This window comes from Loxodonta africana, chromosome 16 (genome assembly GCF_030014295.1).
Source record: "Loxodonta africana isolate mLoxAfr1 chromosome 16, mLoxAfr1.hap2, whole genome shotgun sequence".
NCBI classification, from domain to species: domain Eukaryota; kingdom Metazoa; phylum Chordata; class Mammalia; order Proboscidea; family Elephantidae; genus Loxodonta; species Loxodonta africana.
This window is the reverse complement of record NC_087357.1, coordinates 2,626,507-2,698,595: the sequence shown is the minus strand read 5'-3', so window position 1 is coordinate 2,698,595 and position 72,089 is coordinate 2,626,507. Positions and strand designations below refer to the sequence as shown.

Here is a 72,089-nt window from a genome sequence, read left to right as displayed (position 1 = left end):
TCCTTAGAAGCAAGGATGGCGAGACTGCGTCTTACATACTTTGGGCAAGTTGTCAGGAGGGATCAGTCCCTGGAGAAGGACATCATGCTTGGCAGAGTACAGGGTCAGCGGAAAAGAGGAAGACCCTCAACGAGGTGGATTGACACAGTGCCTGCAACAATGGGCTCAAACATAACAATTGTGAGGATGGCGCAGGACTGGGCAGTGTTTCGTTCTGTTGTGCATAGGGTCGCTATGAGTGGGAACCGACTCGACGGCATCTAACAACAACAACATTTTGATGCTCTGCTGTTAGGATTGCTGTGTTTTCTTGGAGAATTGACCCCTAATCATTGTATAATGCACCACTTTATCTTTGATTTTCTCACTTTGTAGTTGGCTTTGTCTGAAATTAATATAGCCATTCCAGCTTTCTTTTGATGAGTGTTAGCGTGGTATAACTTCCCCTATCCCTTTACTTTTAGTCTATCTATATCTTTATATTTAAAGTGGGTTTTTTGTAGACAACATATAGTTGGGTCTTTTTTTTTTTTTTTTTAATCCACTCTGTTGGTCTCTGTCTTTAATTGGTGTATTTAGAGCATTCACATTTAATGTGATTATTCATATATTTGGATTAATATTTAATATTTGTAAGTGCTTTCTACTCATTGCTTTTGTTCTTTGTTTCTTTCTTTGTCTTCCACTCTTTTCCTGCTATCTCTGGTTTTAACTGAGCATTTTGTATGATTCCATTTTCTCTTCTATCTTAAAGCATATCAATTATGTTTCTTTTATTATTTTGTTTTAGTGGTTGCCCTAGAGTTTGCAATGTACATTTACAACAAATTTAAGTCCACTTTCAAATCACACTGTACTGCTTCATGGATGTTGTCTTAGTCATTTGGTACTGCTATAACAGAAGTACCACAGGTGGATGGCTTTAACAAAGAGAAATTTATTCTCTCACAGTATAATAGGTTACGAGCCCAAATTCAGGGTGTCAGCTCCAGGGGAAGGCTTTCTCTCTGTTGGCTCTGGAGGAAGGTCCTTGTCCTCAGTCTTCCCCTGGTTGAGGAGCTTCTCAGGCGCAGGAACCTCGGGTACAGAGAATGTGCTCTGCTCCTGGTGCTGCTTTCTTGGTAGTATGAGGTTTCCAACTCTCTGCTTGCTTCCCTTTCATTTTGTCTCTTGAGAGATAAAAGATGGTACAGGCCACACCCCAGGGAAACTCCCTTTTGGATTAGGGAGGTGACTTGAGTAATCTTTTTAACCACACACACAGGAAAATCACAAAATGGAGGACAACTACACATGGCCTAACCAAGTTGATATATATTTTTTGGGGACACAATTCAATCCATTACAGATATCTTAGTTATCTAGTGCTGCTATAACAGAAATACCACAAATAGATGGCTTTAAGAAACAGAAATTTATTCTCTCATAGTCTAGGAGGCTAGAAGTCCATATTCAGGGTGCCAGCTCCAGGGTAAAGCTCCCTCTCTGTTGGCTCTGAGGGAAGGTCCTTGTCGTCAATCTTCCCTTGATCTTGGAGCTTCACTGTGCAGGAACCCTGGAAATCCCAGGAATACTGGGAATCAGGGCCTAGCCAAGTTGACACATTTTTGGGGGACACAGCTCAGCCCACAACAGTGTGTGCGTGTGAACGCATGTGTGAGTGACTGTGTGTGTGTGAGTGTGTGTGTGTGTATGAGTGAGTGTGAGTGGTGGGCTTGGTGTCACATTCCCTGCGAAGCGGGCCAGCTGATTCAAAATAAGACATGTGGTAGGGGTTCGTGGGAGACCCCCACATGCTCTGGGTAGACCTGGTGGGAGTTCAGGGGGCTCAGGGGCAGGCTAGCAGTGGGCTCAGGGCAAGGGGGAGTGGGACAGACTGGCTCAGGCAGTGATTGGCAGCCGCACATCCTGGATCCCTGGGTCCTGCCATGACCTTGGCTGAGACCACCTTTCAGACACCCACTCAACCTATGCACACTCAGGAGCTTGGAACCCCAGAGAACTGGGTCTGGTCACGTCCCCTGACTCTTCTTGTGTGGAAAGTGGGCCCTGAAGGTGGAAGAAGGAGCATGGTCTCATCTTGATTCAGTTCACAGGTTTCCCCCGCCCAAGCCAGCTCCCAAGCTATCCTCTTAGGACTCCTGCTGGCTCAGGCCTGCTCCCTGGCCTGGCCTGGATCAGAGACTTATGGACCTCACTGAGGATCAGAGTCTCCTGGTCTTTGCCTGAGATCATAGTGCATCCCTCTGACCTTTAATCCAGCACTTACATGGAAACCAGCCACTGGTGGCATCTCCCCTGGTCTCTCCTCAGGCTTGCATCCCTAGCTCCGAAGGGCCTGCCTCACAGCAGGGCACATTTTGAGTGTGTCCAATCAACAGTTCTGGGGGCAGCCTAAGCAAGGATGCCACCAACCCACCCTCTCCCCTCCGGGTGTCTCCCCTTAGGCCTCATGGAGCCCAGCCAGGCCTCCTCGCTGGATCCACAGGGAACCCTGCCCACAACAGTGGCCATCGTAGTCCTAGATACTGCTCAGCCTTAGTCTTGGAGGGCTGGTGTCTCGGATGCTGCACAGGAGGGTGCCAGGCAGGGGTAAATGTCTGGAACACTCAGGTATCAGGCAGTGTCAGGAGGCAGGGAAGAGAATGGAGGCGCCACTTGATCGAAGGAGAAGCCGCTAAGATCTGAGCAGCGTCTCCACCCCACACCACCACTGACATTCAAGCCAAGGACATTGAAACCTGTCAGGTGACCCCTGGAGGCAGCTGCTCATGGCTGGATGAGGCTCAGACATCCTGTGTGGGTTTCTCAGTGAGCACTTCTTTCGCAGAGCCCCAGCGAAAAGTGGGTGTGTCTCCTGAAATTGTCTATGAGGAGATCTTTGACAGCCAGGTGGACTCATGAAGTGCATGCCTAGAGCCTGACAGCCCCCCCTCCCCCCTCACAGCTGAGGGGCTGGCTAGTGCCTCTCGGCTGCTCTCATGTCCAGAGCCACCTGCCTCATGGTTTCTGGTGAGACTCCCACGGAGGGAGAGGCCCACTCAGCTGCTCCATTTGTTCACTCACATTAGGTGCATGCTGCGGTAGCCTGTAGTCCCGGCTCAGGGACACTCAGGGTGCTCCACGTGGAAAGGCAGGACAGGACCCTGGCTGGACCGTGTGGGCCCGTGATGGTCCTGTAGTTGCCGGGCTCTGTGTCCCTGTCCTCAGCAGCTGTGCTCTCAGCGACCCACAACATCAGAACCTGCTGGATAAGGCCACAGAGTGGACACCTCAGGCCCAAGCCCATGAGGGCTCTGCACTGATGGGAGCAGTGTCCTGCTGTGATAGCAAGGAGGCCATGGTCCTTCTACCTTTAGGAGGTGAATACTGTCCTGCCGGTGCAGAGCCCCCCCACCTTGGGTGTCCTCAGGGGCCAGCTACAAAGAAGTGGTGCCCATGGTGGGTGAGTAGCTGTGAGGTACCATGGCTGGCCAGCGTGCTCTGCGGCTGTGGTGGCTGTGGCAGCTGTGGGTCGAAAGTAAAGTTTCCAGAGTTCTGGCAAATTCCTTCTCTGACTCTTCATTAACTATCCCCACTCCTTCCCCGGGTGCTAGTGCAGGCTCATCCTGCCTGGGCGGGTATTGAATGCAGTGCAGGGCCACATGGGTAGCTGGTCCCCTCAGTCCACACCCCAACTTATGCCAGTAAAAACACTGATATTTTGTTCCATTGGCTCTAGTCCTGCCTCCGTACCTCAGCTCCTTCTTAACCCTGGCGGAAAGTGGAATCCTGATCACTGGCCCCTCAGCCCTTGGTGCTGCTCCTGCTGGGAGTGGGGGCCCTGGGTTTAGCCAGGCTCCACAAATCTCCCCCCCCTCCTTTGTTATTAAAACAGAAAATCCGAGTGTATACTTCACACACAGTTAGGACCTCATAAAAGAAATGGAATCTTGGCCTGGATCACATGTATCTACTGATGGACCAACGATGAAGACCCTGGAAAGCCTGTTTTCTCACCTCTCTTGTAGCCGGTTTACTCTGTTTTGTCCTGCATTTCACCTATTTTTTTCTGAGCATCTTTGAGATTTATGACTTTTTCTGACATATCTTTTCTAGGTTACCTTGGTTTCCTTTTCTCTTGCCTCTATTTGTCCCTCTCTGGCATAAGGCCATGCTCCTCTGGCCCTTCCACTGGCATCCTGAAGCATCCATCTCTGGGCACCACAAGTTGCTTTCCACCCTGACTCCCCATTCTCCCTTGACCTATAGTGGCTACTGTAAAGAGCCCTGGTTCCTTCTAATGGACCTAAGCACGTGATATGAGATTAAGTCACATGAACCCAACCTCATTTCCTGCTTTCTGATAAGTTGGTAGGCTGGCATATAAAAAGAAAAACATCATGCATCTGAAACACACAGCTGAGCTTAACAAAGTCATGTATTTGTGATTGTCTCAGTGAGTATTCACTGAGCACTGGCACCTGCAGGCCTACATTGCCTGTGCGGTCACTGTGGTGGCCTGTGCCAGCTGTGGGGTCACCACGGCGGCCCACGCAGGCCATAGGGTCACCATGGAGGCCCACTCAGGTTGTGGGGTCAACATGGTGGCTTGAAGAGCTACATTCCCACCTGCTAGGGCAACACCAATGCAGCCCGGAGGGTCCACAGTGGCCTAAATACTGTGGCCGTCCTGACAGAGTGTCTGCTGGAATGTTCTGGGGAAAGACTCCCATGGTGGGCCTCAGCCCTCCACCCTTGCTCTGACTTAACTGCTGTTTTACTGTTAACTGAACTACAGTATACATGGAAGTTGTATAGTGTGCACATGATCAAAGCCATGTGGTGCTGGCAGGGAGTAAGGACAGATAATCAGGCACTAACCCACATTAAGCTCTCCTTCTGTCTTTACTCCTTTAGTCCCAGGACTTGGGAAATGTTGAAGTCCCATTTTGCAGGTGGAAGAGAGTAAGTTACTCGGTTGAGTCGCAGGGTCGGAGGGCTAAGTGGCAGAGCTGGTCTTCAAACACTGTCTTCTTGCACCTCCAGATCTGTCTCCTTCTGATGACTGGCTGTCCATGGTGTGACCTCTGGGTCCTGCCAAGTTCCGCACTGTCTCTCCTCAGAGCCAGTGATCACGGATCGGTGGGAACATGAAATTCAAATAACTACTGTAAAATTTATTTAAGATCGTGCTTTTTATTATACAAGTAAATGTGCTCACTTAGTTTAGAAAACAAAGAAAAGTAGGAAAAACTGCAATGCATTCCCAAAGAAAAGAACCATTTCTATTTGGCTGCCTCCCTTCTGCCATTTCTCATGCTTAGCACCTGCTTTATTTTGTGTGTGCAAACACTGTGCATGCTGTTCTGATCATCACCATTTTAGCCTGGGCTCAATGTGGTTATGATCCATTTAAGGAAAGTGGATGTTGACTTTGAGAGAAGTAAAGGGAAATGTCAGCAGACGGTGCCTGGATTACTCTGTGGCTGACGCTTCATCCACTGTGATAAAGGAAGGAAAAAACACAGCTACATTTGTTTTAAAATTTAAAATTACCAGAAATGCTTTACTAAGAAAGAACAAAACCAATAAACTGGAGGCAACAGTCAGAATGTGGAGGTGGAGGCTGGCTGGGCCACTGAAGATGAGGGTGTTTACTGTGGAGGGAGGAGGCTCCACTGGGAAACGAAACAAGAGGCCAACTTGGCCACTGTTACTAGTGAGCCAGGTAGTGAGTGCTGGAGGGTGGTGAGGTCTCCACTATGAGAGGGCTTGAAAGTCACAAAAGGGCAACAGTGATGAGGGCAGCACCAGAGGCTCGATCAGGAAATTATGAAGGGATAGCACAGCTGCCTCAATGGACAGAAGAGCCATAGAAAAGCCCAGTTGGCTGTGTGAAATTCTTCCATGTGCAGTAGTCAAAAATTATCCATCCGTCCACCCGTCCACCCGTCCACCCGTCCATCTATCTATCTATCTATCTATCTATCTATCTATCTATCTATCTATCTATCTATCTATCTATCTATCTATCTATCATCTATCTATCTACCTACGTACCTACCTACCTATTTATATTTAATTTTGCCTTTTATATTTGAGTTTTTAACCCGTTGGGAACTGATTTTTGCTGTGACGTAAGGTAATTTCCTTTCTTCCGTAGAGATAACCACTTGTCTCCCACATTTATTGAATGGTCCAAATTTTGCCTTAATTAATCATATTAAGGAAGTTCTATTTGGACAAATCTTTTTACAATAAGTGAGTGTTAAATTTCACCAAATTTGTTTTTTGTATTTATTGAGAGGGCCATTTTTTTTTTTCTTCATCTGTCAATTTTGCTAATTGCATTGAGAGATTTTCCAGTGCATTTCTGGAGAAGTTCAACTCATTTGTGATGTTATCTTTTTAACATATCACTTGATTTGGTATCTGTCTTAGTCATCTAGTGCTGCTATAACAGAAATACCATGAGTGAATGGCTTTAACAAAGAGAAGCTTGTTCTCTTACAGTACAGAAGGCTAGAAGCCCGAAATCAGGGTGTCAGCTCCAGGGGAAGGCTTTCTCTCTTTGTCTGCTCTGGAGGAAGGTCGTTGTGATGCATCAGTCTTCCCTTGGTCTGGGAGCATCTCAGTGTAGGAACCTCAGGTCCAAAAGATGTGTTCCGCTCCTAGCACTGCTTTTTTTGGTGGTATGAGATCCCCCTGTCTCTCTGCTCGCTTCTCTTTTGTATTTCCAAAGAGGTTGGATTAAGACACTATCTAATCTTGTAGATCTCGTCAATAAAACTGCTGCTAATCTACCTTATTACATCATAGTGATAGGATTTAAAACACATAGGGAAATCACATCAGATGACAAAGTTGTAGACAATCACACAGTACTGGGAATCATGACCTAACCAATTTGACAGATATTTTGGAGGGACTCAATTCAATCCATGACAGTATTATATTATTTTATGAAGAGTTTTTGCATCTATGCTCCTCTTTGAAATTGTCCTGTCCTTTTCTTTTTCTTCTTTGTCTTACTTCAGTATTAACATAACAAATGTATTCATATGATGAGCTGGGGAGGATTGTACCTTTTCTTGTTCTATTGGAGAGTTTGTATGAGGTTGGAATGATTCCACCTGTGAAACCATTTGGGGCTACTGACTATTTTGAAGGAAAATTTTAAACAACTTTTTTAGTTTCTTTAATGGTTATAGGGCTATTCAGACTTATTACTTCTTCTTGAATCAGTTTTGTCAGCTGTACTTATCTAGAAATTTATTCACTTGATCTAAGTTTTTAGTTTTATTGGCTTAAAGTTGTCTGTGGCTTTCTTTGCTATATCCGATCTGTACTTACATCCATCCCCGTTTTCAATCTTGATGCTATTTGTTTGTGGCCTCTTTTTTCTCTTCATTAATCTTGGTAGAGATTGTGTGAGTCATTTCTAAACCCGAATTCTGGTGTTTTATGTTTTCTATTTTATTAAATTCTGCTCTTATCTCTCACTTACACTTCTACTTTTTTGTAGCTGTTTTCTCATTTTAAAAATTAGAGTGTGTTCATTTATTTTTAGCATTTCTTTTTTTCTAATATTAGTGTTGAAGGCCTACATTTCAGTTAACGTTCTATTTTCATGGACTCCCACAGGTTTTGATATGTAGCACTTTTATTGTCACTCAGTTCTAAATATTTTAAAATTTCACTCTGATTTTTTCCTTGGCTCATGGATTGTTTAGATGTGTCCTCATTTTCTGGTTATCAATTTAATCTGTTTCAAGTCCTTGAATTGATTAAAATAAAGAAAACTGGAAAACAGCACACAAACCTTGGCAAAATTTTTCAAAAGGAAAAGGACTATTCTAATTCCTGTGAAATGCTGGCAATGTTTTAGGTGAATACAACTGAATTGGTCAGTAGGAACTTGACTTCAGGCAGTTGTTCTTGGCAATATATGGACCCGTGTCTTAGGCTGGGTTCTCTAGAGAAGCAAAACCAGTGAAGTGAATATATATATCTATATCTACATTTACATCTATATCTATCTACCTATATCTATGCACATACCCACATATACATACGTAAGTATACAGATAGAGAGATTTATACCAAGGAAATGGCTCATGTGGTGTAGAGGCTGGCAAGTCACAAGTCCATGAGTCACGCTGGAGGCTTCTCCTGACTCATGTAGCTGCAGGGGCTGATGAACCCAAGATTGGCAGGTCAGATGGTGGGCTGCTGGCTCAAGGGCTGTGGACGCTGACAAATCCATGATAGGCAGGTAAGATGGCAGGCTGCTGGCCCATGTCCCAAGAACAAGAGTTCAGATGATGAGGAGCTGAATACAGGATGCAGAGCAGAGCAAAAGCCAGTGATCTTTGCCAGGAAGTCCATATATATTGAATGCAAGCCATACCGCCAAGGAAACTCCCTTTCAACTGATTGGTTGCTCATATTGGATCTCATCATGGAAGAGACTACATCAGATTTCACCATGGAGGTGATTACATCATTACATAACTGCCAAGCTACACCATAACTGCCAAAACACTGACAATCATGGCCCAGCCAAGTTGACATGCAACCTTAACAATCACAGTCCACCCTTGTCAACTTGGCACCTGTACACATCTCCTTAAGCCATACATGATATCTAAATAAAGATAATTATAAAGTCATTCTCACACCTAACATGACACAACAAACATGCATACAACCAAAAATACACTAGCCCTGTTTATATCTTGTATAAGCAAAGAAAACAAATATATTTGATGCACACAAACAAGGAAGAAAGACTCATGACAATTACAATCCTTGTTTTTGCAACTGGTCACATAGTTGTAGCTGGTATTTAGAACTACCTTCTTCCACCACCCATTCCATATTCCCTTTACACTCAGCAAGCACCTCAGCTCCTCCTGGTTCTTTTGGAGTGTAGCACACCTCCTCCTGGGCCACACTTCCATACTTCACATTTTGGGGATTGCTGGTGCTTAAGCCTAATTATAGGTCTAGAAGCAAAAATGGGGTGAGAATGTATTTGGAGAACATTCAGCAATGTGTTGTAAGGCATCTGCCTGAGGTGTTGCCCCAGGCAATGACTCAGACAAAGGTTCTTCAGACACAGCTGGGTTAATCCCATCAGATGGGGTGGAAGGATAATGGTTTTAATTGGGGAGGGTGGCTTAACAGACAAACAGGAAGTGGTCTCTTCAGATGGGAGTGAGAGGGCTGGTTCTGTTGGCAGGAGTGATTCAATGGAATCAGTGTCCCCAGCTTACTGATTATCTGCCCATATGTCCCCTTCCCAAGTTTCAGAATCTCATTTCTTACCAATCAATGGCCTCGCTATAACTTCAGACACTATATAAGCTTGTGAATTCATTCACATTATAATTCAGCCATTCTTACCATCAGACTCTGAGTTTGGTTTTTGGCAATATCAGCTCAGTTACTACAAAAAACAAAGATTTCTTTCAAGGCACAAGGGGAAAATTTGGGGCCATTTATGTGGCACTTGAGCTGTGACTCTCAAGCCCTGAACTCATCTCTTTCTTTCACCACTTTGCCTAGTGAAAGTAGGACCAAACAACCAGCTTCCTTATGCTTCTCTTTCTGACAAAATTGTAGAAGGGTATCAAATATGCTATCATCCAGAGCCTCGCCTTTCACCACTATCAGATATACTGGTGGTGATATTTTGCGTATTTCTATTGCCACCTCACTCCATGGATTAGTAGTGCCCTCTTTAATACTGGAAGCAGAGTTATCAACATCTTTAAGACTAATTAGACTTGAGAGCCAGTTTAGAAAACTCATCCTTACAATTTTGTTTCTCTAGAATCACTCAGTACCAGATGTCTTAGACTGGGCTCTCTAGAGAAGCAAAACCAGTGAAGCGTATATATATATATACATGAGAAACTCTATGGGGCAGTTCTACTCTGCCCTATAGGGTTGCTATGAGTCGGAATTGACTCGATGGCACTGGGTTTATATATATATATATACACACACACACACACACACATATACACACATATATCAAGCGTATATATATTTATATCAAGGAAATGGCTCATTTGGTTGTAGAGGTTGGAACAGGAGCCAGCTGCGGGATCTAGAGTGAGAAAAAGCCAGCTAGCTTTGCCAGAAAGTCTATATCGGGTGGAGGCTACACCCCCAAGGAAAATTCCTTTCAACTGATTGACTTCTCATAACAGATCTCATCACAGAGGTGATTACGTAATATCAGGTCTCATTATGCAGGCATCATTACATAGCTGACAAACTACATGATAACTACCAAACTACTGAGAATTATGGCCCAGCCAAGATGACACACAACCTTAACCATCACAGCAGGTAAGATGGCAGGCTACTGGCTCAAGTCCCCAAAACTGGAGTTCAGATGATGACGAGCTGAATGCAGGATCAAGAGAAGAGCAAAACCCAGCAAGCTTTGCCAAGAAGTCCATATATAGAAATTCCCTTTCAGCTGATTGGCTGCTCTTAGTAGATCTCAACACAGAGGAGATTACATTATATCAAATCTCATCATGGAAGTGATCACATCATTACATAACTGCCAAGCTACATCACAATTGCCAAACCACTGAGAATCATCACCCAGCCAAAGGGAACGTCAATCAATACAGACAACTTGGTCAATCCTCGGCACCTCGGATGTCACTGTTTTGAGAGGTGGCTCGGATGTCACTGCTTTGGGTCTGGTTGTGACTTTGGGATGAAGATAGTTTTGAACAGGGTGATCTCATACCCTAAGCACTCTCCTTTCTTTCTTTCTTTCTTTTTTAAATAATTTTTATTGTGCTTTAAGTGAAAGTTTACAAATCAAGTCAGTCTCTCACCATGCTACACATTCCCAATTACTCTTCCCCTAATGAGACAGCCTGCTCTCTCCCTCCATGCTCTCTTTTTGTGTCCATTTCGCCAGCTGCTAACCCCCTCCACCCTCTCACCTCCCCTCCAGGCAGGAGATGCCAAATAGTCTCAAGTGTCGACCAGATCCAAGAAGCTCAGTCCTCACCAGCATCCCTCTCCAACTCATTGTCCAGTCCAATCCATGTCTGAAGAGTTGGCTTCGGGAATGGTTCCTGACCTGGGCCGACAGAAGTAATGGGGGCCATGACCACCGGGGTCCTTCTAGTCTCAGTCAGACCATTAAGTCTGATCTTTTTATGAGAATTTGGGGTCTGCATCCCACTGCTCTACTGCTCCCTCAGGGGTTCTCTGTTGTGTTCCCTGTCAGGGCGGTCGTCGGTTGTAGCTGGGCACCATCTAGTTCTTCTGGTCTTAGGATGATGTAGTCTCTGGGTCACATGGCCCTTTCTGTCTCTTGGGCTCATAATTGCCTTGTGTCCTTGGTGTTCTTCATTCTCCTTTGATCCAGGTGGGTTGAGACCAATTGATGCATCTTAGATGGCTGCTTGCTAGCATTTAAGACCCCAGATGCCACTCTTCAAAGTGGGATGCAGAATGCTTTCTTAATAGATTTTATTATGCCAATTGACTTAGATGTCCCCTGAAACCATGGTCCCCAAACCCCTGCCCCTGCTACACTGGCCTTCGAAGCATTCAGTTTATTCAGGAAACTTCTTTGCTTTTGGTTTAGTCCAGTTGTGCTGATCTCCCCTGCATTGTGTGCTGTCTTTCCCTTCACCTAAAGTAGTTCTTATCTACTATCTAATTAGTGAATACCCTTCTCCCACCCTCCGTCCCTACCCCCTCTCTGAACCACAAAAGAATGTTTTCTTCTCAGTTTAACTGTTTCTCAAGTTCTTATTATAGTGGTCTTATACAATATTTGTCCTCTCGCAAATGACTAATTTCATTCAACATAATGCCTCCCAGGTTCCTCCATGTTATGAAATGTTTCACAGATTTCTCACTGTTCTTTATCCATGCGTAGTATCCCATTGTGTGAATATATCATAATTTATTTATTCTTTCATCCATTGATGGGCACCTTGGTTGTTTCCAACTTTTTGCTATTGTGAACAGTGCTGCAATAAACATGGGTGTGCATATATCTGTTTGTGTAAAGGCTCTTATTTCTCTAGGATATATGCCAAGGAGTGGGATTGCTGAGTCGTATGGTAGTTCTATTTCTAGCTTTTTAAGGAAGTGCGAAATCGATTTCCAAAGTGGTTGTGCCATTTTACATTCTCACCAGCAGTGTAGAAGTGTTCCAATATCTCCACAGCCTCTCCAACATTTATCACTTTATGTTTTTTGGATTAATGCCAGCCTTTTTTGTTGGAGTGAGATGAAATCTCATGGTAGTTTCGATCTGCATTTCTCTAATGGCTAATGATGGTGAACATTTGCTCATATATCTGTTAGCTACCTGACTGTCTTCTTTAGTGAAGTGTCTATTCATATCTTTTGCCCATTTTTTAATTGGGTTATTTGTTTTTTTGTAGTTGAGTTTTTGCAGTATCATGTAGATTTTAGAGATCAGGCGCTGATCGGAAATGTCATAGCTAAAAACTTTTTCCCAGTCTGTAGGTAGTCTTTTTACTCTTTTGGTGAAGTCTTTGGATGTGCATAGGTGTTTGATTTTTAGGAGCTCCCAGTTATCCAGTTTTTCTTCTGCATTCTTAATGTTTTGTATACTGTTTATGCCATGTATTAGGGCTCCTAAAGTTGTCCCTATTTTTTTTTCCATGATCTTTATCGTTTTAGATTTTATATTTAGGCCTTTGATCCATTTTGAGCTCATTTTTGTGCATGGAGTGAGGTATGGGTCTTGTTTCATTTTTTTGCAGATGGATATCCAGTTATGCCAGCACCATTTGTTAAAAAGATTGTCTTTTCCTCATTTAACTGTTTTGGGGCCTTTGTTAAATATCAACTGCTCATATGTGGATGGTTTTATGTCTCGATTCTCAACTCTGTTCCATTGGTCTGTGTATCTGTTGTTGTACCAGTACCAGGCTGTTCTGACTACTGTGGGGGTATAATAGGTTCTAAAATCAGGTAAAGTAAGGCCTCCCACTTTCTTCTTCTTTTTCAGTAATGCCTTATTTATCTGGGGCCTCTTTCCCTTCCATATGAAGTTGGTGATTTGTTTCTCCATCTCATTAAAGAATGTCGCTGGGATTTGGATCAGAATTGCATTAATTGTATAGATCGCTTTTGGTAGAATAGACGTTTTTATGATGTTAAGACTTCCTATCCTTGAGCAAGGTATGTTTTTCCACTTATGTAAGTCTTTTTTGATTTCTTGCAGAAGTGTACTGTAGGTTTCTTTGTATAAGTCTTTTACATTTCTGGTAAGATTTTTCCTAAGTATTTTATCTTCTTGGGGACTACTGTAAATGGCATTGATTTGGTGATTTCCTCTTGGATGTTCTTTTTGTTGGTGTAGAGAAATCCAACTGATTTTTGTATGTTTATCTTTTATCCTGATACTCTGCTGAACTCTTCTACTAGTTTCAGTAGTTTTCTTGAGGGTTCCTTAGGGTTTTCTGTGTATAAGATCATGTCATCTGCAAATAGAGACACTTTTACTTCTTCCTTGCCAATCTGGATGCCCTTTTTTTTTTTTTTTTAAGTAATTTTTATTGTGCTTTTTTTTTTAAGTGAATGTTTACAAACCAAGTCAGTCTGTCACATATAAACTTATATACACATCACTACATACTTCTGGATGCCCTTTATTCCTTTATCTAGCCTAATTGCTCTGGCTAGGACCTCCAATACAATGTTGAATAAGAGTGGTTATAAAGGGCATCCTTGTCTGGTTTCTGTTCTCAAGGGGAATGCTTTCAGAATCTCTCCATTTAGGGTGATGTTGGCTGTTGGCTGTGTATAAATGCTCTTTATTATGTTGAGGAATTTTCCTTCTATTCCTATTTTGGTGAGAGTTTTTATCATGAAAAGGTGTTGAACTTTGTCAAATGCCTTTTCTGCATCAATTGATAAAATCATGTGATTCTTGTCTGTTGTTTTATTTGATGGATTACGTTAATTGTTCTTCTCATGTTGAACCATCCCTGCATACCTGGTATGAATCCCACTTGGTCATGGTGAATTATTTTTTTGATATGTTGTTGAATTCTATTGGCTAGAATTTTGTTGAGGATTTTTGCATCTACGTTCATGAGGGATATAGGTCTATAATTTTCTTTTCTTGTGGTGTCTTTACCTGGTTTTGGTATCAGGGAAATGGTGGCTTCATAGAATGAGTTTGGTAGTATTCTGTCCTTTTCTATGCTCTGAAGTACCTTTAGTAGTAGTGGTGTTAACTCTTCTCTGAAAGTTTGGTAGAAGAACTCTGCAGTGACACTGTCTGGGCCAGGGCTTTTTTGTTGTTGTTGTTGGGAGTTTTTTGATTACCTTTTCAATCTCTTCTTTTGTTATGGGTCTATTTCGTTGTTCTACCTCTGTTTGTGTTAGTTTAGGTAGGTAGTGTATTTCTAGGAATTCATCCATTTCTTCTAGGTTTTCAAACTTGTTGGAGTACAATTTTTCATAGTAATCTGATATGATTCTTTTAATTTTAGTTGGGTCTGTTGTAATATCGCCCATCTCATTTCTTATTTCGGTTATTTGCTTCCTCTCTTGTTTTTCTTTTGTCAGTTTGGACAGTGGTTTATCAATTTTGTTGATTTTTTTTAAAAAAACTAGCTTTTGGTCTTGTTAATTCTTCTGATTGTTTTTGTTTTCTATTTCATTTAGTTCAGCTTTAATTTTTATTATTTGTTTTCTTCTGGTGCCTGTGGGTTTCTTTTGTTGTTCTCTTTCTATTTGTTCATGTTGTAGGGATAGTTCTTTGATTTTGGCCCTTTCTTCTTTTTGTATGTGTGCATTTATTGATATGAGTTGGCCTCTGAGCACCGCTTTTGCTGTGTCCCAAAGGTTCTGATAGGAAGTGTTTTCATTCTCATTGGATTCTATGAATTTCTTTATTCCATCCTTAACGTCTTCTATAATCCAGTCTTCTTTGAGCAGGGTATTGTTCAGTTTCCAAGTGTTTGATTTCTTTTCCCTGCTTTTCCTGTTATTGATTTCCACTTATATGGCCTTATGGTCAGGGAACGTGCTTTGTAATATTTTGATGTTTTAGATTCTGCTGAGGTTTGGATGCTGTTGGGTGGAGTGTTCTGTATATGTCTGTGAGGTCAAGTTGGTTGATTGTGGCATTTAGATGTTCCGTGTCTTTATTGAGCTTCTTTCTGGATGTCATGTCCTTCACCGAAAGTGGTGTGTTGAATTCTCCTACTCTTACTGTGGAGCTGTCTGTCTCACTTTTCAGTGCTGATAGAGTTTGTTTTATGTATCTTGCAGCCCTGTCATTGGGTGCATAAATATTTAATATGGTGATATCTTCTTGGTGTATTGTCCCTTTAATCATTATATAGTGTCGTTCCTTATCCTTTCTGATGGATTTAACTTTAAAGTCTATTTTGTCAGAAATTAGTATTGCCACTCCTGCCCTTTTTTGATTGTTGTTTGCTTGATAGATTTTTTTCCATCCTTTGAGTTTAAGTTTGTTTGTGTCTCTAAGTCTAAGGTGTGTCTCTTGTAGGTAGCATGTAGACAGATCTTGTTTTTTAATCCATTCTGCCACTCTCTGTCTCTTTATTGGTGCATTTAGTCCGTTTACAGGTATGAATATAGTGCTATCATTTTGATGTCTTTTTTGTGTGTTGTTGACAGTTTCTTTTTCCCACATAATTTTATATGCTGAGTAGATTATCTTTATATATCGTCCTTTCCTCATATTTGTTGTTGTTGATTTTGTTTCTGCTGGTCTCTATTTTTTTCTTGTATTTTATTTTGATGAGTGAGATAGTTTGTCTCTTTTGTGGTTATTTACCCCTATTTTTCTAAATTTAAACCTAACTTTTATTTCTTCATATTGCTGTATCTTCCTCTTCATGTGGAAGATGTATGATTACTTTTCTTAGTCCCTCTTTACTATTTTAATGTTCTCTTATTTTATATAATATAATAACATAGCTGTTACCCTGTTTTGAGCTTTTTTTTTTTTTTTTTTTTTTTTTTTTTGATAATCTTGCTTTCTTTTTTTAGATTTCCCTGTCTGGGTTGACTTCTGGTTGCTCTGCCCAGTGTTCTAGTCTTGGGTTGATACCTGATATTATTGATTTTCTAACCAAAAACTCCCTTTAGTATTTCTTGTAGTTTTGGTTTGGTTTTTACAAATTCCCTAAACTTATGTCCATCTGGAAATGTCTTGATTTCACCTTCATATTTAAGGGACAGTTTTGCTGGATATATGATTCTTGGTAGACAATTTTTTTCCTTCAATTTTTTAAATATGTCATCCCATTGCCTTCTTGCCTGCATGGTTCTGCCAAGTAGTCCGAGCTTATTCTTATTGGCTCTCCTTTGTTGGTGACTTTTTGTTTATCCCTCACTGCTCTTATAATTCTCTCTTTATCTTTGGTTTTGGCAAGTTTGATTATAATATGTCTTGGTGACTTTCTTTTAACATCTACCTTATGCGGAGTTCCATGAGCATCTTGGAGAGGTATCTTCTCATCTTTCACAATATCAGGGAAGTTTTCTGCCAACAAATCTTCAACAATTCTCTGTGTATCTTCTGTTGTCCCTCCCTGTTCTGGTACTCCAGTCACTCGTAGGTTATTTCTCTTGATAGAGTCCCACACGATTCTTAAGGTTTCTTCATTTTTTTTAATTCTTTTATCTGATTTTTCTTCAGATATATTAGTGCCAAGTAATTTATCATCAAGTTCAGAAATTCTAGCTTCTACTTGCTCAATTCTGCTCCTCTGACTTTCTACCGAGTTGGCTAATTCTGTAATTTTATTGTTAATCTTCTGAATTTCTGATTGCTGTCTGTGGATTTTTCCAGCTTATTAAACTCTTCATTATGTTCCCGAATAACCTTTTTAATTTCTTCAGTTGCTTTATCTTTGTGTTCCTTGGCTTGTTCTGTGTATTGTCTCATTTCCTTCCTGATGTCTTGAAGGGTTCTGTATATTAATCTTTCGTATTCTGCCTCTGGTAATTCCAGGAATGGACTTTCATTTAGAAGATCCCTGGATTCTTTGTTTTGAGTGTCTGTTGAGGTGATCATGGTCTGTTTCTTTATGTGACTTGATATTGACTGTTGTCTCTGAACCATCTGTAAGTTATTGTATTATTTTATGCTTGCTTACTGTGTTGTAACTGCTTGCTTTGTTTTGTTTTGGTATACCCCTATGGGTTGTTTGAGTGAGCTAGCTTGATTATTTTTATCTTTGGCGCTCTGACGTCCGGTCCCCATCTGGCTAGAGCTGTTATCAGGTATATCAGTCTAGGAGTCCATTTAGTTTTCTTGTATGAATTCAGCTCAGGTTTCCAGGTAGCTGATCAAGTGTGTGGTACAGGCTCTGTCCTACAGTCTTAGAGGGACGGGGTGATTGGCATATATACTGGTATCTGATTGCAGCAGGGGTCATGCTCTGAACAAGGCAGGGAGCTGAGAACTGACTCCCACGTGTCTCTGAGGAAAGCATGTCCCTGTTCCCTACAGGATGCAGGTGGGTGGGTTCTGCAGATGGACCATGGGCACCCAAAGCTTTTGGTTGCAAGGGCTGGGAGATAGCATTTATCTTTGAACACCTGTCATGGATGGCTGGGTGACCTGAGTGGAGCTACCAGTCCTTAGATCCCTGATGTGGGTAGGTGAGGACCTTGTTTAATAGGCAAAGCAATGTCAAACATCAAACATCCACCTCTCCACCGTACAGCTGAAATGGTTGGAGTCTGCTAACAAGGGCGTACTCTCCCCAAATAGGCCCACACAGGTCCATGCAGAAGGGAAAGGTGCTCAAAGTCCACACACGGTTTATGCCTGAATAGGAGCCGCTTCTGTCCTGAACTCCCCCCATTAGTGGAGCTAGCAAATTATCTTTCCCCCTAATTGAAAATTTTTTTCTTCCCCAAGGCTGGGAGGATGGCTCTAGGTGCTCAGTTGGGCCTATCTCAGGCCCAGGGAATTCAGCCACTGAAGCCTGCTTGGGAGTTGGAGGACACGGTAAAATATACACAAGTAGTTAGCTTTTGCCGAGAGCTTCGTTCTTCTCTGGTTCTGGAGGTGTGAGTATGCTGTGTGGCTGGCTGCTTCTCCCTGAGGAAACTGCGCCTGAACGCTAGCACCAGCCTGCTGCCACCATTCCGGAAATGGTGCCTGTGGGCTCCCCGTGATTCAGGTCCAATAACTCCTCTCGGCTTCTGAACGGTCTCTTCTTCCCCTTGCCTCTCAGTTCATTTTCTAAGCTTACCTCTGAAGCTGAGGGCTCCCAGCTTGTCAGAAATATACTCGTTTCACTTGTGTTTTTGGGTCTTTGTTGTAAAGAGGGCTCTCCAGAAGCATCTGTCTGTTTCGCCATCTTGGCTCTGCCTCCCAGCACTCTCCTTTCTTGATGGGGAGCCTGTGTAGATGCTCCAGGTCAGCACGCCCTTGGTTTTACAGGGTCAGCACTCAGCACCCTACATCTGGTGGAAACAGTCCTACAAACCCAGGGGGAAATGCCCTGAGTGCCCAGGCTCCCAATGAGGTTAGGCTGAATGTGAAGCAGAATGGGGGCATTTCTGGGGCTTTCTTCTCAGTGAAGAAGAAGGTGGACAAACCCCCACTGAGGGTAAATAAGGAGGATGTGGCACTTGGGGGGGCATACCCCTCCCCACCTTGGGTCCTGTCACAGGGTCCTGGCGCCCTGACCTCACAGTGCTGGGAGTCAAGGTCATTCCCTACCTCTCTGAAGATTTTTACCAACTTTTGCAGTCTGAAATTGATTGAATATATAATCAGGATGCATTGATAATTACTGGTGATTGAAATGCAAAAGCTGAAAAGAAAGAAGGATAGGTCATTGGAAAATATGGCCTTGGTGATTGAAATGACGCTGGAGATTGCATGACAGAATTTTGCAAGACCAGCAATTTCTTCATTACAAACACCTTTTTTCAACAACACAAATTGCTACTATATACGTGGATCTTGCCAGATGGAACACACAGGATCAAAATGAGTACATCTATGCAAAGAGACAATGGAAAAGCTCAGTATCATCAGAATAAGGGCACGGGCTGACTGTGGAACACACAATCAGTTGCTCATATTCAAGTTTAACTTGAAGCTGAAGAAAATTATAATGTGTTCACGAGAGCCAAAATACGACCTTGAGTATATCCCACCTGAATTTAGAAACCATCTCAAGAATAGATTTGATGCATAGAACACTAATGACCAAAGACCAGACGATTTGTAGAATGACATCAAGGATATCATTCATGAAGAAAGCAAAGAGGTCGTTAAAAAGACAGGAAAGAAAGAAAAGACATAAATGGATGTCAGAAGAGACTCTGAAACTTGTTCTTGAATGTTGAGTAGCTAAAGCAAATGGATGAAATGATGTAGTAAAAATGCTGAACAGAAGATTTCAAAAGGCAGATTGAGAAGACCAAGTAAAGTATAATGACATGTGCAAAGACCTGGAGTTAGAAAACCAAAAGGGAAGAACACGCTTGATATTTCTCAAGCTGAAAGAACTGAAGAAAAAATTCAAGCTTCAAGTTGCAATATTGAAGTATTCTATATGGAAAATATTAAATGATGCAGCAAACATCAAAAGAAGATAGAAGGAATACACAGAGTCACTATACCAAAAAGAACTGGTCATTGTTCAACCATTTCAGGAAGTAGCATATGATTAGTAACCAATGGTGCTGAAGGAGGAGGTCCAAGCCGCACTGAAGGCATTGGTGAAAAACAAGGCTCCAGGTATTGACAGAATACCAACTGAGATGTTTCAACAAATGAATGCAGCACTGGAAGTGCTCTCTCATCTAATCCAAGAAATTTGGAAGACAGCTACCTGGTCAACCGACTGGAAGCAATCCATATTTATGCCTATTCCAAAGAAAGGTGATTAACAGAATGTGGAAATTATCCAACAATATCATTCATATAATATCACAAGTAGGTAAAATTTTGCTGAAGATCGTTCAAAAGTGGCTGCAGCAGTACATCAACAGAGAATTGCCAGAAGTTCAACCCGATTTCAGAAGAGGACATGTAACCAGGGATATCGTTGCTGATATCAGATGGATCCTCGGTGAAAGTAAGGAATATTAGAAAGATATTTACTTGTGTTTTATTGACTATACAAAGGCATTCCATTGTGTGGATCATAACAGATTATGGATAAATAACATTGCCTTAATTGTGCTAATAAGGAACATGTACATAGGTCAAGAGGCAGTTGTTTGAACAGAGCAAGGGGGTGCTGCACGGTTTAAATTCAGAAAACATATGCATCAGGGTTGTATCCTTTCACCATACTTATTCAATCTGTGTGCTGAGCAAATCAATATATTTGGTATGTTGTATTTTTATTCTCATTCACTAGAAAGTATTTTTTAGTTTCCCTTTTGATTTCTTCTTTGACCCATTGGTGTTTAGGAGTCTGTTGTTTTATTTCCACAAATAAGTTTCCCAAATTTATTCCTGTTATTAATTTCTAAGTCCATTTCACTGTGGTTGTAGAATATATTTTGTATTATTTCAATACTTTTAAATTTATTGAAGTTTTTTTTTTTTTTTGCCTAGGATGTGATTAACCCTGGAGAATGTTCCATGTGCACCTGAAAAGAATGTATGTTGCACTGTTGTTGGGTGAAGTGTTCTACTGATGCCTGTTAGGCTAGCTGGTTTATAGGGTTGTTTGTCTTCTTTGTCCTTGTTGATTTTCTGTCTAGTTTCTCTATCCTTTATTGACAGTGGTATATCAAAGCCTCCAACTATCATTGTTAAATTGTCTATTTCTCCCTTAGTGTCATAGGATTTTGACAGCAATCTAGCTTAGTGATAAAACCATGGGTTCTGAAGTCAAAACTAGATGAGAATGATGGCAGTGCCACTTCCCAACCGTGTAGATAGAGATAACTGTGACGACGTGTGTGAAGATCCCACATGTGGTAGATGCCACCATAGGTGACAGAACCATGTTGATTGTAACTAGATACCTAAGGCCATCTTCCTGTTAGAATGCAAGGCTTGCCTGTGTCTTCACTGTTGTATCCCAGGGACTAGCAGTCTGTGTGGGACACAGTAGGTACACCACAGGTACTTGTTGAGTGGACATAATTAATAGGCCCAAAGTAGCTGAGAAAATGCAGAACAAGTGGATGATATGCAAGGGTTCAATTAGTTGTTTCTAAGTTTCTTTGGGAGTCCCTAGGTAGTGCAAATGGTTAACACCCTCAGCTGCTAACAAAGGTTGGAAATTCAAGTTCCACCCAGAGGCACCTCAGAAGAAAGGCTTGACAATCTAAGTCCAAAAACTCAGCCATTGAAAACCTTATGAAGTACAGTTCTGCTCTGACACTCATGAATGAGGTCATCATGAGTCGGAGTCAACTCAATAACAACTTTTCCTTTTTAAGTTTCTTTGAACTCATAATTCTCCATAGGGTGCCATAAATGAAGTAAAACAAAAGCTTCAAACTGGTTTAATGTCTTTCTTGACACTGATTAATATTTATAAGTAGGAGTAGAATGTAGGGAGGGGTTAAAAGGGTCCAGGGACTGTAGGACGGGGAAGAGAAGGCTCCAGGGAGGCAGGTCCCAGAGTCCAAGACAAGGTTCCTCCTTTGAATGGAAATGGGCCAGATGCTATTGATTGATGAAGCTATCCAATGCCTGCCACCGGGTGGGCTTTGTCTCCAACACCTGTTGCCAGGAGGACGTTGTCAGCGGGGTTTCTTGGAGTTGAAGGGCTTGTGTTCACTGCATCCTTTAGTCTCCATCCTGGGTCTTGTGAGTCAAGGTCTCAGAGGTGTGATTGGTGACCTGCACTGCTCACCACCTCCCCAGATTCTGGGCTGTGCACGGAGCTGTATCCTCTGAGAATCACTGCTGCTCTATGGGCTTACCTGCACCTGAGCCTGGGCCACAGACTGGGGAGGAACGTGATGACAGGGCTGCTTTTATTTTTCTATAATTCTGCAAATTCCTGGCTGCGTGGAGCCCCCCTCTTCTCTGGGGTATCACGGAGGTGCCTCTCTGGTCTGTAGTGCCCTGGCCTTGCTGGAGTCCACCCAGATGCCTTGCTGAGAACCTCTCTCATAGCTGCCTCTCAGGTCTCTTCCTTTTGGTCTGAGAGCAAGGTGGGGGACAGCTCTGCATTTACTTCTGCAGTAGAGACAAAGTTTGAACCAATCCCCACTTCCCTCTGGCCTCCCCTGTTTTCTTGGTCATCACACCTCAGAGGCTCCAGTTGGGGGCCTACAGGTTGTGGGGGCAGACAACAATCCTGAAGTGGTAATGCCCAGGGTGGAGTCCCCACTGCCTCCCTCTCTTTTTCCCCACTGAGTGTGACCCTCACTCAAGTCCCTGCCCCTGGCTCCCACTCCTGTGATCCCAGCAGCACACTCAGTGTCTTCCCTTCTGTATGCTCCCAAACACAGCTGGTACTCCCTCACCTGGAGGCTGTCCAAGTCCAGCCCACTGCTTCGGGGCACCCAGGGGCTGTGCCCTGAATCTGCTGCAACCTCAGTGCTTCCTGCAGAGGAGAGAAGGGCCGTCTTCTGCACCCCCTTGTAAACAATCCTCTCCAAGGCTGCTTCCCTGCCTTTTACCGTCATTGTGAGATATCTCCCTCCTGGAACAAAGTTCACTTTGCTCTTAGTATCTCTGCAGGTGGAGTCCAGGGTCTGCACAGAGAGAGCCTTAACCAGATCGGGCTAAGTCGACATCGCACTACACCTGCCCCCTGGACTGCCTGCTCCTTGTGACCTGAATCTCCAAGGAAAGAGACTGGTCCACTGTCTGCAGCCCTCAGACTATTCTGTGCATGTGGTAGGTGCTCAGCAAAAATGTTATCAACCAGTTAGTAGGGATATGGAGGCTTATCTGTATAAACTGTGGTTACTTGTTGTTATGGATTGAATTGTGCCTCCCCCCAAAATATGTGTCAACTTGGCTAGGCCATGATTCCCAGTATGATACAGTTGTTCTGCACTATGTAATCTGATACAATTATCCTATGTGTTGTAAATCCTGGTGGTACAGTGCTTAAGAGCTCGGTTGCTAATGAAAAGGTCGGCAGTTCAAATCTACCAGCTGCTCTTTGGAAACCCAACACAATGGGTTTTGTTTTATTTGTTGTATTAATGAGGCAGGATTAGAGGCAGTTATGTTAATGAAACAGGACACAATCTACAGGATTAGGTTGTATTTTGAGTCAATCTTTTTTGAGATATAAAAGAGAGAATTGAGCAGAGAGGAGAGAGACTTCATGCCACCAAGAAAGATGTTCTGGGAGCTGAATGCGTCATTTGGATGCAGGGAGCCTGCGCTGAAAAACTCCTAGACCAGGGGAAGATTGATGACAAAGACCTTCCGCCAGAACCAATAGAGAGAGAAAGCTTTCCCCTGGAGCTGGTGGCCAGAATTTGGACTTCTAGCCTCCTTGACTGTGAGAGAATAAATTTGTTTGTTAAAGCCATCCACTTGTGGTATTCCTGTTATAGCAGCACTATATAACTAAGACACTTGTTGTGGGCCATGAAATTGTATGGCAGGGACCCTTGTTCACTGATTATTTTTATGAATCAACATCATCTTTTTAGAAAAATAGTGTGTTTACCTAGGAAAAGCAGATATAGCTGAAGGTTATGTGTCATCTAAAAATTAACAGAACTGTTTAAATTCTTGAGTTGCTGGAATTCTATTGCAATTCTATCACCTGGAATATTTAATCACAGATTAGAGCTTAAAATATGTGTTTATTGATAGAATTGAAGTCAAGTGATACAAGGTTGATTATACCTTTGATATGATGTGATGAGAAGGACAGTTTACCTCTCTGGTCTTCATCCCCAAACCCATAGTTTCATCATGAGAAAAACATCACAGGAATCCCAATATAGGCACATTGTACAAAAAACCTGGCCAGTTCTCCTCAAAACCGTCAAGGTCATCAAAAGCAAGGAAAGTCTGAGAAAATGTCACAGCCAAGAGGAACTTGAGGAGACACGATGACTAAAAGGACATTAGGGAAATCTGGATAAAGCGTAGACTTCCGTTAATAATCATGTATCAATCAATATTGGTCCATTAATTGTGACAAATGTACCACCCTGCTGTGAGATCTTAACAACAGGGGAACCTGAGTGGGGAGCGTATGGGAGGTCTCTGTACCATTAATTTTGCCATAAATCTAAAAACAACACTAAGGCTGCTCTAAAAACTTAAGTCAGTTTAAACAGAAACGCATCTTTCCCACAGGGGTTGGTTGTATACAGGCTCTTGTCTCAGTCATTGTGGCAAGGACTTGCCACGCAGGGATCTATCAGCTCAGCCACCAGGCCTGGCCCATGGGGTGTGAAGACACCATCCACCCTGGGCGCAGTGACAGGCCTGGGAGCCCTGTCCCCAGCCACTTGAGGTGCAGAGGCCCATTGAGCCCAGTCAGCCTGGGACGGTGCCCTGTGGGGCCATCCTACCTTCAGATGGGGTAATTGCTTTGGAGGGCTGCTCCTAGCTGCTCCCTAGACAAAGCATCCACCCAAGGGGGTGGCTGCCAGTTAAAGGTCAATAGCAAACAAAAGATCTGATGAGCAGCAAAACACGGGGCTTTAGACACAGGTCACATCTCACCTTCACCACCAGAGTAAGATGTCATTTATCTTCCATGAAAAGTGGTGTCATGTTCAGACAGAAAACGATTGGAATGTGTCCCTCATATTAATAGTGGATAGATTCTGTCTGTCTACCCCTGGCCTTTTGAACTGTCGGTCCTAATTTTGCTTTTAATATTTCTGAAAAGACAGACATGTTTTTGCCCTGACCTATTTTATATGTTAGGGGGAAAAAATGCACCTAAAATTGCTTTGCTTATGTCTTTTGCTATTTCAGTTTGGAACTGTAAAGTGCCAGGGCCTGCCACACATCTGCTCAGTGTCCTGACTGATCAGTGCAGTTGACCTACAGGTAAGAGGGGAACTACGCACGATGTCTTACCTCCAAAGTAGGTCGCCGTCTCTAAAGTGAGTGGGAAGTCGCTGATTCAGCAGGGACCCGCAGCCAAGGTTTCTGTGAATCTGGTGCTGGAGGTCCTGCAGGCAGGGTGACCTCAGTCTTTAGGGGCTGAGGCCAGAGAAAGGCGTGCAGGTATTGCCTGCACTTGGAGGGTTTCAGTGGCCACTGGGTGGCGCCTGGCAGGGACCCTTAGAGGCAGAGCTCCCTGGGTGAGGCCCATCCTGCTGCTCTCGACTCTCTCGTTCTGTGGACAGAATGTTCAGTCTCCCTGAGGGCTGTGCTGTTCCTGCTCTTCCACAGCACAGAGAAGGGAGAGAAAATTAATCAACCAGCAGTCAGAAAACTCAGAGCTTTCCCACCCTTGCGCTCCACCGAACAGGTGACTAGGGCTGATTGCATGTTCCTGTGCATCTGCAGTCTCCTGTGGGTATTACACTGTGGAAGAGATTTGTTTTTATTCAAAAACATGCACACGTGGTGGACACTGCGCCTTGGGAAGCCCTCAGCCCGCCCCTTAAGCACGCAGAGCAGGATCTTGGACTCTCCTAACCCCACTAGGGTTTGCAATGCCCCAGGGAAGGGACACTCAGTGCTGGTGGATCTGGCTGCTCCCTTAAGTGGGGTCCCACCCAGAGACCTGGGTCAGAGGTCCTGGGGCCCTTGTCTCAGTGGGAGCTGCGCTGAGGCTTGGCATGTGCCCATCCCTGCTGTGCCCTCCACAGCCTGGCGCTCACTGAAAGAACGGGCACAGCACAGCCCTCAGGGAGACTGAACCTCCCACCAGGCCAGGAGAAACAGGATGGGGTTAGAACAGCGTCAGGGCTCCTGCCAGAGAGATCAGCTGCCCCAGTACAAGTTGGGGGTGCTCCAACTGCTGTCCCCCCATGGGGCTATGCCCTTTTTGGGGAGCAGCATGAAGAGGCAGTGCTGGCCGGGTAGTAATGCTTGAGACTAAAGAGCCTGCGCAAGTGAATCTGCAGCCGCCTCCTCAACGGCCCGAGGCCGCGTCTGCCAGGAGAGTGGAGCCCTGGCGCCCCAGCTGCATGCCCGGCTTTTCCTCCTGGGACTCCGAGTCCTGGCAGCCAGCCTGGTGCCTGGGTCAGCCGGGGGTGAGTCCTGGGCATCAAAGGGCAGGCTGAGACCAGTGTGATGCTGGCCTGGCCACAAAGGGAGGAAAGCTGAGGGGGAAGGGTATCTTCAGGGCCAGGAGGGGCCACTTGGGAGGGTCCAGGGTGACGAGCTAATTCCCCACCTGCCCCTAGGATGAGAAAAGGGACACATTAATACCTTAGTTGAGTGCTTTCTTGGCGAAGCTGCCAACAAGCTCTGGTGGCGTGCGAACAGGGCCATGGCCAAAGACCACATCACTCACCGTCTTGTGCCCCCTTCTGCTCAGGGACCCCGATAGGCTCATCCAAATGGCAGCAGGCAACCACACGGCTGTAGCAGAGTTTGTCTTGGAGGGCTTCTCCGAAGACCTCTGGCTCTGGGGCCTGCTCATTGCCCTTTTCCTCCTCCTTTACCTGACAGCCCTTGCAGGAAAGAGCCTCATTGTCACAGCCATCAGCCTGAGCCCAGGCCTGCACGCCCCCATGTACTTCTTCCTCGCCAAGTTGGCCATTTTGGACATTGTCTGCACGTCCATGATTCTCCCAAAGCTGCTGGAGAGCCTGGTGGTCTGGGTGGACATCATCTCCTGTGGGGGCTGCCTGGCCCAGCTCTTCTTCCTGACCTGGTTCCTGGGGGCCGAGTTGCTGCTGCTCACAGCCATGGCTTTCGACAGCTATGTGGCCATCTGCTGGCCACTGTGCTACAGTACCATCATGAGCCGGCCGCTGTGCGCACTACTGGCCTCAGCTGTTTGGACAGTCAGTGTGATCAACGCATCCGTGCACATGGGCCTCATGGCACAGCTGACCTTCTGTGGCCCCAACCATATTTGGGACTTCCTGTGTGAGATCCCCATGCTGTTGCTGCTATCCTGTAGCCCTGCCGCCCTCAACAAAGTCACGATCATCATTGCTGCTGTCTGCTTTGGCATGGTTAACTTCCTGCTCACGTTGGCCTCCTACAGTTGCATCGTGGCTAGCGTCCTTCACAAACGCTCAGCTGAGGGCAAGCGCCGTGCCTTCTCTACCTGCTCGTCTAACCTCCTGGTGGTCACTTTGTACTACTCCACCATCACCTATACCTACATACTCCCGGGATCCGGCACCTCCATGGAGAAGAGCAAGGTGGTTGCTGTGCTGTACACAGTGGTCAGCCCTGCCCTGAACCTGCTCATCTACACGCTGAGGAACAAGGATGTGAAAGCCGACTTCCGAAAGTTGGCCCCTTCCTCCTGGTAAGGAAAAGGAGCAGCCAGGCAAATTCTCCTGGTGTTAGTTCTATTAATTTCAAAATATGACTTTGAGAATCAGGTGCAAGAGGCAAGGAACAAGAAGGTAATTAAGGCGATAGATTTACAAATATGGAGACTTCCCCATGAGGGCTGCCCAGTGTGCTTCTTGGAACATCAGCAAATCCTGACTCTGAAGGCACGGCCAGGGCTGCCAGAAGCCAGGGTTGCTGGCACCCAGCAACAAGGCTTTATGTGGGAGGTGCCGATGTCACTTCTTTCAGGGTAGGGGACCAGGTTTGGGCATGAGTCCCCCTGAGCACATCACTTGGTGTGTTCCAATGTGGGGGCATCTCAATATCCTGCTGTGGAGACCCTCACCCAGACCCTGGTTCTCTGACCCAACTCCCTTGGTGTGCAGTTGGGAAACCCAGGTGTGGTGGCTCCTCACCACGTCTGCAAGTCTCCAGGCCCTGGAGTGGCAGAGAGGATGAGACATGTGCAACATGGTCTCTACTCTAAGTACCCGAAGAAAGGAAGTGTATTTCTATTTCTTTTTTTGTTTCAAAAAAGGTGTCATCATTCTTTACCAGGAAGATTTGCCACAGCAGGAAAGTGCTCTCTTTTGTCTTTAATTTTAGAAAGCTTCTTCAACATTATTTTTATGGGTTCAGTTCCTCAGTCTCCTTTCCACTATTATCACTTGTCTTACTCTCTGCTTCTAGCTTCTGTTTGTTAGTGTTCTTGATTGCCTCAGCCCAACCCTCTTCTCTCGGTAATTTCATCTGTGCCCCAGCTGCATTTATTATTAATATTTGCCAGTGATATCCAAATTTATAGTGACATTGCAAACCTCACCTCTGAGCCTCAGACCCATGATATAACTGCCCATCTAGCATAGTTCCATGGAAATCTTCCAGGATCTTGTTTAGCAGGTCTAAATGCAGGATTTTCAGCTCTCCTCAACACCCTCCAGCTGCAGGAGTCAAAATTACTGAAAAATTCTTGGTACTCTTTCCTAGCCTCTGTATCCAAACCATCTCCAAATCTTATTACTAAACCTAAACATCTTCACATCCAATGCTTCTCTCTTCTCTAACGCCTACCCCAGATGCCATAGTGTTCCTATTGGGTGATGTGGCACCTTCTACCTGGTCTTCCTACATCTGTTCTTGATTGACCAAGGTTGGTTCTATATCCTGTGTCCAGATTTATATTTTCACATTTCATTATGCAAGGTTTAAACATACATAAAGATAAGGAACTTTACAGTGAACACCCATGTACCCATTATCTCCATGTTTCCATTAATTTGACATTACCATTGTTTTATTACTCACCTATTCATCCACCTACCATCTTATTTTTTATGTATTTCAAAGCAAGTTCCAAAGATCAGTACACTTCATAAATACATCAGAATGCATATCATTAAATAGAGTTCAACATTTATTAACAGTTTTTTTTTCTTTTGAGGTAAAGTTTTTAAACAAGGAAATGCATAAATAGGAGGTACATTTGCTGGTTTTTGACAAATGCATACAGCTGTTTTGTAACCCAAACCTCTGTCAAGACACAGAAAATGACCATCACCCCATAAGCTTCCCTCCTGCCCCCTCCCAGTCAACCCCCACCTCACCTCCTAAGGGCATCACTGTTCTGTTCTGATATTTTCCACCAGAGATCAGTTTTGCATATTCTAGACGATCATATAAATGGAATCATATAATTATGTATTCTTTTATGTCTGGCTTCTCTTATTTCACTTTGTGTAATACTTTTGCAATGCACTCATGTTGCACGTATCAGTAGTTTGTTCCTTTTCATTTTTGATTAATACTTCACTGTATGACTGTAACACATTTTGCTTATGAATCTATCTGTTGATGGGCATTGTGTTGTTCCTAACTTTTGACTATTGTGAATAAAGCTGCTGTAAACATTTGTGTGCAGGTCCTTTTGCAGCCATGGTTTTATTTGTCTTGGTAAATAACTAGGAGTAGAATTGATGAATCATAAGATAGGTGTATGTTTAGTTTTATAAGAAACTGCCAGTCTTTTTTCTAAAGTGCTTATACCTTTGTACGCCCCTACCAGCAATGAATGAGAGTTCTAGTTGCTCCACGTGTGCAACAATATTTGATGTTAGATATTTTAAATATTAAAATCTAACAGAGCCATTCCTCTGCTTAGAGCTCTTGAGTAGCTTCTTATTGCTAATGGTATGAAGCTAGAAACTCTTCATGATCTGGCCTCTAGAATAGGGATATAAAAACAAAAAACCAAACCCAGTGCCATCGAGTTGATTCTGACTCATAGCAACCCTGTAGGACAGAGTAGAACTGCCCCGTAGAATTTCCAAGGAGTGCCTGGCAGATTTGAACTGCTGACCCTTTGGTTAGCAGCCATAGCACTTAACCACTATGCCACTGGGGTTTCCAGAATAGGGTTATAGTGCTATAAAATTCCCCTTAAGTACTGCTTTAGCTGCATCCCACAAATTATGCTATATTTTCATTCTCATTAAATTCACAGTACTAATTTCTCTTTTAATTTCTTATTTAATCCATTGTGTTATTTAGAAACATACTATTTAGTTGTTAAATATTTGGGTATTTTCCAGTTATTTCTGTTGTTGATTTCTAATTTAATTCTATTGTAGTTAGAGAACATATTTTGTACGGCTTGAATCCTTTTAAATTTGTTGAGACAAATTTTACGGTAATTATTCTGTGTGCATATTGTATAAGTCTTCCTTTTTAATACAGTCTGAAAATCTCTGCCTCTTAGAGTGTTTATACTTACTGTGATTATTTCATGTTCATTTTTGAAAGATAGTTTTGCTGGGTATAGAATTATTGTATGACAGTTTTTTTTGTCTTTCAGTACTTTAAATATGTTGCTCCCTTGTCTTCTTGCTAGCATCAGTTCTAACAAGAAATCCATCATCCTCCTTGTCTTTGTTCCTCTGTCTGCACATATTACATTATGTTCTGAAGATATTACATTAATTCAAATGATTATTTGATTAATGTGTTTCTGTTGCACTAGACCATATGACTGTATGGGCCAGGTTCATTTTATCTCACCATTAGATCTCTAATAGATTTACATAATAGACACCCAATAAATATTGTTGAATACAGGAATAAATGAGCTATAACTAATGACTGTATCATCTATTCAGGTTGCTTGGAAAGTGAGAAAGAGACGCTCAACAGGCAAAGTATATTCTGGTTAGGTAAACCACTTCCTTATAGTACTTGTAATATTTTTCTTATTCTTAAGACTTTAAGGAATAAGAAGGATTTTTTTTTGGGGGGCTGTGGCTTTTGAGACCAAAATACAGTACTTTGCTTTGGCGATGATGCCCATGCTCTTGAATTTAAGACGCTGAGTAGAAGTGAGTGAGGAAGACAATACAGAAAGCAGGCTGCTTCCTCTCTTGGTACTGGTTCTGGAGCCTCGTCTTCTTTATTTCTTCCACTTTAGCACTGCCATGTGATGGAAAAGCAATGACTAAACTGACGTCTTTGAAACAGAATGGATGGAGACCATCCAATAAAAGGAGCGGTTTGTGGCCAAAAACTTTAGAAAAATGCTGATTTCTCTGTTCAGCTCTGGGAGAGGACTAGGTTCTGAGAAGTCCTGCAGCAAGGATGCACTTGTTACATGTTGACCCAGTGTTTCCAGAGGTCATGGGCTGGAGAAGCAGTGTCACATGCAGTGCTCATCAGCAACGACAAGTGCACTTGGGGAGTCCTGTGGCCCTGAAGGAGCTCATTCATGCTCTGCGATCAATGTGTGCTCCTGAGCTGCTGGCGACTCCCCAGGCTGCTTGCAAGGAGGTAAAAAAGTGAGTCCTGAAGTCCAGCTCCTCTAATCAACCAGTCAGGTTGCTGTGGAGAATCTGGCTATAAGTCAACCCATTGCAGAGGGAATTCAGACCAGCACACACCACTTTTCATCTTTGCCTACCCTTTGGCTTGAGTGCTTAGTGAGACATAGAGGGAACTGGGAAGAGCCAAGGTAGAAATGTGGCCCAGCTGTTCCTGGAGCCCTACAGCAGAGGGGGAAAAGGAAGTCATGGCCTAGAGTTAAGCAAGAGGCTGGAGAGCAGCAAATTGCTGCCCTGTGACTGTACTCCTCTTGCCCATGTCTTCATTCAAAATACAGACTGTGCAAAGCCCTCAGGAAGGCTTTCTTTGTCCCCTTACCTAAAAGTTTTCCTCCACTGAGTCACATTATAGTCTTCTGTTTATTTCCCTAAGAGTATTAATCACTATCTGAAATTGTCTTGTTTATTTATGCATTCATTTGTATTTTACTGTATTTTAAGCTCCATCAAGGTGTGAGGTTTTGTCAGTCTGATTCACAGCTGGATTCTAGCACCTAGAACACTAACTGGCCTGTAATAAGCACCTAATAAATGTTAGTTGAATGAGTGAATGTCTCCCCACATTAGAAAGTAAGCACTATGAGTGCAAGAACCTTATCTGCCTTAGTCAAGCTGAGCAGGAAGCAGAACGTCTGGCATACAATAAGTGCTCAGTAAAGGTTTATTGATTTATTAGTGCATGCTCTTCTTCTGGGAACTTTGTTGCTGGACTAAAGGCTAACTGTGATTTTGTAGGAGTCTTAGAAAAGGGCCAAAAGTCTGTGTGATGTTTTTGCAATCACAGAGGTCAGCTTCTGCCTCTAACTAAGAAGTCAGGGTTGTATCCTTTCACCACACTTATTCCATCTGTATGCTGAGCGAATAATCTGAGAAACTGGACTCTGTGAAGAAGAACGTGGCACCAGGATTGGAGGAAGACTCATTAACAACCAGCAACATGCAGATGACACTATCTTGCTTACTGAAAGTGAGAGGACGTGGAGCACTTACTGATGAAGATTAAAGAGTACAGCCTTCAGTATGGATTACACCTCAGCATAAAGAAAACAAAAATTCTCAAAACTGGACCAATCAACAATATCATGATAAATGGAGAAAAAATTGAAGTTGTTAAGGATTTCATTTTACTTGGATCCACAATCAATGCCCATCGAAACAGCAGTCAAGAAATCAAAGGACATACTACATTCGGCAAATCTGCTGCAAAAGACCTGTTTGAAATGCTCAAAAGCAAAGATGTTACTTTGAGGACTGAGGTGTACCTGACCGAATCCATGGCTTTTTCAGTTTTCTCATATGCATGTGAAAGCTGGACAATGACTAAGGAAGATCAAAGAAGAATTGATGTCTTTGAATTATTGTGTTAGCAAAGAATATTGAATATATGTCGGACTGCCAGAAGAACAAACAGATCTATCTTGGAAGAAGTATACCCAGAATATTCCTTAGAAGCAAGGATGACAAGACTTCGTCTTACCTACTTTGGACATGTTATCATGAGGGATCAGTCCTTGGAGACGGGCATTATGTTTGGTAAAGTAGAGGGTCATTGAAAAAGAGGAAGATAGTCAATGAGATGGATTGACACAGTAGCTGCAACAATGGGCTCAAACATAGCAATGATTGTGAGGATCGCGCAGGACCAGGCAGTGTTTAGTTCTGATGTACGTGGGGTAGCTATGAGTCAGAACTGACTCGATGGCACCTAACAACAACAACAAGTCAAAAAGTAGAGTGGTACAGCCTGGACTGCACAGCCAGGCCCTCTGCACCTGGCCCTGTGAGAGGAGCCTCATCCCAAGAGGCTGCGTAGGGCAGGAGAGGAACCAAAATGCGAAAGGAAGGTCTGCAAGGGTCTGTCAGCAGAAGCTCACACCTCTCTAAGAAGATGGACCCTGGTGTGTCCACAGAGCCCTATACTGATGACCAGCTGACTGGGGGTGGGAGGTATTCTGTGTGTTTCTATCAGAGAAGAAAGTGCTGTGCCTGCCCTCACAGAACAGATGAGTCAGTTTGTGGTTAGTTCATCAGCTCAGTGCAATGACCAGCTCACTGTGGGACACGGATTCTCCTGCTATTCCTGATGATATCCCTGAACATCACAGATAGAGCACCAGGAAGCACCACAGGTGCCTAGAATGGTACCAGTTCCTACTTGGCGGTCATTAGGTTCATCCCTGGGACCCTAGGCAGCTCTTCTGGAAGGTCTGGATTGATGTGGTGGTTCTGCCTAATTAGGTGCACAAGCTCTTCCCTAATTGTGCCCACAGGGCCCTCAGCTGGGACTGCTGTGAGGCCGTAGCCGCAGAGCTGTTTCAGGTAATATAGGGCCACTCTAGCCCTCATCACAAACCTCCCACAGTCCTGACTCATACCAGCCTACACCCACCTGATCTTTTATTTATTTTGAATCAGTTCCATTTTCTCATACTAGCCGATGATCCTCTGAAGTTTTTTCTTTGGACGTTTCTTGACAGGACACCAGGAATTCCAGGAAGATGCTTTTGGCCTTTTGTAAGCACCTGGTGTATATGAATGTTGATTTTATGTTCTTGTGTGTTTTTAATAACAATGTTTTCACGGTGGATAATTGCATTTTAGTTGTGACTAAGAGCCATGAGATCACTCTAGCTACCATTTTTCAAAAATTGAGAGATAAATTTTGAGGGTGAAAGTTCTCTAATGATCAGAAAAAAAAAGAAATGTGCAACTTGGACAAAATATAGTAAAACATCTCTGTCTCAGTCTCTGTCTCTATTTCTCTCCCTCTCTGTCTCTCTATATTTCTCTCTCTCTGTCTTTATCTTTCTTGATTACTGTTTCTGTCTCTGTCTCCCTCTGTGTCCATTTCTCTCCCCCCTCTCTGTCTCTCTCACTGTCTCTATCACTTTAACAGATTCATTGTTGAAACCTATCCCATTTTCCATGCTCTGTCATTTATGGGCCACCGTCCATAGGGAGATGTCCTCATAATATTCAGCAAAGGTCATACACCCCCTGACATTGTCTCTGAAGCAGATGGGACAGTGAGATCAGACCTGCACTATGAAGATACATGAAAATCTTCCTTTTTCTTCAAATGGCTGTAGGGTTGCTATGAGTTGAAATCGGTTTGATGGCAATGGGTTTTTTTGACCATTATCTAACTGTTGAAATACATTCAAGGTGGATAATTTAAAATGAGGACCAGTACCCTACGTTAAGCCCATAATTTATATAAAGACCAGAGAATTTGTGCTTGTATGATTCCTGGGAGGTGCATCCATTAACCTAGTTTATACTGTTTGAGTTTCCCCTCTTGAATCTGTTCGACTCAGGGAAGTGTTTTGACTGTGGGCTGATTGTGTCTAATATTTTGGGACCACTACCATGGGTGGGACTGCACAGGATGATGGGAGGAGCAGGTTATGGGGTCAGAAGGGGTCTGATCTCACCTACCCCCTAAGACAGGATTTGCCTCTCCAGCTCCACTGAACTTCTGGGTCAAGATGCCAACGTCTGGCGCTGTAGAGAGGCCATGTGAGGACACCCCAGGCCTGCTGGCATGCTGGCCTGGACCCCATTATCTGGGCAGGAGGAAAGGGGATTGTGGACACTGCTTCTGATTTTATTTGTTAGTTTTTCCTCTGCTTTGCTTTGTCTCAGCCATGTCTGAGCATGTGAGCGGGCAGTAACCATCTGCATAACATTGACAAGGAGACAGGGCTCAGGGACTGAGGGCTCTGGGTCACTGTCACCTTGTGCCACCGAAGGCTGAACGAGGATTGTCCAAATTGGCCAAGAGTCTGCATCTGGCTCTTATCCAGGACTCTTGTGAGCGGCCATCTTAGTTCATTCGCCTGTCAAAGGGAGGGGGATTCCTCCCAAAGTAGGTGGCCTTAAAGAACAGAAATTTATTGTCTCACAGTTTTGGAGGCTGGGAGACCAAATTTAGAGTGTGGGCAGGGCTATGCTGTCTCTGTTCACTCTAGGGGCAGATCCTTCCTTGTCTCTCCCAGCCTCTGTAGTCCCAGGCATTTCTCTGCACACCTTTGCAGCTTGTAGGTGGATCCTCACATGCTGTCCTCCTCCTGTGTGACTCTTTTCATGTCTGTTCTTCACTTTTATAAAATGCCACTCAGAAGGGATTAGGATTAAGGCCTGCCTTACTCAGGTATGATTTGGTTAATTTAACTCAACGTTTGCACAGAAAAACCCTACTTCCTCAAACAAGATCATGTTCACTGGTACAGGGGTGAGGACTTCAAAATATCTTTTGGGGGATCACAATTCAATTCGTAGCAATTACCAAAATAATATCCAAGGTTCTGTTTTCAAGTGGGTTGCACACAGTGTGAAAGATTGACCTTGCAGAGCAGTTCAGGCTGTGGGCATGTCTTTTCTCTACAGTGCATGTCAGAAGGGCTGAGCAGCTCGGCGTCTGAAGGAGCCAGGGCTCTCACCACTCATGGCTGGGGAGAACCACACACTGGTCACTGAGTTCCTCATCCAGGGGTTCTCAAAAGTGCCTCGACTGCAGGTGCTGCTCTTTGCTGTCTTCCTCATCCTGTACGTGGTGGCCCTCTCTGGGAACCTACTCATTGTGGTTGCCATCAGCACCAATCCCACCCTGCACACACCTATGTACTGCTTCCTGGTCAACCTGGCAGCAGTGGACATTCTCTGCACCTCCACGATTCTGCCCAAGGTGCTGGAGAGCCTGGTAGTCCCGGGAGATACCATCTCTTATGGGGGTTGCCTGGCCCAGCTCTTCTTTTTCACCTGGGCCCTCGGGGCTGAGCTGCTACTTTTGTCTGCCATGGCCTATGACCGGTATGTGGCCATCTGCCGGCCGCTGCACTAGAGTGTTGATGGGGCCCAGGGCATGTACAATGCTGGCCATGGCTGTGTGGGCGGTCAGCCTTACCAACACCAGTGTGAACATGGGCCTTATGGTGCACTTGCTCTTCTGTCACTCCAATGTGGTTGAGCACTTCTTCTGTGAGATCCCCCCACTCCTGAAGCTCGCCTGTGCCCCCACCCACCTCAGTGAGGCCATGGCCTTTGCTGCAGACGTGTTCCTGGCAGTGGGGAACTTCTCTGTGACCCTGGCTTCCTATGGCTGCATCATGGCCAACATCCTTCGAATCCACTCAGCCTTGGGCAAGAGCCATGCCTTCTCCACCTGCTCCTCCCACCTCTTGGTGGTCTCCATGTACTACTCCACGGTCATCTACACCTACATCCGCCCCGCCTCCAACTACTCACTGGATAGGGACGAGGTGGTGTCCATAATCTATACCTCTGTGGCACCCACATTGAATCCGCTCATCTACACTCTGAGGAACACAGAGGTGAAGGCAGCCCTCAGGCAGCTGATATCCCCTCACAGCTGATGGCTGGTCCCTGTCTGTTTATCCAGGCTTAGGGGCACGGAATGTAGGAGGCACTGCTGTGATTCTGCTTTCAAGGTACACACCAGCACAAGTTGGTGAAGAGGACCCAGGACGAGGTGTGACACAATCACACGCTCAAACTCTGAGGAGTCCCTTTCCCCCAGACCCTTGGTTTCCTGAGGCAGAGAACTCTGCTTTGTGAATTATGAAGTCCTAACTACATTGAAGAAGCTACCACTAGCCGCCCTCTCTGTTCCCCCAACAGGGACACGACCTCCTCCAGCTCATGAGCACCCGCTTCTCCAAGAAGCCCACATTCCAGTTCTCTCTCAAGACACAGGCCTGGGGCTGCAAGATGGGTAGTACCTCCCTCTGTGGCAGCTCTTCCTGCTCACACCCAAGTGGGCCTTTGCTGTAGTCCTGGTGGGCAGCCATACCTGTTCCATCCTCCTGTCCTAGGCCCTGCAGTGGTTTGTGGGGACTGGAGGGAGGCAGGGGTTTTTAAGGGGATGGATTCTTCTTCTTAGCAAATTCTCCAAGAGTGGTATCTACTTATTTACTTTTAAACACTTGTTTAAGGTAACACTTTGACAAGGCTGTTGCAGAGACTATAATGTAAAGGTGCCCCAGGCAGTAGTGTGAAAAGTCTTCAGAGATTACTTCTTTCTTGTCTTCTCCCTCCTCCACCAGCCCACAATCAAGTCAGCCTCTTCCCTGTCAGTCCTGGGCTGGGAGGATTTGGACACCCAGGAGGCTCTTTGATGCCTTACCTTCAGTTTCCTTAAGAGTTAACTGTGCAGGGTTGGGGGCAGGACATGGTGGGCGTGTATGTCTGGGAGGAAGCAGACAAAATGGGCCATTTGAGGGAATGGAGCTCTCGATCCACCAAGCAGCTGACCCAGAGACATCCTCTGCCTGTCCCGGACCCTCACTCACTTTCGAGTGTGGCAGCAGCACCCTCCTCAGGTCCCCTCAGCACCCTGAACTTTCCACGAGGGCTGTCCTCACCACACTGCACTGTGGTGACACATAACTGTCTGTTCCCCCCATACTGTAAGCCCTTGAGGACCAGGGTGACATCTTTTCCACTTCTAATCCCTGCGCCAGGCACATGACAGACACCTGTTTGGTATCAGCTGATGACTGAGTGGACGATGCATTGGTGGTTCACACCAAGAAGACCTTAAGACCTGGTTTTTGGAAGGCCGGCAGAGATGTTTTGTGATATGGCTAGTCTGGGGATGGTGACAATCCTCTTTATTTTTCCCTAATCGGAAGAAAAATGAAGAGCATTGTCACCATTTCCAGAGGGTGGAGGGGCAGAGGCATTAAGAATTGGCTGTGCAGAACCAAAATGCAATCTCGGAACCTGAGTTTTGCACAGGAGGACACAGGATGCTGGCTGGTAAACAGAGCCTTGTTGAGATGGGTAGCGATTGAGTGGCTGCACTGGGGTCTGGAGCTCCAGATTTTTGGCTTTGACTGTTTCTCTGCTCCAACCCCAGGGGAGGCGGCTACAGAGGGAGTTTTCAGAGGTGAAATCTGAGGCTAAAATTCTGTGTGAAGAGTTGCCTTCTTCTAACTCCAAAATCAGGAGGCACTCTGCACTGAGGAATGTCCAGAACACCCAGGGAGGACCCCTGGGTAGTCCCCGAGGTGACCTCACTTCTATCTCACTCACTCCTTGAGGAGGGCAGCTGCTGCCTGGGTTTCTGTTGCTCTCTGTGCTGTAGGAATTGCCTTAAGATGACCCATCACGTTTCTTTTCATTACAAAGGAAATATCTATTTTATTGTAATAAAGTTGGAAAATAAATATGTAAAAAAAGAGAAAAAACTTGTAGTTTGAACCAGACACAACCATTATTAATATTCTGGTGCATTTCAGTCTTTTCTGTCTGCATATATATTTGCAGACTTATGCACACTTCAGTAAATGTGGAATTGCATTGTACAGTTTAAAGAATATTGTGTGAATATTTACATGTCATTACAGATTTCTCCAAATCGTTTCACAATGGAAGTGCTGTATTTCATTAATGGTGCAGGGATGCAGTTTTCATCTCAAACTCATCTCCCCTCCAGACTCAACAGACTTTCCCACCATCTCTGTCTCTGCTAGTGGGCTCACCATTACCTCAGACTCCCACCCTAGAAACTGAACTCTTCCCTCCCCTCATGTCCTGATAATCAAACTTTTGTAGTTGATGTTGTTAGGTGGCATTAAGCCGGCTCCAACTCACAGCAACCCTATGTACTACGGAACGAAACATTGCCCAGTCCTGCACCATCCTCACAATTGTTGTTATGTTTAAGCTCATTGTTGCAGCCACTGTGTAAATCCATCTCATTGAGGATCTTCCTCTTTTTTGCTGAACCTCTATTTTACCAAGCACGATGTCCTTCCCTGGGGACTGATCCCTTCTGACAACATGTTCAAAATACGTGAAACTTATTCTTGCCATCCTTGTTTGTAAGGAGAATTCTGGTTGTACTTCGTCCAAGACGGATTTGTTCGTTCTTTTGGCAGCTCATGGTATATTCAATATTCTTCTCCGACACCACAATTCAAAGATGTCAATTCTTATTCAGTGTTCCTTATTCATCAACCAGCTTTCACATGTATAGGAGGCAATTGAAAACACCATGGCTTGGGTCAGGCGCACTGTCTTAATTATCTAGTGCTGCTATCAGAGAAATACCACAAGTGGATGGCTTTAACAAAGAGAAATTTATTTTCGCACAGTCTAGTAGGTTACAAGTCCAAATTCAGGGGGTCGCCTCCAGGTAAGGGCTTTTACTTTTTGTCAGCTCTGGAGGAAGGCTTCCCCTGCTCAAGGAGCTTTTCAGGTGCAGGGATCCCGTTGAGACAGATAGGGTTAACTCTGCTGGCGGAACAAAAGAGCTGTTAAAAGATGACCATCTAAGAGTTGGGTAAACAGGAACCACACCTTGTCAACATGAGATAAGGCTGAAAACAACCCATGAATTACTATCTCCTTCTTAGTATTTTTCTAGTCCCTTTCCCATTTACAGGCTCCCACATGCATAGAAGAGCAAAGTATGACCGCTGTTTAACCTTCTTTAGCCCGAAGATGGTGATGTAGTGCTAAAGATCAGTGTGCTTGCACTATATCCCATAATAAGTGATGCCAAGGGCTGCCGAGAGGACTCTCTTTTGAATATCAGCAGGTTCCATCTTGGATTCCAGATGTGCTCACAACCTAATTAACATGCATTGCCATTATGAGAAGTACTACCTCTTGAAAGAAGCCCGCTAAATATTCATTACTCTATTGTCTCCACAGAACCCATATAAGCCCCAGCCTTGCTTCCCTTTTCTAGTCAGTCTTTTGGAGAGGCTTAGATTCCCGCTGACTGCTTTTGCTTGACTCAAGCAAAATAAAGCTTGCTGAAGATAAAGTTTGTCTTTCGTGTGTGTTCTTAAGACAAGAACCCTTTGTGTTAGATTGGCAATTGATAACACCATGTCCAAAGGACACGCTCTGCTCCTGGTGCTGCTTTCTTGGTTGTATGAGGTCCCCAACTCTCTGCTTGCTTCCCTTTCCTTTTATCTCTTGAGAGATAAAAGGTGGTTCAGGCCACACCCCAGGGAAACTCCCTTTACCTTGGATCAGGGAGGTGACCTAAGTAAGGGTCGTGTTACAATCCCACCCTAATCCTCTTTGACATAAAATTACAATCATAAAATGGAGGACAACACAGCATACTGGGAATCATGGCCTAACAAAGTTGATACACATGTTTTTTGGGGGCATAATTCAATCCATGACACACACCTTAGTCTTCAAGGTGAATCTTTGCTTTTCAACACTTGAAAGTGGTATTTTGCAGCAGATTTATCCAATCCAGTGCATCCTTTGATTTCTTGATTGCTGTTTCCATGGGTATTGATAGTGGATCCAAGTAAAATGAAATCCTTGACAACTTCAATCTTTTCTCCGTTTATCACAATGCTGCTTATTGGTCCAGTTGTGAGGATTTTTGTTTTCTTTATGTTGAGGTATAATCCATACTGAAGGCTGTGGTCTTTGATCTTCATCAGTAAGAGCCCCAAGTCATCTTCACTTTTGGTAAGCAAGGTTCTGTCATCAGTATAAATTTAATATTTTCCCCATAGAATCCTTCAATATTGCAACTTGAGGCTTGAATTTTTTCTTCAGTTCTTTCAGCTTGAGAAATGCAGAGTATGTTCTTCCTTTCTGGTTTTCCATCTCCAGGTTTTTGTACATGTCATGGTGATGGGGTGGGGGTGGGGCAAAAAGGATGACTCTGAAATCTCACCTCAGTGAGGAAGTGTACAGAGGCACCAACACTGAGTTGGCACGTTCAGTTTAAGACACCTGAGAAGTGTCCCAGTGCACTTGAGGAGGGTCTCTAGACATACACTGCTGCTTGTTCTGGGGACGCCAGAGGCCGGTGGGAATGTGTCTTGAGGAATCCCAGCTTGTGGAAAGTAGAACAGGAGGAGCTCCCAGCACCGTGGGTTGGGTGGAGTCAGGACAAGGGGAGAAGGAAGAGGGTGCGTCTGCTGTGCAGAAGGTGCCTGAGAGGTGAGTCAAATTGAAAAGGTGTGAAGGTACATTGAGGAGACTTCTCTCTGGGAACCCCCAGAGGGTTCAAGTCCCAGGAGGAGCACACAGGGCAGAGTAAGGGGACAGGGGGTTGAGAAAGGAGGTCCTATGTAAGACAATCTTCAACAAGCTGGGTTGCGAGGGCAGGAGATGTTGGAGGACTGATCTGCCTTTTTGAGTATTTGCTTTTAATATGTGACACTGTGGGAAAATATTAAATGATGCAGGAAGCATCAAAAGAAGATGGAAGGAATACACAGAGTAAGTATGTAAAAAAAAAAAATTGGTCGACGTTCAACCATTTCAAGAGGTAGCATAGGATTAGGAACCAATGGTACTGAAGGAAGAAGTCCAAGCTGCACTGAAGGCATTGGTGAAAAACAAGGCTCTAGGAATTGACAGAATATCAATTGAGATGTTTCAACAAACAGATGCAGCACTGGAAGTGTTCACTCATCTATGCCAAGAAATTTGGAAGACAGCTACCTGGTCATTGGACTGGATGAGATCCATATTTATAATTCCCAAGAAAGGTGATCCAACCAAATGGGGACATTATTGAACAATATCATTAAAAATACATGTAAGCAAAATTTTGGTGAAGGTCATTCAAAAGTGGCTGCAGCTGTGTATCAACAGGGAACTGCCAGAAATTCAGGCCAGATTCAGAAGAGGATGTGGAACAAGGGATATCATTGCTGATGTTGGATGGGTCCTGGATGAAAGAAGACAGTACCAGAAGGATGTTTACCTGTGTTTCATTGACTATGCAAAGGCATTTGACTGTGTGGATCATAACAAATTATGGATAACATTGCAAAGAATGGGAATTCCAGAACACTTAATTGTACTCATGAGGAACAAAAACTGCTCAAGAGGCAGTTTTTCGAACAGAACAAGGATACTGTGTTGTTTAAAATCAGGAAAGGTGCACCTAAGGGTTGTATCCTTTCACCAAACCTTTTCAATCTGTATGCTGAGCAAATAATCTGAGAAGCTGGACTATATGAAGAAGAACAGGGCATCAGGATTGGAGGAAGACTCATTAACGACCCATGTTATGCAGATGACATAACCTTGCTTGCTAAAAGTGAAGAGGACTTGAAGTACTTACTGATGAAGATCAAAGATCACAGCCTTCAATATGGATTACACCTCAACATAAACAAAACAAAAATCTTCACAACTGGGCCAATTAATAACATCATGATAAACAGAGAAAAGATTGAAGTTGCCAAGGATTTCATTTTACTTGGATCCACAATCAACACCCATGGAAGCAGCAGTCAAGAAATCAAAAGACACATTGCATTGTGCAAATATGCTGCAAAGGACCTCTTTAAAGCGTTGAAAGCAAAGATGTTACCTTGAAGACTAAGGTGCGTCTCACCCAAGCCAGGGTATTTTCAATCGCATCGTATTCATGCAAAAGCTGGACAATGAATAGGGAAGATGGAAGAAGAATTGATGCCTTTGAACTGTGGTGCTGGCGAAGAGTATTGAATATACCATGGACTGCCATAAAACTAACAAATCTGTCTTGGAAGAAGTACAACCGGAATGCTCCTTAGAAGCAAGGATGACGAGACTGCATCTTACATACTTTAGATATGTTGTCAGGAGAGATCAGTCCCTGGAGAAAGACATCATGTCTGGAAAAGTACCGGGTCAGCGGAAAAGAGGAAGACCCTCAACGAGATGGATTGACACAGTGGTTGCAACTATGCGCTCAAGCATAGCAATAATTGTGAGCATGGTGCAGGACCAGGCAGTGTTTCGTTCTGTTGTGCATAGGGTCACTATGAGTCGGAACTGACTCGGTGTCATCTAACAACAACATGTGACACTGTGAGAAGGAGCCCACAAGGGGAGATTCAAAGGTACAAGAAAGAGGGCAGATGGAGGAGGGACATTTGGAGAAGGCAGGCGTGGTCGGGCCATCACAGGGATGGGGACAAGGTTGTGGATGTCAAGGCCCCTCTGCCTGCCCCAAGCCCTGTTCTTCCCATAACTTTCATTCCTGCCTCTCATTTATTAAACGCTAAACACTAGACAGAACACTGGCAAGGTTTCTACATATGTCATCTAATTTAATCTTTATAACAGCCGTAGGAGGAAGTATTCACGTTTTACAAATAAAAAATTGAGGCTGACATCACCTAAGTAGCTTGCCCATAGACACCCACCAAGCTCACCTTTTGTTAGGGTCACAGTGTCTATCTTCTCTCCAGCTAAGGTTGTCAGCCTTCACCTCTGTGGAATCCTCCTAGTCAAGAGCCAATGGGAGAAGCTCAGAAGTCAAACCTGGCAGTCGCCCAACTTCCTCCCCTCACCCACATATCTCATGGCACCAAGTTCTTAAAATCTCTAAGATGATGCCCTCATCACCATCCCCACTCGGCCCCTGTTTCTAATGATTCCTTCCCTAATTACTACAAACTCTTGTGAGCTGCTCCCACTGCCTGCAGCCCATTTCCAAACTGCCCTCTATGCTGCCCTCAGGGTGAGCTTTCTTCTCCAGCTGAGGAGCCTCCACTACTACCATGGCTTTTGAGCTCACACCCCAGCTCCTCACCTAGCACACATGGCCCTTCCTTAATTGGCCAGCCTTCCCATGCCTCAAGTCTCCAGCCCTGCCTGGGTCTCACATCTTCCCTGCCATGACCTCAGTAGAATTCTCCCTGTCTCAGCTTTGTCCATGTTAGGCTCTGATTCATCTCAGTATCTCCAGCCCCAGGGCAGGGCTGCCCAGGTGAGGCAATCCATGATTGAGGAACGGAGAAGTGAGGGACCCAGGGAAAAGGAACTGGACTTGCTGTCCACAGGGACCTACCACATCCCAGGGCAGTGCCAGGCACCTCAGTGTGTTATCTGATTTTATCCCAAGATGCTGGAAGCTGTTCTCGTTTTAGTTGAAGATGCAAATGTACACAATGTTCACATTTATACACCAAGATGCTGTTTGAACCTTTCAGGTGGTGTGTCTGGTTTCAGGACGTCTTATTCCATGAGGGGTGCTTCTCTCCAGGGCTGATGAGGGCATGATGTCCACATCATTGCAGAAGTCATCTCCAAGCTGAGAGTGTCACCTCCATCCCCACTCCAATGCCAGCTCTGCTTTCCTCTTCCTACGTGTACCTAAGGTCAGGCCAGGCCTCTGCCCAGGTGTTCTGGGGCTTGCACTTGATGTACTGTCTATTCTCTTGCTTTTGCCAACAAGAGCCCAAGGTTGATCCCTAAGGTAAGCCCAGAGATGAGTCCTGAGGTGGAGCCTGAAGTGGGCCCTGAGGTCAAGCCCAGGTGGCCAGAGCTCTCCGCACCACTCTCTGCACCAGGAGCAGCATGGGATTTGGGTTGTGGGTTGGAAAACAGAGTCTGGGCTGGAGTAGGGACCAGTCAGAAACAGATGGGGGTATGCAGAGTGGATGAGGCCCTAGGCCACGGTGGGAAGAGTAGGGCTGGACCAAGCAGTGAGGGAAGCAGGTGTTCTATACTGTGGGAGAAGGAAAAGTCTGCACAGGAGCCTGGACAGTGGTGATGGGAGAATGTGACATTGTGGAGTCCATAGGAGTGGCAGGGGGGATGGCTGACAACGCAGGTCCTGCTGAGGCCCAAGGGGGTGGAGGGACCGAAAGTGTCCTGTAACCTGGCCTCCCTCCAGAGCTACACCCTCTGAGGGATTTGGGAGACTCCTTTCACTGTAATGGGGCTGGGTTTAGCATTGACTTTGTAGATGTACTGTCAGGATGAAGTGGGTTAACACAAGAACAGTGCTTGCAACAGTACCTGGCACACTGTGAGTGCTCAGAGTGGGTCAAAACCAAAACAAACAAACAAAAAACAAACTCACTGCCGTTGAGTTGATCCCGACACATAGCAACCCTATAGGACAGAGTAGAACTGCCTCATGGGGTTTCCAAGGAGTGCCTGGTGGATTTGAAGCACCGACTTTTTGATTAGCAGCTGTAGCTCTTAACCACTACAGTTAGAGCTTCCTTTGGCCCATCTCAAAGAAGTCCCTGTCCCCAGCCTCCTCTCTATGTCATGTGCTCACTTCTGTCCCCTCCATCACTTTACCCCATTCACAGGATCTGTCTTGCCTTGGAATCACCAGCTTTTGAATTATTCTGCCATCCAGGGGGCTGGGAGGAGCCCTGGTGGCACAGTGGTTTAGAGCTTGGCTGATAACTAAGAGGTCGGTAGTTAGAATCCACCAGCCTCTCTTTAGAAACCATACAGGACAGTTCTACTCTGTCCTATAGGGTTGCTATGAGTCAGAATCTACTTGACAGCAATGGGTTTAGGAGGCTGGGAAACCAAACTGCTCGGGCCAGTCCCCACTTGTAATAAGTAGGTCTGTGTCTTGAGGTAGATTCTGTCCTCCTTCTGGGTCTCAGTTTTAGCATCTGTAATGTGGGGCCTAGCTATGTCGTCTCCAAGAAGCTCCAGCTATGTTTCCACGAAGGGAACAACACTTAATGTGTGCACTTGGCTGTTGTCACCTGCAGATACCTGCCTAGGGCTCCTTGAAGAGTGGGCACTGAACTTTGAAGAACAGACTCTGTCACCATCTCTTGCCTCTGACCTTTAACATTTAGGTGTGACTTGCCACACACCAAGTGGAAGCCTGCAGAAGCACGAAGGCTGCCACCCACATAGAGGTTACCTCCTCCCTACCTGGTTCTGGGGACCATTGTGGTCATAGGCCAGTTCCCAGGCCCCTGGGACTTCCAGAGGCTTCTAAGTGGTGGGATCAGGACCTAAGATCCCAGCAGGTTGACATCCTCACTTGGTTACATCACACTGCAGAGCCACCTCAGTTTAAACCAGGCAGTTCTTGGCTCCAGAGGTCACTATGGATCCGAGCACGGAGTGCCACATAGGGTCTGTGAGGGCCCCGAATGGCTGCTTGTGTACCGAGTCCTCCAGTGGTGGCTCATGGCACACAGGTGAGGTATAATTGCAATGTTCCTAGGATTTCAGAGGAAGCCTTTTTTCTTTTTTCTTCATCACTTAGAAATGATGCTGTGTGTTTATTGATGATTATGGACTTTTTTCTACTGGTAATGTTAAAGATACTCTTTTACAAAATTAATGTAGCCAAAGCAAAGACTCAGTAATCAAGTCTAAGGATGAACTGAGTTAATTCAAGGCTTTGTTTGTGAAATTCTTTTTATTTGATGGGATGTGCTTTTAAAAATTATTTTTATCCTAGAAATATACATGTTCCTTGTTAAGAAAAAAAAAAAATCAAAAGATACTGCAATAAATAAAGAGAAACAAAAAGCTCACCAGAAATTTCACCAATCAAGAACACACATACTTACATACACTCACATGCCTAGGTTATAAATTATAACTGAGCATTTCTGATTTTGGGAGATAAGTTTTCATTATTTTCACCATTAACAGAAAACCTGGCTCCTAGAAGGGAAGGGGGTCTCAGAACTCACTGGCCCCTGGCACAAGCCCCATGAGTACCGCAGCTCTGTCAATACTAGGCAGTGGTGGGTGGGTCGGAAGCCTGGGGCTGTGCAGTTATGACCCTGTCTCCTTTCCAGGATCCCAGCGATACCTCAGGACGCCTGCCAGAAATGTCAAGGGCAATACTGCTCTCCTCAGAGGCAGGTGCTACTTACATCTGCAGCCTATGCTGACCTTGGGGAGATGAGACAGGATAGAGGCTGGCTCTTGGGCTTGGGTTGCACATTTGCTGTGAGGCTGTCAGTCATGGTTACAACAGTGAGGATACATGCACTTGTGGTAGGAAACCCTCACAAATGTGGTTTGTTTGTAGACTTATCCACAAATTCACGCATGATCACAATATATATGGTTTACACCCACCTCCCTTTAAGCTGAACATTCAACATCATTTGAATTTGGGATGGAAGAAACAGATTCTCCTACTCAATAGTAAATAACACTGTGATTTCAATTCTTCAACAGTTACATTGCATTCTCAGAAGCAGTTTACAGATTGTCTGAAATGGCTCAGTGTGTCTGCACGTGTGTGAACCATGCCTGTGGTTGGTTGGGTGCAGGTCTCATACCAAAACCAAAAACCAAACCCATTGCTGTTGAGTTGATTCCAACTCATAGTGACCCTGCAGAGCAGAGCAGAACTGCCCCACAGGGTTTTCAAAGAGTGGCTGGTAGATTCGAACTGTTACCTTTTGGTTTGCAGCCTAATGCTTGACAACTACGCCACCAGGGCTCCAACGGATTTGAAGAGGGCAGATTTTAAAAGACCATGAACAGGGCCAGAGGGGTTCCATCTCCATTCTGAAGGCAGCAATTTGCCACAGCCATGTGACAAGAGGGAGGGAAAGCAGCTGGAGATGCCTCCAGCACCTAGCTTGGGTGGTTGCCCTCCTCAGCTCCCTGACCCCGCCCTGCCCTGGCCAGAATCATTGTGTCAGGACTGGGCATTCAGCAGGGCAGAAACAGCAGCTTGTGCTCCAGGAAACCCCTGACCCCCTGCTCTGCTTCCTCCTGTGCCAACTGCCCTTGACCCTCAGCTTGTTTCTGCTGCCAGGACAGAGTCGCCTCTTGCTTTTTTGGTGTGAGTCTGGGGTGGACCATTGTACCTTTCTGTTCTACTTCCTGACCAACCACACCTGACAGCCGTCTGCCCTTGGTGACTTGGCTCTGTCTCCTGATTCTGGGTCCTATCTTACCCCTGATTCTGCCCTTCTGCCTTCCCTTGGGCTGGTCCCAGCACCCCAAGACAGCCCTTCCTCTCCCCACCCCGAGCCCCCGGCTCCATGTCAGGACCCTGCTGCTTATTGAGGCAGAAACTCACATCCAGGGCAGATCACAGGGCTATGGGAAAGGTGATAGGGAGGAGTCTTGTTCTGGGCAGAGAAAGCAGGATGGTACTTTGGGAAGAAGCATGGAAGAGGGGAGAAAGGACAGATTGGACACTTAGGCAAGGTGGGACCACACAGACCTCTCGTGCCTCCAGGCCTCGTCCTCCAAGCAGGGTGGGTCCTGCAGGGCCCAGAGCAGGATATGAGTGTTCAGGGGCTCAAGTGGGATGTGGCGTGCTCAGGTACAGTCTGGGGAGACCACACTGCTGTATGAAGAGGTCAGGTGGAGGCAAGAGTGCACAGGGGGAAGGCAGTTGGGAGACCCTTGGAAGAGAAATGGAGGGAGGGTTAAATTCTCCTGCCCTTCACCTGCCTGTTTCTTCCAGAGGAGTTTGTTAGCTGATGATGGTTGAGTTTAACAGAATATAAGCTTATTTTAAATTCTGGGAGAACCTGACATATGGGGGTATCTTGACCTACCCATACCGACTTTTGACTTAACATGCTTTTATCCAGCTCAGTTGTAGAGCAAGAAAGAGCCTCAACAGACTAGTCAAAGACCCTAAGTAATTAGACACTGGTGACAGAATTTGTCTTGCAGGGATTCTCAGAGATGCCACAGCTTCAGGTCCTCCTCTTTGTCCTCTTCCTCACCCTCTAGACCGTGGCCTTCTGTGGCAACTCCCTCACTGTCACAGCTGTCATCTCCGGCTCTGCACTCCACACTACCATGTTCTTCCTCCTGGTCAACTTGGTTGTGTTGGATGTGGCCTGTGCCTGTGCTGTGGTGCCCAAGCTGCTAGAGATTCTGGTGGCAGAGAAAAGAACCATCTCCTAAGAAGGCGCATGACTCAGATGTTCTTCCTGTCATGGTCCATGGCTACGGAGGTGCTGCTCTTCACTGCCATGGCCTATGACTGATACTTGGCCATCTGCCAACCCCTACACTACAGCTCCATGATAAATTCCAGGGTGTGTGCAGTGCTGGTTGGAGCTGTGTGGAGCATCAATGTGCTTGGTGCTGGAGTCAATACCTGCCTGATATCGAGGCTAACCTTCTGCGGGCCCAACATGATAGACCACTTCCTCTGTGAGATCCCTTCACTCCTGCTCCTCCACACATGTGAATGACATCATGGCGATCATGATGGACATCTTTGCTGTGTTGAACTTCCTGCTTACCATGGTGTCCTACTGCTTCATCATCTCCACCATCCTGAAGATTCGTATGGCCAAGGGAAAGCACCATGCCTTCTCCACCTGCTTCTCTCACCTCATCCTGGTCACCATGTACTACTCCACTGTTGACAACACCTACCTGAGCCCAGGCTCCAGCTACTCCCGAGGGATGGGCAAGATCATGACTATGCTTTACTCTACAGTGAATCCCACCTTGAACTCTCTCATCTACATCTTCAGGAACAAGGATGTCAAGGCAGCCCTCAAGAAAGTCTTTACATTCTTAGTAGACAAACTGTAATTACATTGTTTAAATTAAGAAGGGTGTCTCAGAGAAGCTGAAAATTCTAAATTATTCTAACCTGAAGTGTATTCATTAGGTGCCATACATATTGGGAAGCAAAATCTAAATCAGTTGACACACAGTTCCTCCTATTTAGGAACATGTGATGTAGATAATCTTGACTTTATTGTTGTTAGTTGTTGTTGAGTTGGCTCTGACTCATGGTGACTTTATGTATAACAGAATGAGAAGTTGCTCGGTCTGCGCCATCTTCATGATTCAAGTTGATGTGTTTTGAGTCCACTGCTGAGGCTATTGTGTCAATCCATCTCATGGAGGGTTTCCCCTGTTTCTGTGGGCCCTCTATTTTCCCAACCATGATGTCCTTTTCTAGTGATTGATCATTCCTGATGACTTGTCCAATATAAGCGAGTCAAAGTCTCACCATTCTTGCTTCTAAGGAGAATTCTGGTTGTATTTCTTCTAAGACTGATTTTGTTTGTTCTTCTGACAGTTTACAGTATATTCAACATTCTTCACCAACACCACATTTTGAATGCATCAATTCTTCTGTATTCCTTTTTCATTATCCAAATTTCACACACATGTGAGATATTTGAAAAGACTATGGCTCGGGTCAGATGCACCTTAGTCATCACGTAGACATCTTTGCTTTTTAAAACTTTAGAGAGGTAATTTGCAGCAGGTTTACCCAGCTGAATATGTCATTTGATTTCTTGACTGCTGCTTCCAAGGCCATTGATGGTCGATCCAAGTAGAATGAAATTGTTGACAACTTCAATTTCTTCTCCATTTGTCGTGATATTTATTAGATCTTGAATTTAGACCAACACAAATAGGGCACCTAGAAACCTCTTTGGCATTTGACAAATGTTGAGCATAAATACACAGATATTTGCCTCAACTATTGGCAGTAATGGTGCACTTTGTGATAATGCAAAGTGAAAAAGCAGAAGATGGCATATATGTGGTTCAACCACAGGACTATCACCAGCCTCAACTGCTCAATGATGAGCCCAATAATGGGCCCTGAGGTTCAGGAGCTGCGCTCAAGCCCCATTAAGTGTGCTTTGTGTTGTAACTTCCCCCCCCTAATGCTGTCTAATAGTTTGTGACCTCTTCTAGAGATAGACTGGGTCTTTCTGAAACTATACCAGGGTCAGGCCCAGTGCAAGAGCTAGGTGCATGTGAACTGAGTTGGACGTGACTATAAAGGAAGAGAGGGCCATGGTGGTCTGGTGGAGGGGATTAGATAAAGGGCTGGAGACATTAAGGGAGGTGAGATCCAACACATTATAGAGTTGCAGGCAGCACAGGAAACTAATGGCTTAAGGTCATGGCACTGTGTCCTACATCCTGTGGCTCTGGAAGTGGCTGAATGTCGAACACCACATTGACACCTGCTGGGAGCGTTATTAGTGGTGACACAAAAGACTTGCAGAGAGTATACAATCACTGCACGTATAGAGTCCTTTCCTGGGTGAGTTCACCGGAAGTTCCTTCTGCCAAGAGCCAACCCAGCGTGTGGCTTCTCCCACTCCACATATCAGAGTAGTTAATACTTAGCTCTGTAGGGACAGAAGCAGAGCAGAGTTGCCTTTGTTAAGGCGCCAGGGCAACACGTGGATGGTACCAAGGAAAGCAGACCTTGTTCAGCTCCAGTTCTGCAAGAAGCACTGTGAGGAGAAGATGAGTGCGCAGTTCCTAAATATTAGGAGTATAAGCAGGGGCTATGCAGGAGAAGGCAAGCATCCCTTGGATAGATAAGGCTGAGAATTTTACCAACTCCTTACAGAAAAGAAATTGGAAATTAATGTCATTTCCATGGTAGAAATTACTTGTGTGTGTGTGTGTGTGTGTGTGTAGTATATTTGGGCTTTTTTAGAGTTCAGTAAATTCTTTAAATTCAAATTTCATAGTGTGGGTAATCTTTACAATTGGTCATTTTGTGGACATGAAGCATTCTAAACTAAAGAGCATTTCAGATACTGTTAGAGAGATTAAGTAACCTGGGTTGAGGAACCCCATCTTGACAGCCTATTCAAGACTCCCTGGTGGCCCAGGAAATCCAAACACCTTAACAAATGGGGTCTAAGAACATGTGTGCCCTCTTGATGTTCTGGTGTTACAAGTTATTGTAGGCTGACTGGGGAAAGCCTCAGGGAAAAAATAAAATTCTAAGTCACCCGCCATAACGACAAGAAAGAGGAGCGCACCCATAAGATGAGAGGTGGAGAAGACAACCCCTTAGGGACATAGAAGATTGACAACCAGAGAGTGATTTGAGAGATGTGGGATCCAGGGGAGAGCACAAAGAGAGGCCCCATTTGGCCTCTCCCTCAGGAGCAGTGTGTGTGTGTGTATGTGTAATATGAGTGTGTTAGTGTGTATGTCTGTGGGTGCGTGCTTCTGAATACGTGTGTAAGTGAATATGAGCGTATGTGTCTCTGAGTATGTGTGTGTGAGTTAGTTTTGTGTTTGGTTATGTATAAGGGTATGTATTTGTGTGCATGAGTGTGTGTGCATGTGTAAGAGTGTGTAATGTGTCTCTCAGTGTGTATATGAGTGTGTGTCTGAGTATTTGTGCAAGTGTATGTGAGTGTGCATGTGAGTGTATGTGAGCTAGTGTATGCATTGTGAAAATGTATGAATGTGTTGTGAGTGTGCATGCACACACATGTGTTAGCAGTCAATATTCTGTGTGATCACTGCCATTTGCTCATCATCTTCACTTCTCCTCTGGCCCATGAACAGCTAGAGGGCTGTGATATGTCAGTAGTACCCTGGAGCCCTGCCCAGTCTTTGGCACTGAACGAAATTCAGTAAGTGCCTGCAGATTGACTAAATGAAGAGGCTGTTCTCCTCCTGCACCGTAAGAGTTTCTTTGCCTGCAGGATTTGTGAGGCAGATCTGTAAACATCACCTACTCATTATCCTTTTCCCATTGATTTGTAGTTGGAGTCCTCTTTTGTTCACAGGGTCCCAGAGAGGACATTTTCTGGTGCAGAATGCAGAGACTAAGCAAACAAGGAGGAAGAAAGGGGGTGGAGGTAAAGTAGAGGGATAAGGGGAGTAGCAAGGAGGGTAGGGAAAGCATGAGGGACAATGGATGGGAGGGTGGGATGGACAGATGGATGGGTGAATGAGTGGATGTGAATGGGTGGATGGATGGTGGATAGATGGAACAGGAGAGTGTGTGAGAAGGCAGGCAGATGGTGAGTGGGTGAATAGAAGATGGATATGGTGGATGGGAGCATTCAAAGAATGACAAAGAACTTGAGTTTGTACATGCTCCTAGAATACAAGCCATCTTTTCTTGAAGAGAGAAGGGATGTCATATCACCAGTCTTTGTCATGATGAGTCATTGGCCACAGGCTGGAGGTTGAGCATAGAAGCAATTGTCAAAAGGTTTCCACATAGTCAGCACAGAAGCCTGAGCATGATTTTGGAGGGTTTTGTATGATAAAACCAGTGAAGTGGTACTTTTTTGTGTCTGTCCAGAAGAACCACAGACTGGCCACCGCTCTCTAAAGTGCTACCCATGAGGTATTAGCTGCAGATAAAGTAGGTGTTCAGAAACAAGGCAGACTCCTGGCCCAGTGGGCCCTAAACTTTCCTATTTCATATTTTGTTCAAAGGTTATGAGGATCTTGCTCACCAACTCCTGGCCCCACAGCACACATAGTAAATCATACACACACACACTTACATATACATACTCAAACCTCAAGGGACAGAAAAACTCACACCATTAACAGCATTTGTCAAGAGCCTCCTACACTGAGTAGATTTTATAGCTGAGGGAAAGGACTAGAAGGAGACATAGAAAGGCCAAGCACTCACACAGCCCTGGGGTCAGAACCCTCATGACATTGTACAGTTGTAAGTTAGGCTGTCTCCATGTGTCTGAAGTCTCAGGAAGAGGTGGCACTTACCTGCTGATGGCCTTCCTGTTGTGGGGCCCCTGTGTTTCCCCCCTCGGTCTGCATGATGGCTTTCCTCTCTATCTGCCCTCCTCCTTGCCTTGGCTTCATCCCGAGTTTTCGTATGTATTCACTCCTCTAATGTTTTTTAATGTAAACCTGTACCAGACTTCAAAAAAACTTCAGCCTTTGGCCCTCCAATACCAACAGGTTAAAACACATATTGTTAAATATAAGCAGATCTAAAGTTTGGCAGAATTACATGCATCACCTGATGTGTCCTGGATGAACCAATAGAAGTACTTCATATATTAGAAAAACCAAGTCTGGATCAACCTAAGAAGTTACCCGGGGGAGACACACAACAGCTTAACTTATGCTACTAAAATTGATCAAAACCAAGTTTTCATTCTTTGCTTTATAAATTCAGCTTTTCCAGATAAGAAATATCTTAGCACTTACATTGCTAATTAGCCATTTTCAAAGTGATTAACAGATTTATTTTCCTACTAATTAATTATTTTACAACTCCAAATAAGAGATGATGAAGTGTCAGTATTCAGTATGAAATAATTAGCTGTTAGATACATGAATGCTTTCTGAGGAAGATAAAGGTGACATGATCTGTCCAATATCGAGGAGACACCAGGGCCTGCAAGATGGGGACTGGAATCTGATCAGAAACCAGCCAGCCCTTGTCCAGCCAACTGCAAATCGTTTCTCATTTGGGCACCGTTTCCACTGAGAGCGTTTCTGTAGGCACAAGGCAGCTGGGTCTTACCCACAGGAACATGAGTGAGGGTGTGTCAGAGAAGAACAACTGGGGTGGGCCTGGTGGCCTCTCTAAGGGACACTTTCCTCTTTGTGAAGTTTCACTCCCCTTTCGGACCTTGATGGGTTCCCTCTGGTCATGGTTCTCAGCCAAGTATGCCATCTTTCGGAGACCCAGTGCAGGACTCCTGAGGGTGTGGTGGCTTCCACGGTTACATCACCCAGCCAGGGCTGCCTCTACTTAAACCAGGGTCACCTGCTGCCAGCAGTGTCTCTGGATCCTGGAGCATCAGACTGTGGCGGTGCTGGAGCTCCTGGTGGGGAGAGAGTAGTGGCCTTTGCCCCAGGCTAAGGGACATGGATGTGTCCTCACTGTGAGCGGCAAGAACCTCATTTGCTACGTGGACACTGCTGGCAGTTAAGTTGACCTATTTTAGGGGCTTGGCTGGAATATTTCATGAGACAGAAAAAAGCCTTTGGTGTGCATTGCTTTTAAAAATTATGCTGTGCCTTATCTCTACCTTTGTGGTGATTAAATTAGAAAGAATCATTTCACCTAGCCCTAGGGTCTTCCCAGTGTCAGAAAGTTTCTTTGACACTACTAATGTTTAGTGAGGAAGTCTGCATTTCAGTATTGAAGAAAAAGGTGGATAAGGTAAAGGAAGAGTTGGGGTTGGGTGACCTGTCTACCCCTTGGGCTCTGTAGCTTAGGGCACAAGGTGGCCTGGAGTGGGGGGGGTTAGGTGGGGGGAGGGAGAGCACAGCCACACTGCTCACTCATTCTCTCTGTGTGTGTCTTTCTCTCTGTCCCTTTCTCTGTGTCTATTTGTCACTCTTTCTCTTCTTCACAGTGTCTGCAAGAATGCCCAGGTAGGTGCTTCATGTTTATGTGATTTTCCCCATCTTTAGAAAATGAGGCATTTTGCTTCCAATAAGAGCTCATAGAGTCTTGCCCAAGGCTGCACAAAAGCATGATGGACAGGCTTCAGAAGTTATTCAGGAACCAGCAATGCTGGATCCCATCTGTGGACTCTCCTTCTCTGGGGGGAGGGGGGTGTGCTCATTCCCTGACCACATCTGATCCAAATCCGCCCAAGCCCTTTGGTCCCACCAATGCTCCCAGCATTGCACCCACTTTTGGGATCTCCTCAGCAGGCCCCACCCTCCCCACCATGCCCCCCAGATCCTGCATGGAGCCGGGCATGCTCCTCCTGTGAAATGCAGAGGCCCCCATCATTTGCTCACACCCGCTGGGGCCTGCAGGGTTGAACCCGGCCCCTCAACCCCACACAGGCAGGTGCTTGGCTTGTGTCCAGCTACCTCTGGGAGGCATTTGAGGTGAGCATGAAGTGAGAGTGGCTTTCGGACAGGGACACAGTCCTGAAATTCATGGCCCATGGGATTCTGTCAAGCATAGTAACCTCAATCAGTGTTCTTCCCCGGTTACAGAGAAGGGGTATTGGGGTTGTGTCTGGAAAAATTCAGGGTGCACAGGTAAATTTGAATTTCAGATACACAGCAAATAACATTTAGGATAAATATTTCACGTACAATGTTTGGGGGCATACTTACACTAAAAATGTACTCACTGTTGATCTGGGATTCAGGTTCACCTGGGCGCCCTGTGTTTCTGTTTGTTGGACCCTGCGGCCCTCGTCTGTACACACAGCAGGATCAGTGATTAAGAGCCAAGTTCTTTGGTGGGAAAGGCAGACTGGTTGTGTTGCCCAGCCTAGCCCAAATCCTGCGTGTCCTCTGCGGGAGCGAGAGGGGCTGAGCTTGGAGTCTTCTCAGGCCTGTGGCAGCAGGCTGACCTGCTACTGGTAGAGTGCTTCGTGAGCCCCACCATGACTGCTGACTCCCACATTCTATCTGCCTGCCCCCTGGAGTTAGTAGAACTGAACAGAGAGGCCATCTGGGAAAAGGCCAAAATGCCTGCCAGGAGTCGTTTATTTGCTTCTTTTTATTACACTTTGTTTTGTTTTTTAAATGGGGGAAGATGGGGGACAGCATACTACAGATAGCACTGGTACAAATATCAGCAGCCTGAGTGGAGTCCATGCCACTGGGGCTGAATGATCTCTGAAGAGACGGCCACTCAGTGGCTGTTTACCCTCTGGGGCACTGTGGTGTTCCCCTCAGGCCCTCACACCAGTTTGATAAAGTGAATCTGGGAGGCCAGTGTGGCCCCTGGAGCTCATGCAATATATACTAAAAGCCCCAAATTACCAGGACAGTGACCACACTCACAGCATCTTTGTACGTGACTGCATGGCATAGAGACAACAACAGAAAGCTTTCTTTATGAGCATGAGAATCATTTCCACCGGTTATGATGCTAAGAATCATATGAACCAGTTTATGATGAGACAGAAGAGGACTAGTTGTTCCATACACTCCCTAAGGTAGGTTTTGAACCCACTTGGCCCGGATTACTAGGTACCTACCTAACCTGTAGGTGCATGCCCACCTGAGTCAGGTTGGCAGGAACACCTTTATGGCCAATGCAAAACCACTCCTCCGTTCTTGGAGTGCACCTGCACCCAGGGAGCCAGGCACCATGCTCTGTTCACCACCCACCACTGAAGGTTTTGGCAGCTTCGTCTTGTCTTCATCAGGAACTCATCTGGCCAGGAAGATGCTGGTTCTAGACCGTATGCCCAGTCTCCTGGCCGGCTCCAGAAAACCATGGAACCCCTGTGTGGGGTTGAGGACAGGGTCGGAGAAGAAGTCTGACCTGCTCACTGCTCTCCGGGAAGTACCTGGGGCTCCAAGGTTGTTACAGCCCCAATGTTCTAGGAAACCCAGTCCACACACAAGCACAGAGCACAGCTTCAGGGTGGGGTCCTTCCTAATCTCCCTCCTGCCATGTCCTTCTGTGGCTGAGGTCCTTCCTGTCCTGATGACCTCCTCTCTGATTGGGGGTCCTGGTGGCAGGTGGGGGCTCCTGGGTTGCCGGACATCTAGCTAGAATGACATTTGGTAGCCTTCCTCTGCCTCAGTGAAAAGGGAAGTGTGTCATTCATGGAGATCTAACACTCCCTGTTCTTGAACAGTGCCCAACACCTGCAGCAGACTCTTCACATGTTTATTCTGTGAGTATGTCTGTTTGTTCCTTGAAAAGCAGCATCATCTTTTCCTCTGCCCTCCCCTGCCTTCCCTCTCTAGTCCTATGGCCTTTTCATCCTGTTGACCCCATTTCCCCCCTCAGGTGTCCTGGGTGCCCATTGTGGGTCTGGTATCTGGTTTCACTGACCAGAGCCCCCCTTCCCACCTCTCTTGTAGAGTGGAGGATTGCTGCCATGGGGCACCCTCTGCTCTGCAGACACTGTGACTGGGTCACAATCAAGCACCTGAAGGTACTCGGGGATGTTGAGTGTTCTCAGTTTTGATTCATCATTGTACATCTGGCCTCTGCTAGGCATCCGTCTGCCCTTTGCTTGGTTTTTCCCTTAATTAGTGAGCCAGGAATGTGAATGGAAACTTTAAAATTCCTGCTTTCCCTTCCACAAAGGGTATCTCACTAAATGGAGTTGTTTATTTTTTTCATTTTCCAGTTAAAAATCAAGTCTCTTGGACTCCTGATTAGGAACCTGCACTCCCTGAGGGGTCCTGGCAGATGCAGCCCAGCTACTGCCCATGGCTGTGGGGAACCAGACAGTGACTATGTTTGTCCTACAGAGCTTCACCCAGGACCCCTGGCTTGAGGTGGCCCTCTTCTGCCTCTTCTTCACCCTGTTCACAGTGGCCTTGGGGGGAAATAGCCTGATCATTGCAGCCATTTGCTGCAGCTCCAGTCTGCACATTCCCATGTACTTCTTCTTAGTCAACCTTGCTGTGCTGGACATGGTCTGCACCTCGTCCATCCTGCCCAAGGTACTGCAGAGCCTGATTGCAGACAGCACCATCTCCTTCAGAGGCTGCCTCAGCCAGATGTTCTTCTTCACCTGGTCACTGAGCTCTGAGCTGCTACTCTTCACTGCCATGGCCTATGACCGTTACCTGGCCATCTGTCGGCCGCTGCACTATGGCGCACTCATGAGTGGCAGGGCCTGTGTGGTCCTGGCAGCCTTTGTGTGGGTCACTGGTGTGTTCAACGCCTCCCTGCTGACCGGCCTGGTCCTGCGGCTGAAATTCTGTGGCCCCAACGTCATTGCACACTTCTTCTGCGAGATCCCACCTGTGCTGCTCCTGTCCTGTAGCCCGACCTTCCTTAATGATGTCATGACCATCACTGCAGACATGTTCCTGTCAGGCCTGAACTTCACGTTGACCATGGTGTCCTACAGTTGCATCATTGCCAGCATCCTGAGCATCCGCTCAGCCAAGGGCAAGCGCCGTGCCTTCTCTACCTGCTCCTCCCACCTCATTGTGGTCACCTTGTACTACTCCACTGTGCTCTACACCTATGTCTTGCCAGCCCTTGGCTCCACTGGGCTCCTGGACAAGGCTGTTGCTGTCCTATACACCACTGTGACACCCACGTTGAACCCCCTTATCTACACCCTGAGAAACAAGGAGTTTAAAGCAGCCCTTAAGAAACTCTTCCCTTGTTCCCCTAAATGACTGTGAAAAGAGGAGAGGCTCGGTCTGACCTTTAGAGCACCACATCATTTCCCCCACGGAGGACTGTCAGGCATGCTCTGGTGCATTGCTCTCACTAGCAGGGGCATTGAGACATTGGGGCTCTTGTCTAAAGGGCTCTTGGACACAGAGGACTGTATTTGTGAAGACTGTGTTTAATGCCTGATTTATGAATCATATAAACTTGATAAAGTTCTACTAAGCCTTTAACCACTGACTACACAACTAATGAATTAAAACATACATTTTGTATACTAAATTTTCTTTGATGTTGAAATGTTTCTTAGACTCATTTAGCCAAATTCCAGTGTTGGTTAAATCACAAACAAAATATTCTTTTAAATGCTTCAAATGCCTTAAACAACAAAACATGGTCAAATCATCACAGTGATGATAAAACTTATTATACCATCCCTAATATTTTTAAAGCTATTATCAAAAGCTTGGTGTCATAGGTTCGATTGCTTTTAATCTTTCCAGTTTTTGTTCTGTATTTTTCCAGGGATTTACTTGTTGACGTGGTCTGAAAGAAAAATAATGCAGTTTTAGACTGGAGAGTTAAAGACCCATTTTGATTTTCTCTTTCCCATAAGACAGGCATTAACTATCTCCCGAGGAGTCTTGTTTCATTTTAACATATCAGAGGACAAAATTGGGCTGTCGGATCACCAGTGTCTGCCTAAGGGTGAAACTGCTGTGGCCTTTGACCTTCATCAGTAACTGCTTCACATCCTCTTTACTCTCAGCAAGCAAAGCCGTATCATATGCATATCACAGGTTACTAATGAGTCTTCCTCCATGGTATTTCATTTATGTCGTCCACTTTTTGTTGTTTAAAGCTAGGGTAAATCTGTTTCCCGTACTCGATCTTAACGGGGAGCCAACAGGGTCTTTTTGTCAAATACAGGAAAGGAGACAGAAATAATGTCTAATTCCAACACCATGAGACAGTTACACACAGGCATATTTTCCTCTAGAGTTCTACATTCTTCTCCTACATATCTGAGAACATATTACATACATTATATTTTATTCTGTGTTTTTTGCATTCTATAAAATAATTATTCCCCTAGTATAGACTTTATTCTGTAGCATTTTTAATGGCTGCATAATATTCTACTGGGCAGATGTGGACTTTAAAAGCCAATAATGTGGCATTGGCTGGTTTGTATAGACTTTTTCTATTATAAATAACTTATAAAGAGCATCTTTGTACAAAGAAATATCACATCACAGATTACTTCTGTAAGATAAAGTCCAGGGAAGGAGTAGGTGTTTCATTTCAAGGCTCTTGACAAACTGTCAACTTTCTTTCCAGAAAGGAAGTAGCTATTTACATTCCATAGCAGACCCATCCTAACCCTTCAGTCCTGTTCAGCATCCCCAACAACCTTGACCACACACACACCTGCCTGTGGCATAGGAGGCTGCTGTGAGGAGGGTCCACTGAATTAGCTTCCACCACCATCCTCTCAGAATGACCTCCACTTATATAGTCGTTGGCTGTCATTTCATAGACTACAAAGACAATCAATAGGCTCAGTGAAATGTTTAGGTCCGTAAAGTACCTGATAGGCCCTAGGTGGAACCCTAAGAGAGGTTCTTGCTACAGCAAACTGCTATAATGTAGTGGATCCAGACATTTCTTTCTCACATTCATGCCCTCTTGACCCTGGGAACACCTGACCTTGGCTTCCTTTCATGACCTGCCTCTCATACTCTATCTTCCTGGCTCTTGGCCTCTATCATCAGGAATCTAGGACTCACTACTGACTCTAGCCTTACCTTCCAGGCTGACCATGGTGTTTTCTCATGCCACTGCTCAAAGCTCAGGGTCCTACTATTCCCAGGGCAAAACCATAGTGCACATTGTCATTAAGTCTTTCCCTTTTTTTTTCCTTCTTGAACTGAAGTCCTCTGGTTCCCCTAGGAAGTCAAGGCCTCCTGCCCCAGTCACCTTCCATCTTCCCTTACAGCTAATAACTGCCTCTTGATCTATGCACAGTTTCTTTGTGAGCACAACTAAGTGTTCTGAAATTCCCATTCTTTGAAATGTTATCCATAATTTGTTATGATCCAATCAAATGCCTTCGCACAGTCAATAAAACACAGGTAAACATGTTTCTGGTATTTTCTGCTTTCAGGCAGAATCCACCTGACATCAGCAATGATATCCCTGGTTCCTCTTCCTCTTCTGAACCCAGCCCGAATTTCTGGCAGTTCCCTGCCGATATACCACTGCAGATGCTTTTGAAGGACCTTCAGCAAAATTTTGTTTGAGTGTGATGTTAATGGTATTGTTCAATAATTTCCCCGTTTGGTTGGATTAGCTTTCTTTGAAATAGGCATAAATATGGATCTCTTCCAGTTTGTTGACCAGATAGCTGTTTTCCAAATTTCTTGGCATAGACAAGTGAGCACTTCCAGTGCTGCATCCGTTTGTTGAAACATCTCAGTTGATATTCCATCAGTTCCTAGAGCCTTGTTTTTCGCCAATGCCTTCAGTGCAGCTTGGATTATCCCTTCAGTACCATCAGTCCTGATCATATGCTACCTCTTGAAATGGCTGAACAATGACCAATTCTTTTTGGTATAGTGACTCTGTGTATTCCTTCCATCTTCTTTTGATGCTTCCTGAGTCGTTTAATATTTTCCCTATAGAATCCTTCACTATCGCAACTCGAGGCTTAAATTTTTCCTTCAGTTCTTTCAGCTTGAGAAATGCCGGGCGTGTTCTTCTCTTTTGGTTTTCTATCTCCAGCTCTTTGCAGATGTCATTATAATACTTGACTTTGTCTCCTCAAGCCAACCTTTGAAATCTTCTGTTCAGTTCTTTTACTTCATCATTTCTTCCTTTTGCTTTAGCTGCTTGACGTTCAAGAGCAAGTTTCAGAGTCTCTTCTGACATCCATTTTTGTCTTTCTTTCTTTCCTGTCCTTTTTAATGATCTCTTGCTTCCTTCATGTATGATGTCCTTGATGTCATTTCACAAGTCGTCTGGTCTTTGGCTGTTAGTATTCAACGCATTAAATCTATTCTTCAAGTGATCTCTAAATTCAGGTGGGATATACTCAAAGTCGTACTTTGGCTTTCATGGACTTGCTCTCACTTTCTTCAGTTTCAACTTGAACTTGCATATGAGCAATTGATGGTGTGTTCCACAGTCGGCACCTGGCCTTGTTTGGACTGATGATATAAACACTATTCTGACAACAGCATGCATCATTCGCATATGTGTTTGCATTATTTAATTTCAGTAAATAATATGCCATATTTTCAGTGTTTTTATATATATAACAATCTTTACCACCTGTATACTTCCATTTTAACTTGCTTTCCTCACTCGACATTATAATTTTGAGATTTGTCCATATTGATATACACAGATATAGTAGGGTATTCAATGTATGATAAAAGAGTGATGAATTTATCCATTCCCTTAGTGATAGGAAGTTAGGTTAGTTAGGTTGTTACCACATTTTTTGCAATCGCACAAAGAGATGCAACAGCTACTGAGGTAGCTGAACAAAGTTTAGATCCATCTTGTGACAGAAACCAGGATGGCATGAAGAGACTTGCAGGACTCCAGGATGGCATGAATAGACTTGCAGGACTTCAATAATAGATCACTTGATCATCGTGTCTACCTCAAAGACAAACCAACAGCCCTGAAAACTCTAAACCCTGACCTTCCCCCTATAAAAACTCTCCAATTAGTTCTCTAAGTTTAGACAGAACTTGAGAGCAATTTAACTCTCTCTCTCTCGAATACCGGTATTCAATAAAGCCCTCTTGCTGCTTACCTCCTCCTGTCTCATGATTGGCTTTGCGGCAGACGGCATGAATCCACGATTTGTGGTAACACTTATCTGCTGTCTTACCTGCAGATATTGGGATTTGTTGATCTTCACAGCCTGTGAGAAAGAGCCCTGCTGTCTGACATGCAGATTTCGTGTTCCCCATCCCCTGTGGCTACATGTATCAGGAGGAGCCTCTATCCTAACAGATGGACTTGGGATGTTCCAGCCTGTACGATCACATGAGTCATTTCCTTGATATAAATCTTTCTCTCTATATATTATACTCTTCACCAGGTTTGCTTCTCTACAGATTACACCCTAAGACTTTTGGTCCCAAGAGTGGTTCTAGAGAAACAAAATTGTAAGGATGAGTTTCCTAAATTAGTTCTCAAATCTGTTTAGTCTTAAATGTGTTGATGGCTCTGCTTACAGTAGTAAAGAGGGCACTGCTAATCCATGCTGTGAGGTGGCAATGCAAATATTCAAAATATCACCACCGATAAATCAGATAGTGGTGAGAGGCGAGGCTCTGGGTGGTTGCATGTTTGATACTTTTCTACAATTTTGTCACAATAAGAAGTATGAGGAAGTTGGTTTTTTTTTTTCTACTTTCGCTAGACAAAGTAGGGCAAGAAATAGATGAACTCAGGGCTTCAGAATCAAAGCTCAAGCACGGCATAAATGACCACAAATTTTCCACTTGAGACATGAAAGAAAGCCTTATTTCTTGTAACAGAGCTTGGTGTCTCTGAAAAGTAAACTCAGAATCTTATGATAAGAGTGGCTCAGTTACAATAGCAACTCAATTCCCAACCTTGAGTGATGTCTGAAGTTAAAGTGAGGTCAATGATCAGGAATAAATGGGATCCTGAAAAACTTGGGTTGGGACATATGGGCAGACAATCAGGAAGCTGGGGACTCTGAGCCTCTAAATTCCATTGAATCACTCTTGCCACCAGACCCAACCATCTTACTCCCATCTGAAGAGATTACTCCATGTTGTCTACTAAGCCACCCTCCCCAGTAAAACCATTAGCCCCTCCACTGCCATGCAATAAGATTAACCCAGCTGTGTGTTAAGAACCTTTGTCTGAGTCATTTTCTGGGGCATTGCTTGAGGCAGATGCCTTACAAGACAAGGCTGAATGTTCTAAAAACACTTCCCAACCACTGATTTTGGTGTCTAGGCCTATAACTAAAGTCCTAGCAAGCTCCAAAAGGTGAAGTAAAAAAGCCTGACCCAGGAAGAGGTATGCTACACTCCAAAAGAAGTGCTTGACTTTTCTAATATGTACGAACAGAAACCTAGGGAATACGTCTGGGAACGGCTATTAAGGGTGTGGGATAATGGTGCAAGGAACATAAAGATGGATCGGTCTCAGTTTATTGATATGGGTCCACTAAGCACAAATTCTTCGTTTAATGTTTCAGCTCAAGAGGCTAGGAAAGTACCTAATAATTTATTTGGTTGGGTCACGGAAGCATGGATTATGCAGTGGCCTACACTAAGTCAAGTTGAAGTACCACACCTGCCTTGGTATACTATGGAAGAAACTATACAAATTCTTAGGGAAATTGGCATGCTAGAGTGGACATATCAGGTTCGACCCACAAATTCACATATGGAGTGCCCAAAGGAGGCACCTTTCACCACAACGGTGAGGAACAGGTTTGTGAAGGGAGCCCCAGCATCCTCAAAGACTTCTGTGATTGCTATTTTATGTAGGCCCGATTTGACAGTGGAAACTGTCCTAACTGAATTGAGACATCTAACTACAATGGGACTGATTGGACTCCATGGGAGTAGGGAACAAGTGGTAGTACCCAACTGCCAAAGTTAAGGTGGGCATGGTTACCAGACTGTGGAGTCAAAGCAGTAATCAGCATAGTCTGACTTAATGGACTTATGGCTTTGGCTACTTAGTCATGGTGTCCTTCTGAGTGAAATAGATAGGAAATCTACTAAATATTTACTTGATCTGTACAAGTGGATGAATTCTAGGTCAAGCGAACAGCAGTCTAACTTGAACCACCAGAATAGACAGTCATAGTCCCTCAGTCAATTCCCTGACTTGAGTGAGTTTAAAGACCCACAATCCATTGAATTAAGGGGAGGTAGGGTCCCCATGAGGAAGGACTGCAATACACTGCCAAAATCTTAAATGGTTAATCATTCTCCCAGCCTTCCCCAAAGTGTTCTAAGGCTTTTTACGAGAGTGACTGTTCATTGGGGAAAAGGAAATAATCAGATTGTTCCGAGGTTACAGGATACTGGCTCTGAACTGACACTAATTCCGGGAGACCTAAAACATCACTGTGACCCACCAGTCAGAGTGGGAGCATATGGTGATCAGGTCACTAATGAAGTCTTAGCTCACGTCAGTCTCACAGTAGGTCCAGTGGGTCTTGGAACCACTCTTGTAGTGATTTCCCCAATTCCAGAATTCATAATTGGAATAGATATACTCAGCAACTGGAAGAACTCCCACACTGGATCCTTGACAAATGGAGTAAGGGCTGTTATGGTATGAAAAGCCAAGTGGAAACCATTAGAACTGCCCCTACCTAGGAAAATAGTAAACCAAAACAATACTGCATTCCTGGAGGGATTGCAGAGATTACTGCCACCATCAAGGACTTGAAGGATGCAGGTAGTGATACCCACAACATCTTCATTCAACTCACCTATTGGGCCTGTGCAAAAAACAGATCGATATTGGAGAATGACAGTGGATTATCAAAAACTTAACCAGGTGGTGATTCCAATTGCAACTGCTGACCCAGATGTGGTTTTAATGCTTGAGAAAATTAATACATCTCCAGGTACCTGGTATACAGCTATTGATCTGGCTAATGACTTTTTCTCCATACCTGTTTCAAAGGACCAATAGAAGCAGTTTGGCTTCAGCCAGCAAGGCCAACAACACACCTTCAGTGTCCTACCTCAGAGCTATGTCAATGCTCCCGCTGTATGTCATAATTTAGTCTGCAGGGAACTTGATCACCTTTTCCTTCCTCAAGACATCACACTGGTTCATTATATTGATGATATTATGCTGATTGAACCTCCTAAGGAAGAGGTGTCAATGACCCTGGATTTATTGATAAAACATTTGCATGCTAGAGGATGTGAAGTTAATCCCACAAAAATTCAGGTGTCTTCCACCTCAGTGAAATTTCTAGTGGTCCAGTGGTGTGGGGCTTGTCAAGATATCCCATCTAAAGTGTAGGATAAGTTATTGCACCTGGTCCCTTCCACAACTAAAAGGGAGGCACAATGCCTAGTGGGTTTCTTTGGATTTTGACAGCAACATATTCCTTATTTGGGTGTCCTACTCCAGCCTATTTATCAAGTGACTCAAAAAGCTAATCTTGAGCAGAGCCCCGAGCAACAGAAGACTCTGCAACAGGTTCAGGCTGTCATGCAAGCTGCTCTACCACTTGGGCCATATGATCTGGCTGATGTAATGGTGCTTAAAGAGTCAGTGGCAGATACAGAAGCTGTTCAGAGTCTTTGGCAGGTCCCTAATGGTGAATCACAGAGCAGACTCAGAATTTTGGAGTGAAGCCCTGCCATCCTCTGTGGATAACTACTCTCCTTTTGAGAAACAGCTTTTGCTTGTTACTGGGCCTTAGTAGAGATTGAATGCATAACCACGGGCCACAAAGTCATCATGTGGCCTGAGCTACCTGTCATGAACTGCGTGTTGTCTCACCCACAGAGTCATAAAGTTGATGTGCATAACAGCACTTCATCATCAAATGGAAGTGGTATGTTCAAAATCGAGTCTGAGCAGGAGGTGAAGGCACAAGCAAGTTGCATGAGAAAGTGGCCGAAATGCCCATGGTCTCCACTCCTGTCACATTACCATCCATCGCCCAGTCTGTATCTATGGCCTTATGGGGAATTCCTTATGATCAGTTGACTGAGGAAGAGAAAACTCATCCCTGGTTTATGGGTGGTTTTGTGTGATACACAGGCACAACTCAAAAGCGGACAGCGGCAGCACTGCAGGCCCTTTCTGGTACCTCCCTGAAGGGCAGTGGGGAAGAGAAATACTCCCAGTGGGCAGAACTTCAGGCAGCATACCTGGTTGCTCACATTGCTTGGAAGGATAAATGGCCATATGTGAGATTGTATACTGATACATGGGCTGTGGCCAAGGGCTGGATGATCACGGACTTGGAAGGAACATGACTTGAAAATTGGAGGCAAGGAGGTATGGGGAAGAGGTAGGTGGATAGACCTCTCTGTACAGGTCAAAGAAGTGAAGATATTTGTGTTTCATGTGAATGCTCACCAAAGGTTGACCTCAACAGAGAAGGATTTTAACAATCAAGCTGATAGGGCGATGTGTTCTGTGGAAACCAGTCATCCTTTTTCCTCAGCCAATTTTTTCATTGCTCAATGGGCTCATGAACAAAGTGGACATGGTGGCAGTGATGGAGGTTATGCATGGGCTCAGCAACATGGGCTTCCACTCACTAAGGCTGACTTGGCTACAGCCACTGCAGAGTGCCCAATCTGCCAGCAGCAGAGACCAACACTGAGTCCTCAATATGACACCATCTCTTGAGGTAATCAGCAAGCAACCTGGTGGTAAGTTGATTACACTGGACCACTTCTATCATGGAAAGGGCAGTATTTTGTTCTTACTGGAATGTACACCTACTCTGGATATGAATTTGCCTTCCCTGCATGCAATGCTTCTTCCAAAACTACCATCCATGGACTTACAGAATGTGTTATTGGCTCCCATGGTACACCACACAGCATTGACTCGCATCAAGGGACACAATTCATAGCAGTTGGAGTGCAGCAATGGGCCCATGCTCACGGAATTCACTGATATTGCCATGTTCTCCATCATCCTGAAGTAGCTGGGTCTTGACAGAACGATGGAATGGCCTTCTAAAGACACAATTACGGTGCCAGTTAGGTGGCAATACCCTGGAGTAATGTTCCCCAGGGGGCTGTATATGCTCTAAGCCAGCATCCAATATATGGTGCTGTTCCTCCCATAGCAAGGATTCATGGGTCCAGGAATTAAGAAGTGGAAGTGGGAGTAGCACTATACACTATTACCCCTAGTGACTCACCTGCAAAATTTTTGCTTCCTATCCCTGCAACCTAATGCTCTGCAGGTCTAGAGGTCTCATTTCCAAAGGGAGGAATGCTTCCACCTGGAGACACATCACTGATTCCATTGAACTGGAAGTTAAGAATGCCACCTGGTCACTTTGGGCTCCTTATGCTTCTTCGTCAACAAGCAAAGAAGGGAGTTAGCATATTGGCTGGTGTAACCGATCCTGTTTACTAAGAGGAAATCGGATTGATATTGCATAATAAAGGTAAAGAAAAGTACTTTGCAATGGAGGGGATCCCATAGAGTGTCTCTTAGTACGATCATGCCCTTTGATTAAGGTCAACAGAAAACTACAGTAACCCAATTCTGACATGACTACTAATGGGCTAGACCCTTTAGGAATGAAGGTTTGGGTCATCCCAGGAGGCAAATAACGATGAACAGCTGAGGTGGTTGCTGAGGGCAAAGGGAATGCAGAATGGGTGCTGGAAGAAGGTAGTTCTAAACACCAGTTGCACCACATGACCAGTTGCAGAAACAAGGACTGTAATTGTTATGAGTATTTCTTTCTTGTATGTCTGCATCAAGTTTTTTTGTTCTTCACTTATAAAATATGAAGATGTAAACAGGGCTAGTGCATTCTGTTGTATGTGTGTTCATTGTATCATGTTAGGCACAATTATGACTATTGTCTTTATTCAGAGACTATGCATGGTTTAAGGAGATGTGTACAGGTGCTAAGGTGACAAAGGGTGGACTGTGATCATTAAGGTTGTGTCAACTTGGCTGAGCCATGTTTCTCAGTGGTTTGGCAGTTATGGTGTAGTTTGGCAATCGTATGATGATGTGATCACTTCCATGATGAGATTTGATGTAATGTGATCATTCCATGATGGGATATGCTGTGAGTAACCAGTCAATTGAAAGGGAGTTTCCTTGGGGGTGTGGCCTGCACTGAATATAAGTGAACTCTCTGGCAAGGCTCATGGGCTTTTGCTTGCTCTGGATCGTGCAGCTCGCTTCTGTTTGTCTGACCTCCAGTTCTTGGGACTTGAGCTAGCGGCTTACCTGCCATCTTGCCTAATTGTCTTGAGATTTATTCATCCTTACAGCCTGTAAGCAAGAGTCCTGCTGTGTGACCTGCCGATCTTGTGCGCACCAGCCCCTGCGGCTATGTGAATCAGGATAAGCCTCTATCCAGACACATGGACTTGGGACGTTCCAAACTCTACAACCGCGTGAGCCATTTCCTTGATATAAATCTCTCTTTCTCTCTACTTTTACATGTTTTAGCGGTTTTTCTTCTCCAGAGAACCCACCCTAAGATACTATCATAATCTGATTTTTTTTAGAAGGAATCTTTTCAATAAGTCTTGGCAGCTCAGCTGGCTGGCAAACCAGACCATATCACCTTCTGCCAGGTCTCCCCATTTTTTCTCTGTCATCTCTAGGCAGAGTGCACTTCTCACGTCCTCAGGTCCTGTCACCATGGTATGGCATGGCCATAGGCAGTTCCTGCTGGCTTCAAGCAAAATGTATTCTCATTACTGAAGAAGTAACACACACAGCTATGTGCCTTGCTGTGATCAGGTTGCTGGATGTTACCTGGGTAGTGTGATTAAGTTGTGGAAAGTTTATAGAGGACCATGGGCTGCATCAACATGGTAATAAAATCTTTTTTTTTTGAATTTTTATTGTGCTTTAAGTGAAAGTTTACAGATCAAGTCAGTCCCTCATATAAAAATTTATATACGCCTTGCTATATACTCCTAATTGCTCTCCCCCTAATAAGACAGCCCTCTCCCTCCCTCCACTCTCTCTTTTTGTGTCCAGTCCACCAGCTTCTAACCCCCTCCTCCCTCTCATCTCCCCTCCAGAGAGGAGATGCCAACATAGACTCAAGTGTCTACTTGATCCAAGAAGTTCACTTTTCACCAGCATCCCTTTCTATCACATTGTCCAGTCCAATCTCTGTGTGAAGAATGGGCTTTGGGAAGGGTTCCCGTCCTGGGTTAACGGAAAGTCTGGGGGCCATGACCACCGGGGTCTTTCTAGTCTCAGTCAGACCATTAAGTCTGGTCTTTTTATGAGAATTTCAGGTTTGCATCCCACTGGTCTCCTGCTCCCTCAGCGGCTCTCTGTTGTGTTCCCCTTTAGGTCTGTCGTCGGTTGTAGCCGGGCACCATCTAGTTCTTCTGGTCTCAGGCTGATGTAGTCTCTGGTTTATGTGGCCCTTTCTGTCTCTTAGGCTCGTAATTACCTTGCGTACTTGGTGTTCTTCATTTTCCTTTGGTCCAGGTGGGTTGAGACCAATAGATGCATCTTAGTTGGCCACTTGCTAGTGTTTAAGACCCCAGACACCACTCTCCAAAGTGGGATGCAGAATGTTTTCTTAATAGATTTTATTATGCCAATTGACTTAGATGGCCCCTGAAACCATGGTCCCCAAACTCGCACCCCTGCCATGCTGGCCTTTGAAGCATTCAGTTTATTCAGGAAACTTCTTTGCTTTTGGTTTAGTCCAGTTGTGCTCACCTCGCCTGTATAGTAAGTTGGCTTTTCCTTCACCTAAAGTAGTTCTTATCTACTACCTAATTAGTGAATACCTCTTTCCCACCTAACCTCCCTCCTTGTTCTTGTAACCACCAAAGAATATTTTCTTCTCTGTTTAAACTATTTCTCGAGTTCTTATAATAGTGGTCTTATACAATATTTGTCCTTTTGCATCTGACTAATTTCACTCAGCATAATGCCTTCCAGGTTCCTCCATGTTATGAAATGTTTCACAGATTCCTCACTGTTCTTTATTGATGCGTAGTATTGCATTGTGTGAATATGCCATAATTTACTTATCCATTCATCCACTGATGGGCACCTTGGTTGCTTCCATCTTTTTGCTGTTGTAAACAGTGCTGCAATGAACAAGGGTGTGCATATATCTGTACGTGTGAAGGCTCTTATTTCTCCAGGATATATTCCAAGGAGTGGGATTACTGGATAGTATGGTAGTTCTATTTCTAGCTTTTTAAGGAAGCCCCAGATCGATTTCCAAAGTGGTTGTACCATTGTAAATTCCCACCAGCAGTGTCTAAGTGTTCCAGTCTCTCCACAACGTCTCTAACATTTATTATTTTGTGTTTTTTCTATTAATGCCAGTCTTGTTGGAGTGAGATGGAATCTCATTGTAGTTTCGATTTGCATTTCTCTAATGGCTAATGATCATGAACATTTCCTCATGTATCAGCTACATGAATGTCTTCTTTAGTGAAGTGTCTATTCATATCTTTTGCCCATTTTTTAATTGGGTTATTTGTCTTTTTGTAGTTGAGTTTTTGCAGTATCATGTCGATTTTAGAGATCAGTCGCTGATCGGAAATGTCATAGCTAAAAACCTTTTCCCAGTCTGCAGGTAATCTTTTTACTTGTTTGGTGAAGTCTTTGGATGAGCATAGGTGTTTGATTTTTAGAAGCTCCCAATTATCTAGTTTTTCTTCTGCATTGTTAGTAATGTTTTGTATACTGTTTATGCCATGTATTACGGCTCCTAACTTTGTCCTTATTTTTTCTTCCATGATCTTTATCGTTTTAGATTTTATATTTAGGTCTTTGATCTATTTTGAGTTCATTTTTGTGCATGGAATGAGGTATCGGTCTTGTTTCATTTTTTTGCAGGTAGATATCCAGTTATACCAGCACCACTTGTTAAAAAGACTGTCTTTTCACCATTTAACTGCTTTGGGACCTTTGGCAAATATCAGCTGCTCATATGTGAGTGGATCTATGTCTGGATTCTCAATTCTGTTCCACTGGTCTATGTATCTGTTGTTGTACAAGTACCAGGTTGTTTTGACTACTGTGGCGGTATAATAGGTTCTAAAATCAGGTAGAGTAAGGCCTCCCACTTTGTTCTTCTTCTTCAGTAACTCTTTACTTATCTGGGGCCTCTTTCCTTTCCATATGAAGTTGGTGATTTGTTTTTCCATCTCATTAGAAAACGTCGTTGGAATTTGAATTGTAATTGCATTAAATCTATAGATTACTTTTGGTAGAATAGACATTTTTATAATGTTAAGTCTTCCTATCCATGAGCAAGGTATGTTTTTCCACTTATGTAGGTCTCTTTTGGTTTATTACAGAAGTGTTTTGTAGTTTTCTTTGTATAAGTCTTTTACGTCTGTGGTAAGATTTATTCCTAAATATTTTATCTTCTTGTGGACTACTGTAAATCATATTGATTTGGTGATTTCCTCTTGGATGTCCTTTTTATTGGTGTAGAGGAATCCAACTGATTTTTGTATCTTTATCTTGTATCCCGATACTCTGCTGAACTATTCTATTAGTTCTAGTAGTTTTCTGAGGATTTGTTAGGATTTTCTGTCTATAAGATCATGTCATATGC

The 72,089-nt window shown here is 44.6% G+C and overlaps 2 protein-coding genes and 1 pseudogene across 2 annotated transcripts; all 3 read left to right on the top strand.

Moving 5' to 3' along the window:
* The first annotated feature begins 26,442 nt into the window (after positions 1-26,442).
* LOC100672660 (olfactory receptor 13A1-like) lies at positions 26,443-27,372 on the top strand. The gene has a single exon (XM_003419705.3). It carries the CDS (start codon positions 26,443-26,445, stop codon positions 27,370-27,372), a length of 930 nt encoding a protein of 309 aa, XP_003419753.1.
* An 8,335-nt stretch (positions 27,373-35,707) lies between these two features.
* Positions 35,708-36,635, top strand: LOC100672943 (olfactory receptor 13A1-like; annotated as a pseudogene).
* Positions 36,636-57,858: 21,223 nt separating this feature from the next.
* Positions 57,859-58,785, top strand: LOC100673520 (olfactory receptor 13A1-like). Its single transcript, XM_003419706.3, has one exon. The coding sequence runs from the start codon at positions 57,859-57,861 to the stop codon at positions 58,783-58,785; it is 927 nt and encodes a 308-aa protein (XP_003419754.1).
* Positions 58,786-72,089: the final 13,304 nt, after the last annotated feature.

Excerpts from the sequence above, each read along its gene's own strand:
- LOC100672660 (XM_003419705.3), top strand. The coding sequence starts at position 26,443 with ATGGCAGCAGGCAACCACACGGCTGTAGCAGAGTTTGTCTTGGAGGGC.
- LOC100673520 (XM_003419706.3), top strand. The coding sequence starts at position 57,859 with ATGGCTGTGGGGAACCAGACAGTGACTATGTTTGTCCTACAGAGCTTC.